General features: G+C 47.7%; 1 protein-coding gene across 1 annotated transcript; it reads left to right on the top strand.

Moving 5' to 3' along the window:
- The first annotated feature begins 25,623 nt into the window (after positions 1 to 25,623).
- Positions 25,624 to 61,298, top strand: LOC137432884 (uncharacterized). Its single transcript, XM_068125177.2, has 3 exons — positions 25,624 to 26,235; positions 56,986 to 57,139; positions 59,064 to 61,298. The coding sequence occupies exons 1-3, from the start codon at positions 25,811 to 25,813 to the stop codon at positions 60,519 to 60,521; spliced, it is 2,037 nt and encodes a 678-aa protein (XP_067981278.2). The 5' UTR covers positions 25,624 to 25,810; the 3' UTR covers positions 60,522 to 61,298.
- The last annotated feature ends 10,791 nt before the right edge of the window (positions 61,299 to 72,089 follow it).

The raw sequence follows: 72,089 nt of genomic DNA, 5'->3' as shown, positions 1-72,089 counted from the left end.
CCTCGGGTCCCCAGCAATATACCTGGCAAGTTTCAAGTATATCGGACCCGTGGTTGTCGAGAAACAGCGGTCACAGACAAACAAACACACACACAGACACACACACACACAGACACACACACACACACACAGAGATTGCTGGAATTATAGATAGATGAATGGTCCCATGTGATGCCACATCGTATACTTATTGTATTTCCTGCATTACAGGATGATGTCATGATCTAAATGGAATTAAACCACCAGTTGGACGAAAGTTGTGCGGACCTGATTGGTTTTCCACAACAAGGGGTACGCTTTTTTAGTGTGTAATATGTAGGCCTAACTTATTGACTGTGGCTCTTTTGTAGAGAGTGACCCTGTGGAGTAAGAATTAACAGGATTTTACCCACATTTTTGCGTATTTTGCAGATATGGCATGTGCTAGTACCAGTGTTTCATTGAAAACTCGGGCTCAGGATAATGTGTATCTCATTGGGTCCACTTCTGGAGATGCCATCAAAGGTGCCAAGCTCCCGACTGTGCATCAATCTCTTGTCCTGTTTTTCCATCACCTGAAGAAGGAGAATCGCACTGCCCGGGAGAGTGCAACCCTCACCATTGAAGAGGTTGTGAAGTTCTGGGAAAAAGCTCACCTACCTACAACGACGAAGCAGCACTGCATCCATCGTTTGGAGAGGCTATATGAAGAATGGAGGAGCCTCCAAAAAGGTGCAAAGCGGGGTGGTGCGACCCAAGAGAAAAAGGAAGCATCCTTCAAGGCCTCCTTGGAGAAGACGTTTGATCTTAGGCATGCAGATTCGGAGGCCATAATCACCAACCCCGAGGACAGGAAGTTTCTTCACGATCAATTCTCAGAGAGGAAGGCTTCAATGGGATCTGTAGACACTGTGTTGGAAGCAAAATTGCCTATCAACCTATCCTATCAACCTATCCAGTCAACCTATCCTATAGTCAACCTATAGAACCTATATAGTCAACTATAGTCAACCAATAGTCAACTATATAGAATCCAGTCAACCTATAGAAGCCTATCAACATTGTCACTCCTGAAGTCGCAGCTTCTTTGGATCGTACGAAAACAAGTGACCGAATGGCTGTCCACAACTTGGCATCCATTTGTAGAGCAGTAGGATGGGATCCTGCAGAGCTGGCACTGAACCGATGGACAGTGTGGCGGAATCGCATGATGCATCGATGCAAAACCATGGACGAAATAAAAGAAGCATTTCATCATAATGTGCAGGGTCCTTTAGTGGTCCATTGGGATGGAAAGCTTCTTCCCGATGTCACTGGAGATTTTGTGCATGTGAAGGTGGATCGTCTTCCAATCCTTGTGTCCAACCAGTACCATGGAATGGAGCAGCTGTTGAATGTTCCCAAGTTACCTGACGGGGGAGGAGAAGCTATGGCAACTGCTGTAGTGGACACACTGAAGAGCTGGAACCTTGTGGGCAAGGTGAAGGCTTTGTCTTTTGACACAACGGCCAGCAATTCAGGTGTTCGTGGAGGGGCTGCTGTCCTCATTGAAAAGAAGCTACAGACTGAACTAATTCATTTGGCTTGCCGCCATCATGCGCACAAAATCATTCTGGGAGATGTTTTCACCACTCTTTTCGGTCCTTCATCAGGCCCTGACATCCAGCTTTTTAAGCGGTTTCAGGCGGAGTGGCCGTCCATTGCCCATCACCAACCAAAAAATGGATTCACAGATCCTGATACGGCAGCTGAGTTTGCACAGAACAATGACATGATGGATGAAGCTCTGGAATTTGCTCTTGTGTGTTTGAAAGATCAGCAGCCACGAGATGATTATCGTGAACTCCTAGAACTGACTGTCATCTACATGGGAGGAATCCCACCTCGTGGAATCCGGATCATGGCTCCAGGAGCAATGCACAGAGCCAGATGGATGGCAAAAGCACTATATTCACTACAGGTGTTCATGTTTCGGTCAGAGTTCCACTTGACACTTCGAGAGGCGAGAGAACTCCGAGCCTTCAACATTTTTGTCTGCCTTGTGTATGTACAGGCTTGGTTTCGGGCTCCACAAGCTATTGAGGCTCCCCTGAATGACATTAACCTCTTCAAGAAGTTGGAAAAGTTTGAACAAATCAATCAGAAGATGGCTCAGGCAGCCTTGAAGGCACTTGGCCGCCACACGTGGTACATGAGCCCAGTACTAGTGGCATTTGCATTCTTTGACACCAGAATTGACAAAGAAAGCAAGATCAATATGATTGAAGCATTGAAAAATGACGGTGAAAACCCCTCTCCAAAGAGACCAGCTATCAAACGAGGAACCGCCCTGTCAATCGCTGGCCTCATAACAAAACACACCAAGCATTTCTTCAGCATCCTAGGGACCCCAACTGATTGGATGGATAAGGATCCTGGTTCATGGGAGCAAGAAACCAGCTTTCAGGAAGCAAAGAAAGCCGCCAGTGGCTTAGTCGTGGTGAACGACAGGGCAGAAAGGGGTGTCGCATTGATACAAGACTACAATAAGCTCCTTACAAAGGATGAAGAGCAAAAGCAAGCTCTGCTCCAAGTTGTTGCTGCTCACAGGAAAATGTACCCCGATGCCAAGAAGGCAACAGTGGTGAAACAGGCCCAGAAATAGGAGTTACATTTCTCATTATATTTGGGTTTTTTAATATTATGTGATATGGTGTCTCTTCATTTTATGAACTGAACATTTGGATTGTTATCATTGAATTTGAGTTTTCATAGCAATATAGTGCTATTTGTGCAGCTATTGTAACTTGTGTTTGCTAGAATACAAAGAAAGTGAGTGGAGGGTGGATTTTCATAAAACAAACTTCTGGTTTTGCTTTCGATCCATATATAGAAAAGTTTTGTAGACACCTTTAGTTTGAAGGCTGATGTGGCACCCCTAAATAAAATCAGATTGCTTTCATATTTGGTGACTTTTCATTTTGGAACAAAAGGAACAACATAAAGCCATGTCCCAGTAAATATTTTTTTTAAATTATTTTGAGCACCACCCTAATATATATATATATATACGAGGTGTGTTCAAAAGGTATCCGACCTTTGTTCATAAAAAATACTCGTATCCAGATACAACAAACTTACACTAATCTCCTTCAAAGTAGTCCCCTTGGGCTGCCACACACTTCTCCCAACGGTTCTGCCACTGTCGGAAGCAGCGCTGGAATGCCTCTTTTGGGATGGCGCGCAGCTGGTCCGTCGCATTCTGCATGATGTCTTCTCTGGACTGAAATCTGGTCCCTTTCAGGGGCATTTTCAGCTTGGAGAAAAGCCAGAAGTCACACGGAGCCATGTCGGGAGAGTAGGGAGCCTGACGAAGCACAGGTGTGTTGTGTTTGGCCAAGAAACTCTGTATCAAATGTGAAGAATGGGCGGGTGCGTTATCGTGATGGAGCTGCCAATTGCCCGCTGCCCACAGGTCCGGCCGTTTGCGTCGCACAGCATCACGAAGGCGACGCAGAACCTCTTGGTAATATTCCTTGGTGATGGTTGTGCCGTGTGGTGCGTACTCGTGATGAACCACGCGACTGGAGTCGAAGAAGACGGTCAGCATGACTTTGACATTGCTGCGGACCTGCCTTGCTTTTTTTGGCCTCGGGGATGTTGGATGCTTCCATTGTGATGACTGCAACTTGGTTTCTGGGTCGTACCCATAAACCCAGGACTCAACGCCAGTGATCACTGTGTTGAGGAAGCTGGGATCGCTGTTCACAGTCTCCAGCATGTCCTGTGCGATCTCCAAACGGAGTTGCTTCTGCTCAATCATTAGCAGCTTTGGTACGAACTTCGCTGAGATTCTCCTGAAGCCCAAATCCTCCTTCATAATGGAATGAATGGATCCAATGCTGACACCCACCTCGTCTGCAAGTTCTCTGATCGTGATTCGATGATCCTGCATCACCAGGGTCCTCTTTTGGTCAATGACGATCTCATTTCGGGATGTTGAGGGCCTACCCGAACGTGCTTCACTCTCCACTGATGTGCGGCCATCTTTGAAGCGGTAGTACCACTCCTTTATCTGTGTGGTGCTCATTGCTTCGTCCCCGAAGGCCTGTTGAATCTTGCGGATCGTTTCCACTTGGGAATCGCCAAGCTTTACACAAAATTTGATGCAGTAGCGTTGTTCAAGTTTTCCGTCATTTTGTCAAAAACGAAAATCCGACGGTGCTCACTTACACTTCCTCACTCATCGGCGGTCTGCCGTGGAATGACAGCTTGTGCAGGTGGGAAAAAATTCACGCGTGCGCATTAGGATCGCCTACATACGTGCACCAATCAACGCCTCCCTAGCTTCATTTGTTTACGCACGACAAATTAAGGTCGCATACTTTTTGAACACACCTCGTATGTATGTATATATATATATATATATATATATATATATATATATATATATATATATATATATATATATATATATATATATATATATATATATATATATATATATATATATATATATATATATATTGTTGCGGAACTCAGAGTACGGCACTCCCCTTACCGAGGGGGGGTTAATCCCCTCGTCTATTAAGCTGGCCGTCTCTGGTCCTGGAGATATGACGTCACTTCCGGTTAGCGCTGAATAGGGTGGTAGGCCAATTGTTCCTATTACCTAATTACCAGCGCTTTCCGGTAAGTGTGTAAATGAGCCCTGCCCGAGCCGCGGACAAGATGGAAGATTGCCGAGTGGTTTAGCAACCCGCAGCTCGAGCCGTTAACAAAGGGACTAAACCCGATTATAGCGTTTGGCCAAATCGTGCCACAGGTACTCAATGGGGAAAAGACTAAGACGATCGGATGAGAGGAAGCAAAGAATAAGAAGGGTATAGGAAGAACAAATATGATTTATTACTATCTACAAGAGGAAACGAAAGAAGGGAATATACAAGGAGAGGAAGAAGCAGATACACAGGGCAGCCTTAAAAACAGTCATATATTACCATACGCCCAGGCAGAACAAACAGACTTACACGAATAGGGAATGGCAGGAAGGAATGGCTGGAAGGGAGAGAAGGTCCAAGCAGATGGCAGGGCAGGAAGGTCCGGGCAGATGGCACAGCATCGAGGTCCGCTCCAGGTCGCGCTCCGGTCCACGCTCGGGGCTTGAGGCGAAACCCGGCGGCAGCTGCACGTATCGGTTTCACGTGGTCGGACAATGCGAATATATTGCGGTGTTGTCGCCGTCAACGGACCCACTCTCCTGCCTTACAACTCGTCGTGTTCATCTGATACCTCGTATCTCGGATCTTCACACTCATCTGGTGAAGCAGTCCCTCCCAGCCGCTTTTATTGGGCATTCCTGTATCCAGCCGCCGGCTCCTAGGACACGCCTACCAGTCGGCTCACCTCGGCCCTGGTTGGCTGGCGAGGGCTCGCTGGCTCCACCTCTTGAGGAGACATTGACAGGCCACGCCTCGCTCCTGGCGCTCGAACCCACTCCTCCCCTTTTTCCTCCAGATTACCGCGTGTTCAATGGCGCCTTGTGGGCGAGCGCTAAGGCGGCTGCGGCTGGCAGAGGCGCGCACTTAGTTGGAGGGCGGCTATTGCCGCAAAATGAATGTGGTTGCAAGTGGGCCTAGGTTATTTGATTAATGCAAAGTAGATTCAACTATTGGGAACAGAACCTTAACTAAAACACATAATAATGAGATAACTACAGAGAGGTCCTATGGTGTTCTACGTGTTGTACATGGACTAACTAGGGTGCGATCTTTAATATTAGCCAAATAATGGGGATATTTACAGGGGATTATTTATAAGGGAATTATTACAAATATTTACATGTGAAGGGTTCTCAAAACCGTAATAATAACAAAACCGATCAGTAATAGATCATCTCAATTAAATCAATTTTAAATTCAGGCTGTAACACAACCAAATGTGAAAAAAATCAAGGGGTGTGAATACTGTCTGAAGACACTGTAGTCTGGTTTTGAATTCTGACCCGACCATAAACTGTCCGACTGGTGCTACGCAGGTAGAGAGGTATTCAGGCTGTAACACAACCAAATGTGAAAAAAATCAAGGGGTGTGAATACTGTCTGAAGACACTGTAGTCTGGTTTTGAATTCTGACCCGACCATTAACTGTCCGACTGGTGCTACGCAGGTAGAGAGGTGTCTTGAGAATAGCAGGTAGAGAATAGCAGGCTTGAGTAGGAGGTCCGGAAGTAGGAGGTTGAGTCGGAGGTCATCACCTTTTGAATGGCGAATGAGTGATTCATTTCATGAATGAGTGATATATATATATGTATGTAATATGTATATATATATTTATATTTATATATATATATATATATATATATATATATATATATATATATATATATATATATATATATATATATATTGTTATGAATTTTGGGGTGGAGTGATATATAGATCAGGTAGATCTGTACAAGTATCATGCTCCGACTGCCGTGAAGAAGAAGAACCATCTCGATGTACATAAGCAGGGACCTTTCTAGCCCGGATGTCGGATTAAGTTTATCTTTGTGATCATACAAGGATGATCCTTGTGTTAAATAGAGTGAGTATTATGCTAATTCCCCTGTGTGTGAGACCTGTGATCTATCCATTGTCCCGTATGGCAATACACCAATAGACGCTAGGTAGGCCCAATAGCAGCGCATACACTAATTAAATTCCCCCCAACAATAAAACTAACTGAAACCCAGATGACGCACTTGGGCTGACAACACCAACTTGCATAGCAACACTCATCGGTCAGGCAGGCCGAGAGTCACGCCCAGAAGGACTCGCTATTGGGCAGGAGTTGACCAACCAAAGGCTGAAGTAAGGAAGGACTGGTGATTGGCCAGGGGCAGGGCAAGAAGCTTCCCTCGGATTGGTGGAAGGAAGGGAGCAAGAAGTGACATACTGATTGGCCACCCACCATGGCATGAGGAGGAGTGCGCGAAGCGCTCAGCCAATAGGGAGGGACTGATGGAGAAGAACATTCGAGAGGTCGAGAAGCGATGGACTGATTGGTAGAGAGAGAGAGAGAGAGAGAGAGAGAGAGAGTGCTGACGTCATGGGGCATCCAATAAACAACTGGCTGGCCGGAATTTTGCCATTCTTGTTCTGGTTCCCTTTTGTTGGACTGCCCATCTTGTTCTGGATTGCCTTCTTGTTCTGGTTCCCTCTCATTGGACTGCCTTCTCGTTTTGGATCGCTTCTCATTTGGACCTCCTACTGGACCCTGAATCCTGGTTGTTTGGGCAACGACCGATAGTGGAGAGACAGTGGGGCGCTGAAGATTCTCCTCCCCTGTGTTCGCCTGCGAACGACGAGTGTACAAACCAGGCATTCCACTGCAGGGTACGCTGGCCAAGCAGCGTGCGAACAGGGCGCGTCGAGGCCTGGTTCGCGCCAACACCGGAGCCGCGTCCGGACTGTGAGCTACAAGCCTGACGATCCCTGACACACCATCCGATCGAGCTAAGCCCACACACACGCACAGCCTTTATTTTTGATATATATTCCCTCGTTTGTGTTTTGATGTCTGGTGTGGGAGCGCTCCATTTTAGAATCACATTTATTTACCGTCGCGTTCCTGTTCTCTTGTTCCATTAATAAACCTATTATTTTTGTACATTCTAATTCCATCTTTGGTTGAGTTACTTTCCTGCAGGCTTGAAGGCTGACGCGTGGGACCGACAGGTAAAGCTTCTCACTTCTTCTTCTTCTTTCTTCTACCCGCGCATATATAGTGATATCTGCTATTGAATAATGCCTCGAATAATGCTCGATTTGCTGTCCGTGATTTCCCGGTCTTCACTGAGGGGAACCACACGACAATATATATATACACTACCGGTCAAAAGTTTTAGAACACCTCAATTTTTCCAGTTTTTATTGAAATTTACGCAGTTTAATGTCCCAATGTACTCTTAAATTAAGCATAGAACAAATAAACAATTGGAGATAAAAAAGAAATCAAAGAATCATTTTGTTTAACAAAATTTAATTTAAATTTTTGACTCAACAAAGTAGCCACCTTTTGCAAATATAACTGCCGAACACACTCGTAGCATTCTTTCTACAATGGAAATCAAATATTGTTCGGAAAGTTCTTCCCAACACTGTTGCAGAAGTTCCCACAAATGTGTTGCACTTGTAAGTTGCTTTGCTTTCACCCTTCTGTCCAGTTCATCCCAAACCAGCTCGATGAGGTTTAAGTCTGGAGACTGTGCTGGCCATTCCATGATTTGAAGCCTACCGTCTTGTTCTTTTCCTCGAAGGTAGTTTTGACATAGCCTGGAGGTGTGTGTTAGGGTCATTATCTTGCTGTAGGATGAAACCCTGACCAACTAGGCGTATACCAGAGGGTATTGCAAGGCGCTGCAAAATGCTGTGGTAGCCCTTTTGGTTCAGGGTGCCAGTCACTCTGTGCAAGTTGCTGACTCTGGATCCAGCAAAAGAGCCCCAGACCATCACGCTTCCTCCTCCATGACAGTTGGTGTCACACACTTAGGAACCATCCTTTCACCTACTCGACGGCATTCAAAAATACTGCGTGATGAACCAAAGATTTCAAGTTTTGATTCATCGGTCCATAAGACCTCTTCCAGTCTTCAATAGTCCACTGGCTGTGCTTCATGGCCCAGGCAAGCCTCTTTCTCTTATTTTGCCAACTTAGCAATGGCTTTCTTACTGCCACTCAATCTGTCAAACCTGCAGCTCGAAGTCTTCTCTTCACAGTTGAAACTGAGACTTGCTTACTTCGACCAGTGTTAAGCTGTGCTTGAAGCTGTTGTCCTGTTAGCCGCCTATCACGCAAGCTGTTGACTCTCAGAAACTTGTCTTCTGGTTCTGTTGTGGCTTTGGGTCTGCCAGTCCTCTTCCTGTCAGAGTTTCCTCCAGTTTTCAAGTGCCTTTTGATGGTGTAGGAAACTGTACTCACTGACACCTTGGCTTTCTTTGAAATCTCTCTAAAGGAAAGACCTACACTTTTAAGGGTTATAATGGTCTGTCTTCTTTTGTTAATTGCCTTTTTCTCGCCATTATGATAGCAATATACTACTTTCTGCAGTGCAATATTGTCCAAATAATGCTTCAGAGGGTGTAATAACAGTCTGTTCCAATACTGCTTTTGTACAAACAGGGGGTTTGTAATCAAATAATCAGCAGAGGTTGGGACACCTGTAGGAATTGTTTGCATCAACTTTCAAGGCTTAATTTACTTGCATTGCTGCAAACAGCTGTAAGTTGTTAACCCATTTCTTCTTCCCTGAAGAAGACCATTTTTTACAATATAACTGTGCAATTTACATTATTTTCCCGTTTTTGCTAACCTAAACTTCTTTTTTTTTTTTTTTTAACCTCGAGCAGTTTGCTGCTTACCTTTGTACCATTTCAGGTTATTCACTGGACTTGAATTGCTTATATTTCAATAAAAACTGGAAAAATTGAGGTGTTTTAAAACTTTTGACCGGTAGTATATATATTGTTGCGGACGCGGTTAAAGATGTTATTTTACCGAGCGGTTGGTATTACCGCGTCCGAACAGTTACTCCCCGATTAGAACCCGATTCCACCCGACGTTGACCAGATCGCACCGCAGATATTCAATCGGGAAACCTCTAAAGCGACCGAAAGAGAAGGAAAAGAGAAGAAGACAGAGTATGGAGGAAGAACAGATTTATTATACACACACAAGCAAAAAGAAAGAGCGACCAAAATTATTTACAAGCAATGGATGGAAAAAGCAGTCACACAGTGCATCGTTAGCTTATTCTATTCAATTTACTTAACCCCAAGACAACGAGTAGGACAGACGACGTTCACACTTACACGGGGGATATTGCAGGCAGGTAGGGCTTGAGGTGGATTGCTGGAGAGGGAGGCAGGGTCGGAGGCAGCAGCTCTCAATTCCTCGCGTTTTTGGCGGGAAAACCCTCCGTCGCGTATCCGCTGCCGATGCTGTAGACGTCACGTGCTGGCTCGGTCACACCTGCTCCTCTCCTTCTGGTGGAGCCATCTCCCTCCTCTCAGTGCGTCTCTCCTTAGCTGGTTTCCTCTCCGAGTACCTCTCCTCTTTGGCTTGGAGCGTCTCGCATCTCACCGCTCCTTTCGTATGTCACCTCTTCGCTCATCTCCCATCTCATCTGGTGAAGCAGTCCCTTACAGTCGCTTTTATTACCCCGGGCGGAATCAAGCCGCCGGCTGCGAGGGCACGCCTACCGGGTCGCTCACCGCGGTGCTGATTGGCCAAGTGGGGTTGGCTCACTCCTCCCCTCTATGACGAGGTGGAGACACGCCTTTCTTCTCCGAGATTAGCACATGGGCAATGGCGGCTTGCGGGATTGAACACCACTCGCACCCCTTTTGAAAGGAACTTTGGAGAGCGGAGATGTTTGGGGAAATTGAAAGGGCCTACGCTTATTTTGTTTGATACAATGCAAAGTCAATCTAGTGGGAAACACATATTTAGCCTACATAGAATAAGGAAATACACTATTTAAAAAGATATATCGTGGCCTGCGTGTAAGTTTCATGGAATTAACTAGGAGGACGGCTGCGACCATTATTTACATTACGAGGGTGTTACACATAACAAAACCATACTTTTTTTTACATTCGTTACACTTCCTCCAAAATTGTTACACTTCTCAAAAACCGTTACACTTCTCAAATTCGTTACACTTCTCAAAACCGTTACACTGCACCCTCCTTTCTTCAGGCCCTTCCTCGGGCCTACAAAACTTTAACTTAGTGTGACACGTAGGTGTAATTCCCTCTACAATTAACCTGACCCTGAGTGTGACAATCTTAAAACACAAATAAGTATGTCCCCCTATTGCATTGCACCCTGTCTAACAGACTCAAGCCCACAGCTAACCGAATTATGGAATTATTCTCAAACTATACATTTATGGTGGGGAGCATTATTTACAGTAACGTTATTTCTTATTTACAACGCAACCCAGGACCTGTGTTTTTTTTTTTTTTTTTTTTTTAGGGAACAAGAAAAAGAAATTCCTGTTGGGAGGGAGGAGACAGCACGCATTGCATCGATGCACCAGTACCAATACCACCAAAGCACCCAAAAGCACCAAAAGCACCACAAAGCACCAAAAGCACCACAACGCACCAAAAGCACCACTCGGTGCACAGTCACCGTGGTTCATAATAAACACAACAAAACAACTGGTGGTGGTCTTCTCTTTCTCTGCTGGGCTGATGTTCTTCCCGGCGTCTTCTGGCTTCATGCGGCCTACTTGGAAATATAAAAAACACGAACCGTGTCCATTTTTATTTAGGGCAACAGGGGCCAACTAAGGGTGGTCCACCTGTTTGGCATAGGTGCCACCTTACCGAGGTCCGCAAGCAAGATTCCCTGGCCACTATGGCCGGTCTCCAACAGAGGTGCCCTGCCCCAGAACCTGGGGTCCATCAAGTGGTACTTGGCCGCAGAACAGCGGTCCATAAAGTGGTACATCAACGCAATGCATGCTGGTTCTGGGAATCTCGTGCGCACAATGGCCACCTCACGCACGCTCCCCTCGGCACCCAATGGCGCACAGGTCCTCAAGTGGGAGACAAAAATGGTGGAAGACAATTGAGCGAGGGGTAAGGTCACAAGGGTACACGTCAATAAGGCAATGCAAGGCGAAATGCGTACGGAGGGCGAAGTGAGAAAGCTCGTCCCTACCGTACGTCACCCCCCTGTCACCTACACTACCCTTGCCCTTATCCCATATTTACAAAATCTACCCATTTACAAATTCGTCACTACTGTCACGTCTTCCCCATATTTCTCCTACCAACTTCGTCTCCACAATCCCACTATCCAAAATTTGCCATCACCCAATTCGTCATCAATCCTCATAAGGAGGGAGAGATGGAATTACGCACAATGTCACACCCACGTCATGATGCGTCTCACAATCCAAACATTTGCATCATAAAAAATAATAAAACATGGCATGGTGTGGAGTTCCTGTCACCTCAGGTGAGTGGATGCAGATGGTGCGAGGAGATCCTTCATCCTAACTATTTTCTAAATGACTTTAACACACTTTACACTACCCGGGGTCTTTCCCTGCCAATCCATTGGCCAACTTACACTCTGGGTTCTAATAACCAATTCCCATTGACCAAACGGTGGTGCTTCTCAATTTGGGGTCTCACTCCCCCGATTCATCTCCCGGTGCCCTCGCACAATTTCTGGGCTGCGACGTGTAGCTCTCCCAGCAGGTCTACCCACCTGCACACCTCCACCACTGTAGTTGCCACCCGAGCTTACCTGCTCCTCACCCTAACCTATCTAACTGGGGAAGGCCCTCTCCTGGCTCTGTCACCCCTTGGTGCCCTCTGGCACTGGGCTACCCGGGTCCGTCCTCCGGATCCTCGGGCCCCATCCACAACAACTACTACCGGCTCCCAGAGCCCACCTGCGGCCTCACCTGGCCGACATCCTCACAGTGGTGGAGTGCCCAAACCAACTACACACACTAACAGGCTACACGCCCAGCCATTTCCACAACACTAATGCACCCATCCAAAGACCATTCTTTCACCCGCACCACAGATGCCAATATCCAACCACAATTTACCTGTACCCTCTACCTAACACTTACACTACCCGCCCCGGGTATCCGTGATGGGGGTCCACTCTTCCCCCATTCACACCTTCGCACCATCCACTCCACTCCACAATTTCCACCATACTCACTCCACGACCATCCATTCCAATACTCCATTTATTCCACACTACCATTCTCCATACCTGCTGTTGCACACCTGTGCCCTCACACCTGGTGCCACCTGCACCCTCCTTTCTTCCTGGACCATTTGGTCAACACAACACGCAATCACCACTACTCCCTCTTACACTGCTCCATTCACCTGTTCAGTTGCACACCTGTGCAATCACACCTGTTCAATCCTCAAACACACGGCATCATCTCAGCTAACTACTCCCCTCTGAAACTTGCGCTTCCCAGTCGTCCCTTTAAACTATTGCGCTCCCACGTCATTATAATCCACTCTACTCTACCTGCGTCCCCACTACAGGTGTCATTGTCACTTACTAACCTTAACGTCACCTAATGTCATCTTCGCTAGATCCCTACACACGATATATCCTAACCCACCCGGGCTAGTTTTCACTGCCATACACCCCATAATCTATAGCGCATTTGCCCCACTTTTCTGTGAGGGATGACAGCGTTGCCATCCCACCACAGCGGGGCATCTCTCACTATCAATTTTGCTCGTCCAAATTCCAACCAATTCAAAAATTTTCCATTTACTGCCAATTCTACCCACTATTATAAATTTCGTATCAAATCACTATCACTATCACTATCACCATCATCCAGTCCACTATATCCTAGCCTCGGTGCGTCGTGACATCATTAAACTCGGTTCGTAAAGCCGAGCAATGAATTCGGGTGGTTTGGTCGCCTGCAGGTTGAATCCGTCCGGCTTTCGGTTCAAGGGAGGTGGTTTGGTTGGGCCGAGATTCCACGCACCATCTCGGCGCGGCACCTTGCGGTCCCGGGCCCGATGGCTCAATCTCCCCCGGTCGGAACCCCGTCCCCACGAGGGGGCACCGTTCCGCTTCCTCCCACTCGCCCTTGAACCGGACCGGTCGCCTCGCCCTACAAGGCCCGTACTCGACCGTGCGGGGCGGCGCCAAGCCCGAATCGGCAACGACGCTTCGAAGAGAAGCGACGCAGCATCGATCCGCGCCGGGCCTCGCACCCAACAAAGCACCCCTCGCACCGAGTGCTCGCATCGGCTATCCGTCGCCCTAACCGCTAACCCGGTTACCGTCGATGCTTCACCGGCCTGCTCACAAGCATACGCTACCCCTTTCACCCTCACAAAACCCGGCGTTCCAACGCCGTCCGTACATTCCACCAACGCTCTCCCTGTTACACACCACACCTCTCGCGCACACTCTTGCGCACACTTTGGTCCACACCTCTCCTCCGTTACGTCCTCCGTAACACTCACCATGGGCGTGCACTCTTGCATCCACCCACTAACACGCTCACATGGGCTCTCCCACACCCGCACTACCACCAATTCAGGTGTGCTTTCTCGCACACGTTCCACCACCACCTTACTCTCCGTGTCACACTTCGTACACCCCGACGTGCATTCTCGCTCGCACTCGGTTTCACACTCGCGCTCCGATGTGCCCTCTCGCACCTGCGCCATCACCAACTCACTATTCGTGTCACACTCCGTACACCCCGACGTGCATTCTCGCTCGCACTCGGTTTCACACTCGCGCTCCGATGTGCCCTCTCGCACCTGCGCCATCACCAACTCACTATTCGTGTCACACTCCGTACACCCCGACGTGCATTCTCGCTCGCACTCGGTTTCACTCCCACACTTTATAACACACCCACTCGCCGACGCACACTTTTTCCTCTCGCGCGTGCCATTTCCACTCACACGGGACCCTTCACCAACGCCCGGATGCTTCCTCGATCCCAAGCGCACGAAAATTCTTTTGTCGCTAAACATCCTCCTGCAAAATCTACCCGCACAATATACAGCACGACTCACCTGGGGGATCCTTTTCTCCACGCGAACCTGCAAACTTCCATTCGGGTTAAGCACAGCATCGTGATGTGAGCAGGGACTTTGTACATAATCCATTTCTCCCTGCAATTCCCGGGCTACCTCCGTCATCTCTTCAATTTTAATTCCCAGCACTGCTTTTTCTTTATTAACCTCGGCGACCGCTGGCTTTAATAAAACACCCTCCTCTACCTCAGCGGTCGCCGGCTTTTCCAAACCCCGTGTCGCGATTTCTACCCCCGTCATTGTACCCGTGCTTTCCTCCGCTTCGCTCAACCGGCGCTTCTCGACCCGCGTTACTTCCTTGTGCACCCCTGGGACCCTTTCACCCACCATGCGATCCATGGTCTCCCCACATTTTTGCATGCGGTCACCCATTCTGTTGGTTATTGCTTCAATTTGGTTTCCCAATCGCTCACTCTGAGCATCCATCCGGTTCCCCATTACCCCCATTTGCTCACTCTGAGCCCTCATTTGCTCACTCTGCAGGTTGAGGGACGCCTGCATTTGTACCATAAATTGCTCCATGAGGGCCTGCATTTGGGTCATCCCTCCCACTTGTGCAGCGGGTGCGGCCACCGCAGCCATGTGCGAGGCGCCATTTTGCGCGCCCGCAACCTCGTGCGCGAGGACGCCATTTTGTGCATCTGATACACCCTCAACCACCTCATTGCTCTCCTCCTCCCTTTCTTCCCCTAAGTCCTGGGTTACCCCTAACCCGTCTATCTCCCCCACCGACATCCGATCGCCTTGATTGTCCATGGCGCGATCTCAAAATTCGGGTTTTATAAAACAAAATAAATTTCGGCAGCTTGTAATTTTGAGCGCGTTAAGCGCGCTTCGGGTCCGATCCCACTCCTGGACACCAATTGTTGCGGACGCGGTTAAAGATGTTATTTTACCGAGCGGTTGGTATTACCGCGTCCGAACAGTTACTCCCCGATTAGAACCCGATTCCACCCGACGTTGACCAGATCGCACCGCAGATATTCAATCGGGAAACCTCTAAAGCGACCGAAAGAGAAGGAAAAGAGAAGAAGACAGAGTACGGAGGAAGAACAGATTTATTATACACACACAAGCAAAAAGAAAGAGCGACCAAAATTATTTACAAGCAATGGATGGAAAAAGCAGTCACACAGTGCATCGTTAGCTTATTCTATTCAATTTACTTAACCCCAAGACAACGAGTAGGACAGACGATGTTCACACTTACACGGGGGATATTGCAGGCAGGTAGGGCTTGAGGTGGATTGCTGGAGAGGGAGGCAGGGTCGGAGGCAGCAGCTCTCAATTCCTCGCGTTTTTGGCGGGAAAACCCTCCGTCGCGTATCCGCTGCCGATGCTGTAGACGTCACGCGCTGGCTCGGTCACACCTGCTCCTCTCCTTCTGGTGGAGCCGTCTCCCTCCTCTCAGTGCGTCTCTCCTTAGCTGGTTTCCTCTCCGAGTACCTCTCCTCTTTGGCTTGGAGCATCTCGCATCTCACCGCTCCTTTCGTATGTCACCTCTTCGCTCATCTCCCATCTCATCTGGTGAAGCAGTCCCTTACAGTCGCTTTTATTACCCCGGGCGGAATCAAGCCGCCGGCTGCGAGGGCACGCCTACCGGGTCGCTCACCGCGGTGCTGATTGGCCAAGTGGGGTTGGCTCACTCCTCCCCTCTATGACGAGGTGGAGACACGCCTTTCTTCTCCGAGATTAGCACATGGGCAATGGCGGCTTGCGGGATTGAACACCACTCGCACCCCTTTTGAAAGGAACTTTGGAGAGCGGAGATGTTTGGGGAAATTGAAAGGGCCTACGCTTATTTTGTTTGATACAATGCAAAGTCAATCTAGTGGGAAACACATATTGAGCCTACATAGAATAAGGAAATACACTATTTAAAAAGATATATCGTGGCCTGCGTGTAAGTTTCATGGAATTAACTAGGAGGACGGCTGCGACCATTATTTACATTACGAGGGTGTTACACATAACAAAACCATACTTTTTTTTACATTCGTTACACTTCCTCCAAAATTGTTACACTTCTCAAAAACCGTTACACTTCTCAAATTCGTTACACTTCTCAAAACCGTTACAATATATACATATATATATATATATATATATATATATATATATATATATATATATATATATATATATATATATATATATATATATATACATATGCACTGTATGTGCAGTGCATTCAGAAAGTATTCAGATCCCTTCACTTTTTCACATTTTGTTATGTTGCGGCCTTATGCTGAAATCGTTTAAATTTAATTTTTCCCTCATCAATCTACACTCAATACGCCATAATGCCAAAGAGAAAACAGGATTTTAGAAAGTTATGCAAATTTATTAAAAAGTAAAAACTGAAATATCACATTGACATAAGTATTGTCGCGCGAATGCCCTCGGTTAATACTGTGGGCTCGCGGATGGCCAAACGAACTTTAATGGAGGCGACGATCAATTCCGGAGTTTTACTATGCAAGCACGGGAGAAAGAAGGAAGAGGAAGAAGCGGCGACTCTTTCCTGGAGCGACCTCACTGGCGGTCTTCAACCCTGCAAATAAATCTCACACGAACATGGGAGGTAAAATGTACAAGAAAGAAAGATTTATTATGGAACCCGATACAAAGAAACACGATTTTTAATTTTTTACATTTTTTTTGTATACAAGATTGAGGCTCGTGAAAGAGCGAACATTAATCACACAGAAAGACAAACCGACACATAAAACATATAACATCGGGAGCGGTAGACAAGATGGGGAGAGAGGGGGAAGGACACAAACACAACATTTGAGAGCAGGGACCGAGAGACATGGAGACATGGAGACATCAAGAGCTCTGAGAGAGGGCGAGGGCTTTGGGGGGGGCATGGGAAGGGGGATGTGGGAGAGGTGTAAAACATATGGACACTGCCAGGACTTCCAGGAAAGAAGTTGGAATTTCAAACAAGGTGGATCTGGAGTGAAATAGCGGGGGTAGAAAAGATCAAGGTTTTGGATGGGGGACGATAAGAGATGGTGGTGAACAGCTGTTTTAAAGACCTGGAGGGAGGAGTGGGATTGAAGGGAGTGAGGGAGTTTGTTCCAGAGGCGGGAGAAAAGAGGAATGAAAGAGTGAAGGTGAGCAGAGAGCCGAGATTTCGGCAGTTTAACCATCAGAGGGTTGCTGGCAGATCTTGTGCGACCTGTAGGAATATGTGGGGGACAGAGCACAGAGAGAGCTGGGGGTGCAAGGGCGGAGAAGAGTCGGTAGAAGACAGAAAGACCACCTACCTGCCTGCGGTGAGTGAGTGAAAGGCCCTCAGAGATAGCTTCTTCGCGGGAGATTCCAATAATTCTGAAAGCTTTGGTTTCAACAGCGTGAAGCCGAGCTAGGTGTGAGGCAGGAGCACCGGCCCATAGGGGAGAACAGTATTCCATTGAACTGCGGATGAAAGCCTTGTATGTGGTGAGGAGCTCAGATGTGCCGAGGAAGGACTTCGCACGACGGAGGATGCCCAGTCGGCGACTGGCTTTGGAGGCCAGCTTGGAAATGTGGTTTTCCCAAGAAAGATCATGGCAGATAGTGAGACCCAAAAGCTTGAGCGACAGAACTTCTTGGAGAGGATTGTTGAGAAAGTAGATGGGAGGGTTGTCCAGTAGATCTTTTCGGAGAGACATAGTAAGAGTGTGAGATTTGTCAGGATTGAAAGACATGTTCCACTTGTTTGACCAGTCTGTGATTTTGTCCAAGTCTTCAGAGAGTGAGGAGGCTGCAGACTGCCGATCTTAGGGAAGAGGAATGGAGCGGCAGAGAGTGGAGTCGTCAGCAAAGAGATAGAGAAGATTTTCAAGAGAGTCAGAGAGATCATTGATGAAGACCAGAAAAAGCACAGGGCCCAGAACATTGCCTTGGGGAACTCCAGCCTGAACAGGAAGAGGAGATGAGAGAAACCCATTCAGGGCCACACGTTGACGACGACTATAGAGGAGGTCCGCCAGCCATGCGTGGAGATTTCCATGGATAACAAAGGAGGAGGGTTTGGTGAGCAGAGCGGGGTGCCAGACTGTATCGAAGGCACGGGATATGTCGAGGGAGACAGCTCTAATTTCCTGTTTGGCATTGAGGACCTCCATCCATTGTTGAGACAGCAGAAGCAGCATGTCCAGAGTCGAGTGACCTGGTCTGAAACCAAATTGATGATCAGAGATCAAGCCATTGGAGAAGAGGAAAGATTTCATATCCGAAGCAAGGATGGATTCCATGCCTTTGCTGATAATTAGGAGAAGGCTGATTTGTCTGTAGTTGCTAGGATCTGTTTTTGCACCTTTTTTGTGCAAAGCGGTGATGTTGGCTGATTTCCAAGCAGATGGCAGTTGACCTTGAGCAAAAGAGAGAGTGAAGAGAACAGAGAGAGGGTGAGATAGAGCGGCAGAGCAGGATTTTATGACCCGTGGGCTGCTGCCGTCGGGTCCAGTTGCAGAATCAGAGTCGAGGGTTGACAGAAACTTTTCCACCTTGTCAGGAGGAAAGGACACGGAGTCCAGGAGCATCTGGGTACGACTGGGTATGGTGGGTACAGAGAGGGATGGGTTTGGGACACAAGATTTAGAGGCAAACACAGAGTTGAGGCATTCAGCTTTTTCACGTGCGGAGTCAGCTGTGTAGCCGTTTGAGGTAAGGGAGGGGATGGAGGGGGAACAAACACCAGAAACGGATTTGACCAGATGCCACCAGGATTTGGAAGAGGGAGACAGATAAGAGAGTTCGGTCTTGAGAACGGAGAGATATTGTTTCCTGGCTCTCTTGAGGCTGGACACACACTTGTTTCGGGCTTTGTGAAAGGAAATGAGATTTCCTTCCGTTGGATTTGCTTTCCAGGAGACGAAGGCAAGTTGTTTCTGGGCAACAGCCTCACAACAAGATTCCGTGTACCATGGACGGGAGGAAGGGTATGACAACTGAAGACGAGATGGGATAAATCTGTGCATGAGAGAGAGCAATTTACTTTGGAAGAATTCCCAGGATGAGTTGATGTCAGAGGTGGTAAAGATGGGAGACCAGTCCAGATGATTGATGGCTGCTTGAAGACCGTGCCAGTTGGCCTGAGTGAAATGCCAGACTCGTCGACGCTGAGCAGGCTCCCTGAAAATGGTCAGAGAGATGTCCACTTTAACAAGAACATGATCAGATGATCCGATTGGAGCAGAAGAGCAGCAGACATTTTCAGGGAAGCTAGTCATAACCAAGTCCAGAAGAGAAGATGCTCCGTTGACTGAGATCCGTGTCGAGAAATTGACAGATTGTGTCAGTCCCAGTGAGTCACAGAAGTCCTTTGCTGAGGAGCCAAGGCTGGTGAGAGAGGTACCCACACCCAGCCAACTGGCGTGATGACAGTTGAAATCATCACATATGAGGAAGAGAGAGTTGGGATGAGTAGATAGAAGTTGGTCCATATTATCAGACAGCGAGATGTAGATGGAGTCATCACTGTTTGGTGGATGGTACAACACACATATGAACAAGAGGTGGGAGCGAAGTGGAAGCCGTAGCCAGAGGTATTCCTGGGGGTGAGGTGGAGAGAGTGCAGTGCAGGGCGAGTGAGGAAGTGAGTTTTTGATAAAGATAGCAACCCCACCTCCAGGACGAGGCTCAGGTCTATCATACCGGAGGAGGGAGTAACCTGGGAGAGATACTAAGGAATCAGAGACACCATGAAGGAGGAAAGTTTCTGTTAAGCAGATCACGTCTGGTTTGACAGAAGCAACCTGCATGGAGAGATCAGTTAAGTTTGAACAAAGGCCGTGGATGTTTGAGGTCCATACCGTTAATGAAGAGGAAGGGGGAGCATCGGATACAGAACAGGGGGGAGGAGGGGTAGGGTAAGATGTGGAAGAGGTGGAAGAGGTAGGGAGAGCTGTTGAAGGTGTGTCAGAGATTTCAGAATAGCTCGGAGAAAGGGAAGGATGGGGCGGACAAAGGGTTTGATGGTGATTGGGTGAGGCACAATGAGGTGTTATTTGAGGAGGGGGAAGAGCGAGGCAGAAGGTTGGGGGAGAGGGAGGTGAGAGTTGGAAGGGGGAAGAAGCGGGGAGGATGCTTTGAGGAGGGGGAGTGAGAGGGGGGAAATTGAGAAGAAATGAGGGTGGGGAGATTTGAAGGGGAGGGGCGAGGGGGGAGTTTGGGAGGGAAGGGACAAGGGGAGGGATTTGAAAGGGATGGGATATGGGGGAGATTTGGAGGGGAGGGGTGAGGGAGGAGTCTAGGAGGGGAGGGGCGAGGGGAGTCTTGGAGGGGAGGGGTGAGGGGGTAGTTTAGGAGGGGAGGGGAAAGGGGGAAGATTTGAAAGGGATGGGTGATGGGGAAGATTTGGAGGGGAGGGGTGATGGGGAAGATTTGGAGGGGAGGTGTGAGATTGGATTTTAGAAAGTGTACGATTAATGGGAAACGAACATTTATTGCAAAATGAGTTTCTTGTGACCTTCGAGTTAAAATACGTTTAAGGACGCTGGATGGAGGATGGAGTGCAGGAGAGTTTAGGGAATTTAGAAAAAAGGCACTATAGGAGATGGAATTTTTTTTGGGGATGAATAGATTTGGTGAGCAAGTCGAAAGCAGCCTTTTAAAGAAGAAGAAGAAAAAGGTGTTATAATATATGATGGAATACATAACTTGAGGGGAAAGTGTAAACATTGAAGGTTAATAACAGTGAAAACTATCTGGGGAAATGGGGGAGAAACACGTGGTCGAAGAACGAACGAGCGAATAAGAATGAATAAACGAATGAGAACAGAGAAGGAAATGTTATTTATTTATTTTTTTCAGTTGAGATTTACACAAGGAAGTAGGCTATGGGGTGAAAAGACTGGGAAAACAGAGAACGAAAGTTATTGGATCACAAACGACGGACCGCTGAGAGAAAAAACAAAGCCTCAAGGTTGTACACTGTACAAGGCCTCAAGACACGACACGAATTAACACGATTTTCAATACAGGTATGAAAGATTTGCACCGAAAATCTTCCTCAGGACACAATATACGTACACACACCATAAAATAAATACAGTTATAACGAAAATACAAATGGGAACAATTACTTAACTTCGATTTCAAATCGCTCGCGATTTCCCGCAAAGGCCTTGCTCGCGACGCGGCAAACAGACGATTAATTTATGAAAGATAAACACCGAGAAACTTCCAAGGTGCACACTATAACTTCACACACCGAAAGATAAATACAGTTTCGACAAAATACCATTGTGAACAGACTTAACTTTGAAAACGTGGAGACCGTGTGGAGCTTCGAGAATCCCTGCCACCGTCTCCAAGATCGAGATGGAGGAACTAATTCTAATTTGGGACGTCCCGACACAGAATTCAAATACAAGACAAAGGGAGAATGAATAAAATAAATGTCGCGTTGTGTATTTGTGAATGCGAGCTTATCTGTCTGGCAGTGTAGCGTCAGGTCGATGTTCGAGCGCGTCGTCCGATGCAGCTCCGGTTGGCACAAAGAAAGGCCTCGATGTGCCCCCGCTCGCCCACTGCCAGGCCCCGTACCACCCGCTCGCCCCGGTCTCGTCTGCTCAGCGGCATGCCTCGCTCTTGGTCTCTTGGTGCTTGTCAGTCCCACACGAGGTCCCGTTTGCTCGGAGCACCAAGCCTTGCTCCAAGCACCAAGCCTCGCTCCAAGCACCAAGCACTGCTCCAAGCACCAAGACCAAGCCCAAGCACCAAGAGCACCAAGAAGAACCCAGGGAAGACGACCCAGAATGCACGCGAGCCAGTCGTTTTGTCACCCGCGGTGTGACGTCAGCTCTCCCCTCTAATCAACCAGTCCCTCGCTCATCACCTGCCCAATACCATCCCAACGGTGAAGCAAGGTGGTGGCAGCATCATGCTGTGGGGGTGTTTTTCAGCAGCAGGGACTGTGGGACTGGTCAGCGTTGAGGGAACATTGAAAGGAGCAAAGTACAGAGATATCCTCAATGAAAACCTGAAACAGAGCGCTCAGGACCTCAGACTGGGCTGAAGGATCACCTTCCAACAGGACAATGACACTAAGCACACAGCCAAGACAACGCAGGAGTGGCTTAGGGACAACTGTGTGAAGGTCCTTGAGTGGCCCAGCCAGAGTCCTGACTTGAACCCAATCGAACATCTCTGGAGAGACCTGGAAATGGCTGTCCACCGACGGTCCCCATCCAACCTGACAGAGCTTGAGAGGATCTGCAGGGAAGAATGGCAGAAAATCCCCAAATCCAGGTGTGCAAAGCTTGTCGCATCATACCCAAGAAGATTCGAGGCTGTAATCGCTGCCAAAGGTGCTTCAACTCAGTAATTAGTTAAGGGTATTAATACTTATGTCATGTGATATTTCAGTTTTTTCTTTTTAATAAATCTGCAAAACTTTCTAAAATCCTGTTTTCTCTTTGTCATTATGGGGTATTGAGTGTAGATTGATGAGGGGAAAAATGAATTTAAACGATTTCAGCATAAGGGTGTAATGTAACAAAATGTGAAAAAAGTGAAGGGGGTCTGAATACTTTCTGAATGCACTGTATATATATATATATATACAGACTTGGCATTTAATATGGAATATATATTTTTTTCTTGACTTGGGTTTACTTTCTTAACTCAGTATATCAATCTGGTGAGTTTCTTTTACACTTTGGTGATTTATTTGTTAAAAGAACCATGTCACTGATTGTCTGTCGCAGCAATTGAAGTCAACAACAGGATTATATCACTGGTGGCGTGGCACAATGTACGGACAGGTGCATTTGATGAATGGCTTCACAGTCGGGTATACAAGGGTTGTTGCGTTCTGTATTAGTGGAAAACAACTGCTGCACGTCTCCAAAAGTTATTGCCGCTTCCTCTGGAGATGGTCCGTCAACTCGACAATGCTGTTTGTCATGGAGTGGTGGTTTTACGAAATTACGGCATGAAACAGCGTGCTATTGCTCGGCAGTATGGCATCACTCAAGGTCAGGTGTCAAAGATCCTGAAACGAAATGCTCAGAGGGGTGTCCGTACTCCAATACCGAGGCCAGGACGTCCCCGCAGAACCACAAGGAGGGATGATCGCCAGCTGCACCGGTTAGTCCGCAATGGCCGTACGAAGTCAGCTAATTGGCTTAGGGCTGAGTGGTAGCAACTGACAAATGTGCCTGTATCCAGAAGGCTAGTCAACCAACGACTGGTTCAAGCAGGCTATCGTGCCAGGCGTCCCCTGAAAAAGCCACGCCTGACCAGACAACACCGCCAGCGCCGATTGCAGTGGGCCAGAGAGCACCGTCAATGGCAGCCAGGACACTGGAATCATGTGATCTTCAGTGACGAGTCTAGATTTCTGGTCTGTCGTCAATACGGCCACGTCCGAATCCGCAGACAAGTGCATGGAGCCTACAACAAAGATTGTATAGTGCCAAGAGTCCAAGCTGGAGGTGGTGGGGTGACCGTTTGGGCTGCTTTTCATGCAGGGGGCAAAACTGACCTAGTTGTTCTGAATGGAAACCTGAACCAGTTCAAGTACAGGGCCATTCTGGAGGAAACATTGCTTCAATTTGCTCGTGCAGCCTTTCGAGGAAACTTTGTCTTCCAAGATGACAATGCACGGCCTCATCGTGCTCGCATGATCCAACACTTTCTTGCTGACCGTGGTGTAGAGCATATGGAGTGGCCTGCCATGTCCCCGGATATGAATCCGATAGAGAACGTGTGGGCAGAATTAACGCGTCAAATCGACCACTTGGACCAGCAGCCGACCTCTGTGCGTGAATTTCAGCAGGCTATTGTCACTGCATGGCAAGCGATTCCTGTCCAAACCTTGGCAAATCTCGTGAACAGCATGCCTCAACGTGTACCTGCTCTCCTGAATGCTCGTGGGGGTTACACGAAGTACTGAACTGTAATTTTACTGTCCGTAATCCCAGTCGTAATTTAACTTTTGTTTTTGTTAAAAAAATTTTTGGCTAATGTGCAAAATAAAGAGATACTTCTGGAAAACGTACAGAAGTTTAACACAGTACTGTCCGTGAATTGAGTTCGATATCAGTTTACATCACTTTCAAGGATCAATTTATTTGTTTCGAAATGTCAAATGTGGTTTTTGTTTCTTTTAAAGGTCACATCAACAAAATCTAGAATAATTTCAACATAATTCCAATGAACTTTTGGTTCTAAGACATCTTGAAAAGTAAGTTCACCCCCACAAAAAAAAAATTCCATATTAAATGCCAAGTCTGTATATATATATATGTACAAATGTATATATACAGGTTGAGCCAGAAATACATTTTTATTATTTCTCTTTTTTACTGATTTCGTTTTGCAGAAGTGAGCGCAATGACATGTTATCAGCAAGATGGTGCAACCTCCCACACCGCCAGAGTGTCCATGACGACTGTAAGGGCGCTCTTTCCAAAGCATGTCATTCTCAGAAACGGCGATATTCCATGGCCAGTGAGGTCACCCGATTTGATTGCATGTGATTATTTATTGTGATCATATCTAAAGGACGAAGTGTATGTTAACTCTTCATGAACTTCAGGAAAACATCATACGCGAAATCAATGATATTGGCGTGGCCATGTTGCAGAACGTCATGAATAATTGGCGTCCAGGATTGGAGGAATGTGTCAGATGAAATGGTGTGCATCTCCTAGATGTTCTTTTCCACAAATAAATGGTATGTTATGTACTTCACTTTGTTGTAAGAATTTGTTTTGAAATACAATTTTTTATTTCCTTCACACGAATTTCAAAAATGACCATATTTCTGGCTCACCCTGTATATACACATTTATATATGTACGAGTATATTCAGATATAGGTATAGGTGGAGGGTGGATAGCTTCTGGCGTGGTGTAGGGGGCTGTGAGGTTTGGGGGTGGTGGAGGGGGGGCTGTGGCCCATGTGTGTATGTGTATGTGGGTAGGGGTAAGTGGTGGTGGGTGTCTCTGATCCATGGGTCTTGTGGAGGCCTTCGATGTAATTCAGATGATGTGATTCGCTGAGCAGGCACGTGACGCTCGATCGTAGCGTGATTGCGCATGTACACGTCACACACACTGAGGTGGCTGGGAAGGAGGAGAAGACAGTATGAGGATGCTGAGCTGAGAAGACCTTGTGTTAAGGAAGTCTCCTTGATAATGCCTCCATTCTTCCCCAGATTTTGACAGCTGCTGGAAGAGGAACGAACCTACAGACTGTTTCATTCATTAGTCGTTCGCATCTTTAATTGTGGGACCATGGCTTGGCCGTGCATTAACCGTGCATGCTGTGCCGCGCGTTGCTGGAACCAGATCGACATTGACGACATCACCATCCCGTTAACGCTCGCCTCGTACTCGGTACTGGTGGAGCAGCGAACCCAGACTCACACCGAGGCGATCGTTGCGAACGCACCACGCACCCCCATCGCCATCGAGCCTCAACAGGCTGCGGAGGTTCATCGAGAGGTGCTTTCCGCGGCCGCCGAGAGCGCATCGGTCAGCAGGAGCGACTTCCCCGCATGGAACGTTCCCCGGGAGCGAAGCTGCAAACCGCTTTGTGGTTACCAGCCGAGCCCCGAGCCCTTCCTCTCCGAGAGCCAGTACCAGAATGACTACCAGGCGTGGCCCCTGCAGCCGCGAGAGCGACCTGTGCGCACTGGAAGCTCAGAGACAACGAGGCGGTAAGTGTGGATATAATCAGTTATATGACAATATTGTGGGTCTGTGGTGTAATCACCCTGAGGTCTACCGTCCCGTTCAGTAATGAAGACCCCACTGCCCCCGTGCGAAATTGCATTTACTTTTCAAATTGAAAAATCAAAATTTGCTTTGAAATCGCATTGTTGGAGCCAAGGATGCCGGATCAGTCGAAGGGCAAGGGGGTATTTTTGTGGGCGTAAAAAGAATAATTTAGAATTATCGAGAAAGGTTTAAATTACAATGAGAAATTAAAACGCACGGACCGAGAGCTTCGAACTTGGGAAAATGAGAATCCTTCTCTTTTAACAGCAAACTCAGATATACATGAATGACAAAATTGGTATTTTATTCTAGCAAAGTCTTAATACTCTTTGTTAAACACACATAGGCCTGATCTTACCTCGACAAATTATCAATCGAGTCAAATACGATGTTTTTTTACCTCCGCCACCGAAGGTGGATGATGGTTATGTTTTCAACCCTGTCTGCCTGTCTGCCTATCTGTGAACAGGATATCTCAAAAACTTGTGGACGGATCCGGACGAAATTTGGTGCAGAGGTTGGGTATGTGACCAGGACGAAATGATTCGATTTTGGTAAAGATCCAGATGATCTGGATCTTTATCTGCGATATTTAAGATGATTCTTCACCATTGAGTTGAGCATGATATTTCAAAAAGTTATGGAAGAATTATGACAAAACTAGGTGGATGAGTTAGTTAGGCGACAAGAACAAGGCGATTAGATTTTGTTTCAGGTCTGAATCCAGATCCGGCCTTTTGAGGTACAAAACGTAAACTGTTCAGCCTGGCGTAGGTATGCGCTCTACCGAGTGACGTTCTAGTTATAGAAGTATTTATCCCGATAGCACCCACCTGGGCAGGTAGTTTACTGTTGTCTATTATTCACTGGAAGGATGACCAAATAAATATATATATATATATATAAATATATATATATATAAATATATATATATATATATATATATATATATATATATATATATATATATATATATATATATATATATGATATATATATATATATACATATTTTATATATATATATATATATATATATATAATATATATATATATATATATATATATATATATATATATATATATATATATATATATATATATATATATATATATTGCTGCGGTTTTGAGATTGGCACATTGAAGTCATTAAAGGTTAAAGGTTTGCCCCCCATAGTTAGTCACACGAGCAAAATATAGGCCCATTTGTAGTATAGTTATGTCTTAGTATGTGTAAGAATAGGCCATTTCCCCTCTTAGTACCTGCGTTGTGTAAAGACAGGAGAATAGGCCCCCCAATCATTTTGCTCCAACCTCCATTCTACCTCTATGGGCGCAATCCATCCCGCGCCCCATTTGGCTGTCCACTAGTCGAGTAACACGAGGTAGGCCTTGGAAGGGGAAGGAGGGGAGCGGGGTCGGGGTGAGCGGCGTGGGGGGACGGTAAGAGCCACCAGCCAATCAGAGCTCGAGCGGAATGGCGTGAGAGGGCGTGGTGAAGAGAGTCTGGTGAGTTCCAGAAGGTTCGCGGGGCGGGTCTATATAAGCCCATACGAAAAGCTCTCGAAAGGACTTGCAGAGGGGGAGCTTGATAAGAGGACTTACAAGCAGGACTTGCAGAGGATACGTGCGTTGTAAAGGAGGATTTGCACCCGTGGCGCAATAGGACTTGAGGAGAAAGGACTGTGCCAGTGAATTTGCATCACTCGCCGTTGTTGAACTTTGACCCTCACAATAGAACATGCGCGCCAGGGGAGAGAGAGGAAGAGGCGTTGGCCGTACATGTACGCGGGCGCAGCCAGACGCGCCGGTAACGAAGATAGCGCATTTCGGCCACACGAGTGAACGCGGCCATAACCGCGAGTGAAAAATAATAATAATAATAATAATAATGCATTTATTTTGTATAGCGCTTTTCATGAAGCCCAAAGGTGCTTTGACAGAGTGCAAAACATAATGCATAACAAAACATGAAAACAACAATTGCAAAAAGACAAGAATCAATAGGGAAATATTCTAAAGCAAAAGGAGGGAGAAGGAGAAGTGATAGTCAGGGGTTAAATGCTGTGGGTTGAATGTTGAATGCAGTGCTGAACAGGTGGGTCTTGAGTGATGTTTTGAATGTGGTGAGTGAGGAGGAGTCTCTGATGGTGTGAGGTAGTGAGTTCCAGAGGGTGGGAGCAGCGATGGAGAAGGCCCTGTCCCCCCAGGATCTGAATTTGGTCCGGATGGGGAGGGGGGGGGTCAGGAGGTTGGTACCAGCAGAGCGGAGGTTGCGGGTGGGAGTGTGTCTGGAGAGGAGGTCAGCCAGGTAGGATGGGGCCAGGTTATGGAGGGCTTTGTAGGTCAAGAGGAGGATTTTGTACTGGATTCTCTGGGAGATGGGGAGCCAGTGAAGCTTGTAAAGGACGGGGGTGATGTGGTCACGGGTCCGGGAATGGGTGAGTAGACGGGCAGCGGAGTTCTGAATGTATTGGAGTTTATTGGTGATTGTTGAGGGTGAACCATAGAGGAGGCTATTGCAGTAGTCCAGACGGGAGGTGATGAAGGCGTGGAGGAGAGGGATGAGCGGAGACGGGCGATGTTTTTCAGGTGAAAGAAAGCTGTCTTTGTGATCTGTTTAGTGTATTTGTCGAAGGAGAGGGTTTGGTCAAAGATGACGCCAAGATTCCGGATGAGAGGGGAGGTGGATACTGGGATACCGTCGATGTTGAGGGCAAAGTTATGGGTGGATTTTGTGAGCGTTTTTGGGCCAATGATGATTATTTCAGATTTATCACAGTTAAGTTTGAGGAAGTTGATTTGAAGCCAGGATTTTATTTCAGAGATGCAGTTTGTCAGGATAGAGTGGGTGTCGGTGGAGACGGACTTGGTGGAGATGAAAAGCTGGATGTCATCGGCGAAGCAGTGGAATTGGAGACCATGACGGCGGATTAAGTGACCGAGGGGGGACAGGTAAAGGATGAAGAGGAGGGGGCCAAGAACTGAACCTTGGGGGATACCTTGGGGGAGGGGAGCAGTGGGGGATTTGCAGTTATTGATGGAGATGAACTGGCGTCTGTCAGAGGGGTATGATTTAATCCAAGAGAGGGCAGTGCCGGTAACGTTAAAGGTGGATTCAAGTCGGGTGAGGAGGATGGTGTGATCGATGGTGTCAAAGGCAGCGCTGAGGTCGAGGAGGACGAGAATGTTGAAGATGCCAGCGTCAGAGGAGAGGAGAAGGTCGTTGGTGATTTTGAGGAGAGCAGTTTCAGTACTGTGGTTGGAGCGGAATCCGGATTGGAATGTTTCATACAGGTTATTGGCAGAGAGGTGATGTTTGAGTTGAGCGGCTACAGCGCGTTCCAAAACTTTTGACAGAAAGGGTAGGTTGGAGATGGGTCTGAAGTTGTTCAGGGTGTCAGGGTTTAATCCAGGTTTTTTCAGAATGGGGGTAACAGCAGCAATTTTGAGGGATGGTGGGACGATGCCTGTAGACAGGGAGGAGTTTATTGTTGCAATGATAAGTGGAGAGAGAGCAGGGAGGGAGGCCTTGACAAAGCTGGAGGGGATGGGGTCAAGAGTGCAGGTGGCAGTTTTCATTCCTATGAGGAGTTCAGAGAGGTCAGTAGGGGAGACCGGGGAGAATTGAGACAGGGGAAGGCAGGATAAGGGGGGGCAGGTGGTTGGAGGGGGAGCGGGTGCGGCGGTGGTCAAGCTGTTGTAGATGTTGTCAATTTTGCGTTGGAAGAAAGAAAGGAAGGAGATGCAGTTGTCTACTGTGAATGACTGGGTGGTGGTGTCCAGGGGGCAGAGGAGTTTGTTTATTGTCGAGAAGAGTGCTTTTGGGTTTCCGGAGCCAGAGTGGATAATTTGAGAGTAGTAGGCGGAGCGAGCGTGGGAGAGGGCATCTTTGTAGTGTTGTAGGTGGTCCTTGTAGGCTTGGGAGTGAACTGTGAGACCTGTTTTATTGCGGAGTCTTTCAAGTTGGCGAGCACGAGTTTTCATCAGGCGGAGTTCAGGGGTAAACCAGGGAGCAGAATGGGTGAAAGAAACTGTTCTGGTTTTTACAGGCGCAAGCTGGTCAAGGCAGGAGGAGAGAGTGTGGTTGTAGTAGTCAGTGAGGTCGGAAGGGGTGTGGAGGTCAATGAAGGGAGAAGTGGACATTTTTTCAGAGAGGGTGGATGAGAATGAGGTAGGTGAAAGAGCGTTTAGCTTACGGAAGTTGATAGTGCGATAATGTTTTGGTGTTGGGGTGGGGATGTTGATGGTCATAGTGATGGCTAAGTGGTCAGAGAGGGTGAGGTCGGAGCCAGAGAGATGGTGCAAAATTAATCCAGTGGAGCAGACAAGGTCCAGAATGTGCCCACAGTTATGGGTAGGAAAGTTGACATGTTGAGTGAGATTAAAGCAGGTGAGTAAATCAGTGAAGTCAGTGGTTATTGTGGAGTCAGTGGAGTCCATGTGGATATTGAAATCACCAAGGAGGAGGATTGAGGGGGAGAGGGAACATAGCTGGGTCAGAATGTAGGAGAAGTCAGACAGGAATAATGGGTGTGGTTTGGGAGGGCGGTAGACGACAGCCATGACTGACTGCGTGCGACCAGAGTTTAAAAGCCAGGTGTTCAAAGGATGAGGATGAGGCGATGGGGATGAGGCTGGTCCTGATGTCTTGACGGTGGGTAACGGCAATTCCACCACCTCGGCCCTCTGAGCTTGGTTTATTGACGTAGGAATATCCATTGGGTGTGGTGAGGTTGAGCGTGTAGTAGTCCAGTGGTTGTTGCCAGGTTTCGGTGAGACAGAGAAAGTCCAGTTTGTTATCCAGGATGTAGTCGTTGAGGATGAGGCATTTGTTGTTGAGGGACCGGGTGTTGAACAGGGTGAGCTTGATGTTGTTTTGAACAGCGGGGATGAATTCAGGTGATTTAGCCAGGGTTCGCAGGCAGGAGGTGCGATTTTGTGCGTTGCCGTGACTAGGTGCGCTGGGACGATGAGTGGGAGTGCGCTGAGCCGACCAGAGGACGGGGATGGAGTGACCTGATTGTACATATACAAACTTACGACCGGAGCCACGGTGAATGTACCTGGGTAGTCGGTGGAGTCCATTTGATTTTTTTTGGTTTTTTTTTTTTGTATACAACATCGAGGCTCGTGAAAGAGCGAACATTAATCACACAGAAAGATAAACAGACACATAAAACAAATAACATCGGGAGCGTTAGAGAGAGGGGGAAGGACACAAACACAACATTTGAGAGCAAGGACCGAGAGACATGGAGACATCAAGAGAACTGTGGGAGGGAGAGGGCTTTGGGGGGAGGCATGGGAAGGGGGGGGGGGGGGGTGGAAGAGGTATAAAACATATGGACACTGCCAGGACTTCCAGGAAAGAAGTTGGAATTTCAAACAAGGTGGATCTGTGGTGAATTAGTGGGGGTAGAAAAGATAAAGGTTTTGGATGGGGGAAGATAAGAGATGGTGGTGAACAGCTGTTTTAAAGACCTGGAGGGAGGAGTGTGATTGAAGTGAGTGTGGGAGTTTGTTCCAGAGGCGGGAGAAAAGAGGAATGAAAGAGTGAAGGTGAGCAGAGAGCCGAGATTTCGGCAGTTTAACCATCTGAGGGTGGCTGGCAGATCTTGTGCGACCTGTAGGAATATTTGGGGGACAGAGCATAGAGAGAGCTGGGGGAGCAAGGCCAGAGAGGAGTCGGTAGAAGACAGACAGACCACCGACCTGCCTGCGGTGAGTGAGTGAAAGGCCCTCAGAGATAGCTTCATCGCGGGAGATTCCAATGATTCTGAAAGCTTTGGATTCAACAGCGTGAAGCCGAGCCAGGTGTGAGGCAGGAGCACCAGCCCATAGGGGAGAACAGTATTCCAGTGAGCTGCGGATGAAAGCCTTGTATGTGGTGAGGAGCTCAGGTGTGCCTAGGAAGGACTTCGCACGACGGAGGATGCCCAGTCGGCGACTGGCTTTGGAGGCCAGCTTGGAAATGTTGTTTTCCCAAGAAAGATCATGGCAGATAGTGAGACCCAAAAGCTTGAGCGACAGAACTTCTTGGAGAGGATTGTTGAGAAAGTAGATGGGAGGGTTGTACAGTCGATCTTTTCGGAGAGACATAGTAAGAGTGTGAGATTTGTCAGGATTGAAAGACATGTTCCACTTGTTTGACCAGTCTGTGATTTTGTCCAGGTCTTTAGAGAGTGAGGAGGCTGCAGACTGCCGATCTGCGGGAAGAGGAATGGAGCGGCAGAGAGTGGAGTCATCAGCAAAGAGATAGAGAGGATTTTCCAGAGAGTCGGAGAGATCATTGATAAAGACCAGAAAAAGCACAGGGCCCAGCACACTGCCTTGGGGAATTCCAGCCTGAACAGGAAGGGGAGATGAGAGAAATCCATTCAGGGCCACACGTTGACGACGACCAGAGAGGAAGTCCGCAAGCCATGCATGGAGATTTCCATGGATACCATAGGAGGAGAGTTTGGTGAGCAGAGCTGGGTGCCAGACCGTATCGAAGGCACGTGATATGTCAAGGGAGACAGCTCTGATTTCCTGTTTGGCATTGAGGACCTCCATCCATTGTTGAGACAGCAGAAGCAGCATGTCCAGAGTAGAGTGACCTGGTCTGAAACCAAATTGATGATCAGAGATCAAGCCATTGGAGAAGAGGAAAGATTTCATATCCGAAGCAATGATGGATTCCATGACTTTGCTGATAATTGGGAGCAGGCTGATTGGTCTGTAGTTGCAAGGATCTGTTTTTGCACCTTTTTGTGTAAAGCGGTAATGTTTGCTGATTTCCAGGATGCTGGCAGATGACCTTGAGCAAAAATTTGAGGGTGAGGTCGAATAAGCGAGTGAATAACCGCCAGTCGTGCCAAAGTCCGCCCTCTACCGTGCGTACCGAGATAACCCGATTGTTCAGGAGACACGCTACGAGCTCCTGCCTTCTCCTGCCTCCATCTCCACGGGATGTGCCGGGGACCAGAGAGAGCTGCACGAGAGCCATCCCTGGACACGCTGGAGAACGTCATCCTGCTCATCTACAATCCCCGTGTGAGTGTGTGTGAGATGGGCCCGTTTGTCCAGGGGTATTAAGTAAGACTGTATAAGGCTGCTCTGTGTCCCTTTCCTTCTACCAATCCTTGTATAGTGTAAATAAATTCTGTTCTTTCTTCTGATTCAATCGTTCCCGTGATTTCTCCATTGGCTAAGCGTAGTACGAATAGAACCGCTTGAATCGGGTTCCACCATCTATAATGGCGCGGATCACGTGTACGCAACCGCCCGGCGTATCACCAACACACGTGGTTCGTGCGAGGCTTATTTCCTCGCTTCAGGGCAGCGCTAGTACTTAGGTAACAGCGAATTTGGTCCCGAAACCCTATTTAGCGCTGTCCGGAAGGGTCATAATAGGTCTCGGGTCGTGCCAGGTCAGTAAAGACAAGGGGATTAATCCCCCCTTGATAAGGGGAGAAGGCCGGCGGCAGATCCGCAACAATTGGTAGTCAGGAGTGGGGATTTGGAACCTGGGACGAAATTTTTTAGACCAAATTTTGGACACCAATTTTGCATATTGGCCGTAACAATTGGTGTCGGGGAGTTGAATTTGGAACCCTACCAAATTTTTTTGGACGAGTTGGCCCCAAATTGCGAGCGACCAAAATTTAGTATTCAAATCCAAAATTGTAAATTCGTGCCATGGCTAGCCAAAGCGATCGAATGCCGGTGGGGGTAGAAATAAATGAAGAATTAATAACCCAGGACCAAGAGGGACAGTTGGTAGTAATGGAAGCAGAAAAGGGTGCGGCAGCTGGGAAAGAAAATGGCGGCGCCTCACACGTGGCGACGAGGGCCGCGCCCGCTGTACCAACGTTTAAAGACATGCAGTTATTCATGGCTCTATTTAAGAAGGAAATGAAAAAAATGGGGGATCAGTTGGCTCGTCGAATAGATGCCCAAAGTGACAAATACACCCGGGAAATAGAAGAGATAGGGGAGAACATTGGGCACATGTTGAGCGAAGAGGTCACATTGGTACGGGACGAGGTAAAGCGGTGTGAGGAACGCGTAGGGAACGAGCTTTGGCAGAGCGCGGCTGGAGTGACCGGGGGGATAGAGATCGCGACACGGGGTGTGGAAAAGCCGACGGCCGCCGAGTTGGAAAATAAAATTTTATGTGCACCGGTGGTCGTCGAGGAAAAAGAAAAGGAAATGGTTATAGTTGAAATTGGGGCCGAAGAGACGGCAGAGATAGAATCAGGAAATGAATCGAAGGAAGAAATGGGATGCACGCAAAGTCCGTGTTCGCATTGTGATGCCGTGCTTGCTAACCCCAATGAAGGTTTACAGGTGCGGTTGCCGGAGAAGAAGGTCCCGAAGGTGAATAGGAGTGTGTATGGCGTGAAAGTGTTTGGCGGGAAAACATTTTTGGCGCGCTTGGGATCCAGACGCAACCCGGGCGCTCGTGGAAGGTCCGTGGTGCGATGTACGCGAGTGAATGGCGCGATTGGCGCGCGTGTGCAAAAACAGTGCGCACCGAAGCGTGAGTGTATGATGGAGTGTGAGTGGGAAGAGTGTGTCGAAGAAGAGTGCAATACAGAGTGTGCGATGGCCAAGAGTGAGAGCAAATGCACACGGGAGCGTGTTGTAGTGAGTGTGCTGGAGTGCACACCAGAGCGTGTGATTGGGTGTGCAACAAGAGAGTGCACACCCGTGGGTAAGTGTGCGTTGATTGGGTGTGTACCGGGAGAGTGTATACCCGTGGTTGTTACTGAGTGTGTAACAAAAAAGTGTGTGCAAGGGTGTGCGATGGCCGAGTGTGTAACGGAGTGTATGAGTGGTACGAGTGCGCCTGGGTGGTGTGCACGAGAGCATGCGGTAATAGAATGCATGGAGTGTATGAGAGGCACTGGAGCGCCGCGGTGTACGAGTGTGGAGTGGGTCGCGAGTGTTGAGAACGCGGCTCGAGCATCAACGCAATCCGGGGGAGCGTTTAGTGCTACGTATAGCCGACGCGAGCCCTCGGTGCGTGGTGTGTTTTGTGTGCAGCGGGGTTTGGCGGGGATTGTTGCCGCGGCGGCATGCACGATTCGTGCCTGGCCCGCCCTGTATGGTTGGTGCCGCGCCTTGGCGGGAAAGGCGATCGGCACGGTTCGAGGGGGGGGAGGAGAGGTCGGAACCGCGCCCCCTGGCGGGCGCGGTGCTCCGACCGTGGGAGGTTGGGCCATTGTGTAGGGGGCCGAAAGGCTCTGTGCAGAGATGGCGGCTGGAACCTTGGCCCAACAAAACCTCCTCCCCTGATTCGAAAATGCTGGATGGACCCAACCAACAGGAGACCAACCACCCGTATGCATTGCTTGGCTTTTCGAAGCCGAGCTGTGATGACGAAAATGTATTTCCGCACCGAGAGGCTAATAGTGCAGTGGACAAATGGGAATAGTGATGGCGAATGGTACCCGGCGTAGGGGAATGGTAGGTTTGAAGGAACTGCGCTCCAACGCGAGTCGAAAGAATTGACGCGACCAAAGACGGAATTCGTCCGAGTTGCTTTATTGAAACAAAACAGCTCAGGTATTCTGACAAGCCCGTTTTTCGGGCAACAATATATATACACATTTATGTCGGGAAGTTTGCCCGGCAAAAGCTATACCGGGCATGCCCGGGTATCAAGGGCGAGCCTTGGAAAGGCGAGTCTGGACCTGCCCGGGCGTGTTTGGCTGCGGCCTGGCAAGTCGAGGCTGGGCGTGCCCGGGCGCTCTGGGCGAGCACTGGAAAGGCGATAGCGGGCATGCCCGGACGCTCTGGGCGAGCCCTGGAAAGGCGATAGCGGGCATGCCCGGACGCTCTGGGCGAGCCCTGGAAAGGCGATAGCGGGCATGCCCGGACGCTCTGGGCGAGCCCTGGAAAGGCGAGAGCGGGCATGCCCGGGAAAGACGAGACCGGGCGTGCCCGGGAGGTTCGGGCGTGCCCGGGAACAGTGAGTCCGGGCATGCCCGGGAGAGGCGCGTCTGGCCGGTGCAAGGCGATTATGTACATCCAGCGGTAACCGCTACACACGCCCCTCCAGAATCGACCTGCACCGGCAGGGTCAATTTAAGGGGGGTCCGGATGACCCGGCCGAAGCGACCCCTGGAGGGTCGTGGGGAGGGGTCTGACGTGGTGGTGGGTGGTCGAGCGGGGGGAACTGTGGACGGGGGGCGGCCTCGCCGCGGAGGAAGGGCCAACCGTGGTGGTCGGTCGACGTCCATGTGCGCCGGTTTGAGGCGGTCCACAGAAATCCGGTCCGGCCGGCCGCCGAAGTCGACGATGAAAGACTTGTCGCCCCGTCGCAGGACCCGGAAGGGCCCGTCGTACGGCGGCCGGAGTGGCCCCCGGTGCGCGTCATGACGCACAAAGACGTACTCCGCTGTGCGAAGCGCCGGGGGGACGTAGGACTGGGGGCCACCGTGGCGGGACGTCGGCACGGGGGCAAATCGTCGGGCGGCCTCCTGGAGGTCCGAGCGCTGGCGAGCGGCGGACCAGGGACTGGCAGCGTCAGGCACGAATTCGCCCGGGACGCGGAGTGGCTGGCCGTAGACGAGCTCGGCGGCGGACGCCTGGAGGTCTTCCTTGGGGGCCGTGCGAAGGCCCAAAAGGACCCACGGCAGCCGGTCGGCCCAACCGTCGTCCTGAAGGCCGGCCATGAGTGCGGCCTTCATGGAGCGGTGAAACCGCTCGCACAACCCATTGGCTTGGGGGTGGTAGGCCGTGGTGCGGTGCAGCGTGACCCCCAACAAACGGGCAACCGCGCCCCAAATCTCAGATGTGAACTGTGGGCCGCGGTCGGACGAGATGTCCGCTGGTGCGCCGAAGCGCGCGACCCAGGTGGCGATGAACGCCTGCGCCACGTCGGCGGTGGTGGTGGAGGTGAGGGGCACGGCCTCCGGCCACCTGGTGGTCCTGTCCACCATGGTGAGCAGGTGGGTGAACCCCCGCGAGGGGGGCAGGGGACCCACCAGGTCCACGTGGACGTGGTCGAAACGCCGTTCAGGCACGGCGAAAGGTGCCAGCGGGGCCTGGGTGTGGCGGTGGACCTTGGCTCGCTGGCAGGCCGTGCAGGCGTTGGCCCAGTCGCGGATGTTTCGTCGAAGGCCGTGCCAGACGAAACGCGCCGACACCAGCTTCTGAGAAGTTTTCCGGCCCGGGTGAGAAAGGCCGTGGATGGAGGCGAAGATGCGGCGCTGCCAGGAAACGGGCACGATGGGGCGAGGCTGGCCCTGGGAGACGTCGCAGAGCAGGACGGTGCCCGCGAAGGGGATGTCGGCCAGGCGGAGGCCCGTGTCCGCCACGCGGAGTGCCTGCACCGAGTCGTCGGTGGTCTGGTCGGCCGCCATGAGCGTGAAGTCCACGCCGAGGTGGACCGCGTTCGCGCTGGCCCGCGAAAGGCAGTCGGCCACGGCGTTGTCTTTGCCGGCGATGTGCTGGATGTCCGTGGTGAACTCCGACACGGCGGAGAGGTGGCGCTGCTGGCGGGCCGACCACGGCTCCGTGACCTTAGCCATTGCGTAGACCAACGGCTTGTGGTCGACGAAAGCCGTGAACGGGCGGCCCTCCAGGAGGTGTCGGAAATGGCGAACGGCCAGGAATAGCCCGAGCAGCTCGCGGTCGAACGTGCTGTAGTTTAACTCGTTCGGCCGGAGTTGCCGGCTGAAAAAAGCGAGTGGCTGCCAAACCCCGTCCACCCATTGCTCATGGACGGCGCCCACCGCGTAGTTGGAGGAGTCCGTAGTGAGGGCAATGGGCGCGTTGAGCACCGGGTGAGCCAGCAGCGTTGCGTCGGCGAGGGCCCGTTTGGCACTGGCGAAAGCCGCGTCCATGGCCGCGGACCAAACAATGTCATGCTTGGCCGGCTTGCCCCGGAGGGCCTCGTAAAGGGGCCGCATGAGCTGAGCAGCACGGGGCACGAATCGGTGATAAAAATTCACCATGCCGAGGAACTCTTGGAGGGCCTTGATGGAACGGGGACGCGGGAACGTGGTGATGGCCTCGACCTTGGTCGGCAGCGGCACGGCCCCGGTCTTGGTGATGCGGTGGCCCAAAAAGTCAACGGTCGTCGCGCCGAAGTGGCATTTGACCGGGTTGACAATTAAGCCGTGCTCGCTGAGGCGACCGAACAGTGTTCGGAGGTGGAGGAGGTGCTCGGCGCGGGACGTGCTGGCGACGAGGATGTCGTCCAGATAGACGAAAAGAAACGGCAGGTCGCGCAGCACGCCGTCCATCAAGCGCTGGAACGCCTGGGCCGCGTTCTTGAGGCCAAACGGCATCCGTAAATATTCGAACAGGCCGAACGGCGTGATGACGGCCGTCTTCGGGACGTCGGCCGCCCGGACAGGTACCTGGTGGTAGCCCCGTATCAGGTCAATTTTCGAAAATATGACCCGTCCCGCCAAACGGGCGGAAAAGTCCTGAATATGCGGGATCGGGTACCTGTCGGGGGTGGTAGCGTCATTGAGACGGCGGTAGTCGCCACACGGGCGCCATCCACCCCCCCGGCTTTGGCACGATGTGCAGTGGCGAGGCCCACGCGCTATCGGAGCGCCGCACGATGCCGAGGTGCTCCAACGCGTCGAATTCGGCCTTTGCCACGGCGAGCTTGGCTGGGTCGGGGCGGCGGGCCCTGGCGTAGACCGGCGGGCCCGTAGTGGGTATGTGGTGCTCGATCCCGTGCCGCACCGCGACGGCCGAAAACGTCGGCCGCATGAGGGCCGGGAATTCCACGAGCAGGCGAGCGAACTCGTTCGTTGCCGGGAGGGCGCACGCCAGTTCGGTCGGCGCGGAGCTGCTCATTGTGCACGCCAGGGAGCTGAAGGTCTCGGCGTGGACAAGGCGACGTCGTTTGACGTCGACCAGCAGCCCGTGCGCGCAGAGGAAGTCGGCGCCCAGCAAAGCCACGGGGACGCTGGCGGTAACAAAAGTCCATTGAAAGCGCTGGCTGCCGAAGCAGAGGGTGACGACGCGTGGGCCGAAAGTGCGTATGGCCGAGCCATTAGCAGCGACCAAAGAGGGGCCGCAAACTGCGTCCAGCCTGTCCTGCTCGGAGGCAGGTATGACGCTCAGTTGGGCGCCGGTGTCGCACAGGAAACGCCGTCCAGACGCTTTGTCCCGAATAAACAGCAAGTTGCCCGAGTGGCCGGCGCTCATGGCTGGGAATGAACGCCGGCCCGGCTGTTTCCCGACCTGCCGAAAGTGCACGGGGGCCGGCACGTCCGAGCCTTGTGTCCGAACCTGGCGTGGTAATAACACCACGCCCGGTCAGGTGGAGGCCCCGGCCGTCGTGTCAGAAGTGGGCGGTGCGGCGTGGCGGCCGCCAGTTGCACCGGCAGTTCGGCCTCCAACCGTGCAGGGCGCTCGGGCGTCGTGGGCGTCGCCTCGGACGGCGGCGGGCTCCAGGTAACCGCGCCGATGTGCTGGCCCGCCGAGGAGATCTTATCGGCTTCCCTGGCGAGGGCGCGGGAATCCGTGATCAACGTGCCAGCCAGGGCGAGGCGTACCGGGTGAGGTAGCTGACGGACGAACAGCTCCCGGAACAGGAATGCCGGAGAGTGCTCGCCGAGCAACGAGAGCATATAGTCCATGCGCTCGGACGGGCGCGTGTCGCCGAGCTCGGGCAGGTCAAGCAGGCGCCGTGTGCGTGCTGCCGGTGAGAGGGCGAAAGCGCCGAGGAGGAGCGTCTTCAGCGCGTCGTATTTGTCAGCAGCCGGCGGGTGCTGGAGGAGGCTCAAGGCGCGGGCTGCGGTGGCGGAACCGAGCGCCGCCACAACATGGTGGAAGCGGGTGTCGTCCGCGGTGATGCCTCGCAGGGCGAACTGGGAGTCCGCCTGGGCGAACCAAACAGCCGCGTGAGCCTCCCAGAAGGTAGGCAGTTTAAGCGTCACTGCCGTATCCATGTCGGTAGGTCACCAATGAAGGAACTGCGCTCCAACGCGAGTCGAAAGAATTGACGCGACCAAAGACGGAATTCGTCCGAGTTGCTTTATTGAAACAAAACAGCTCAGGTATTCTGACAAGCCCGTTTTTCGGGCAACAATATATATACACATTTATGTCGGGAAGTTTGCCCGGCAAAAGCTATACCGGGCATGCCCGGGTATCAAGGGCGAGCCTTGGAAAGGCGAGTCTGGACCTGCCCGGGCGTGTTTGGCTGCGGCCTGGCAAGTCGAGGCTGGGCGTGCCCGGGCGCTCTGGGCGAGCACTGGAAAGGCGATAGCGGGCATGCCCGGACGCTCTGGGCGAGCCCTGGAAAGGCGATAGCGGGCATGCCCGGACGCTCTGGGCGAGCCCTGGAAAGGCGAGAGCGGGCATGCCCGGGAAAGACGAAACCGGGCGTGCCCGGGAGGTTCGGGCGTGCCCGGGAACAGTGAGTCCGGGCATGCCCGGGAGAGGCGCGTCTGGCCGTGTTCTGGCCGGTGCAAGGCGATTATGTACATCCAGCGGTAACCACTACAGGTTCGCCATTCCTCACTTGGAGCACATGAGCAGTAGATTATGGGGTGGCAGTGTAAACTAGCCGAGGGCGGGCTAGGTTAATTGTTCGGGACTTAGTAAATGACAGTAGGAGACACAAGATTTAAGTAGCGACATTGGTACATGTAGAGGGGACGTAGAGAGATTAGAAGGATGATAATGACGAGGGAGTGCTTAGTGTAAGGGAAGACGGGAAAGCACGTGTATTCGGGGAAGTAGTTAGTTAGATGATGCTGTGTGTGTGTAGTAGTGTGGAGAAATTGTGTGTGTGGATGAGCTTGAGCAAATGAGGAATTGAATGGGAATCACTGTGTGTATTGAGCTTGAGAATTGAGGGGCAAATGAAGAATTAGTTGGGGATAACCAGAGGTGGTGTATGAGTGGTGTATTGAGGACAAGTGGAATTGTGTTGAGTGAATTGACTTGCATGGGGTGCAAGTGGAGAAAAGGTGTAAGAGCACAAGAGGTGTGCAAGAGAACTTGGTGTGTGGAATAAATGGTGTGGAATGCTTGGTGTGAAGTAAAAGGTGTGGAATGCATGGTGCGAAGGAGTGAATGGGGGGAGATGGACCCCTTCATGTATACCCGGGGAGGGTAGTTTAAAGTCAGGTAGAGGGCTTAGGTAAATTGTTGGATATTGACATCTGTGGTGCAGGAAGTAGCCAGAAGTGCTTGGATGGGTGCATGAGTCAGTGAATGGCTGGGCGTGTGGGCTTTGTTGGTGCATCTGGTTATTGGGGCACTCCGCCACTGGTAGTTTGTCGGCCAGGTGAGGCCGCAGGTAGGCTCTGGGAGCCAGTCAGAGTAGTGTTCAGTGGGGCCCGAGGATCCAGGAGAAGGACCCGGGTAGCCCAATGCCAGGGAGGGCATCAGGGGGTGAGAGAGCCAGGAGGGGCCTTCCCCAGTTAGGTAGTCGCAAGAGCAAGGTAAGCTCGGGTGGCGACTTCAGTGGCGGAGGTGCACAGGTAGTTGGACCTGCTAGTGGAGCCACATGACCCAGCCCCAAAATTGTGCAAGGGCACAGAATGAAAAATTGGGGAGTGAGACCCAAATTTGGAAGGCACCAGGTGGTCAATGGGAATTGGTTTTTAGAACCACATAGTGTAACGATGGCCAATTGAATTGGCAGGGCAAGACCCCGGGTAGTGTAACTGAGTTTATGTTATTAGAGTATAGTTAGGATGAGGAATCTGTTTGCACCATCCACATCCACTCACCAAGGGAGACGGAACTCCACACCAGGTTTTGTGAACTATTTGAGAGTGTAAGATGCATCTCGACGTGATGAGACAGTGTGTTGGTTCCATCTCTTCCTTCTTTGGAGGGATTGGACGACGAATTTGGAATTAGAGGGGGATATGGGAGACAAGACGTAGAGACAGATTTGTAATTTGTAAATACAGGGAGGGGCAAGGGTAGTGTAAGCTGACATGGGGGGTTGCGAATGGTTCGGGACGAGCTTGCTCTGCTCGTTCTCCCGTGCTCCTCATGTTGCATTACCTTGTGTTTTGGTGTACCCTTGCACCCTTTCCTCTGCTAACTGTGCTTTGTCTTTCCTCCCCACCCATGGACCCACTTTGGAGGAGGAGTGTGCATCAACTTTGAGCGGTGCAGTGGCACTTTGCTACACATGTGCAGCTGCACCTAGCTACACCTGTGCAGCATGCCTGCTGCACGTTGCTACACCCATGCAGAAGAACGGCGCGGTACTTTGCTGCCGTACTCTTATTATAACTTTGCTGCACATGCACAGACACTTTGCCGAACATTACACCTGGACCACACATTTTGTGGCTGTACACTTTGCTGAGCAGTCATTTGCTGCAAACTTGCCTTTCATCTTCGGACCACTGGTTTTAAGTGCCATCAATGTCACGCAGGTGGACCATAAGATTGGCCCTGCTGGCAATAAGAACGAACACGGTTTCTGTACATTTTATTCTGGTGTGCCAGGAAAGAAGACTTGTAAGTTTTTATGGCACACCGAAGACGAAGCAGGAAGACGCAAGATGCAGCAGCCCAGCAGCAGATGGTGAACTTTTTGAACTGTGCATTGAAATGTGTAATGTGTATTGGTGCATTGCTGTGCTTTTTCTCCCCTCCAATCTTCTTTCCACAAAAAAACAGGTCCTGGGTTATAGAAATGTAAATAATTAGGTTTAGTGTTGTAAATAAGATGCTACCCACCGGCTTTATGTTTAGTTTCAAAATAATTCCGCAATTCGGTTAGCTGTGGGTGTGAGTCCGTTAGAGTTAGTGACACAACGCAGTAGGTGGGACATATCTCGTGTTGTAAAACTGTCACATACAGGGGGTTAGATTAAATGTTAGAGGGGAACCACATTTAAGTGTCACACATAATTAAAAACTAGTCCCAAGTCTTTCTCAAAACCGGTCGTTCACACCTGTGTGGGTTCGACTCGGGGACGAGTCTGACGAGGGAGGGGGGCAGTGCTGCGGTTTTGAGATTGGCACATTGAAGTCATTAAAGGTTAAAGGTTTGCCCCCTGTAGTTAGTCACAGGAGCAACATATAGGCCCATTTGTAGTATAGTTATGTCTTAGTATGTGTAAGAATAGGCCATTTCCCCTCTTAGTACCTGCGTTGTGTAAAGACAGGAGAATAGGCCCCCCAATCATTTTGCTCCAACCTCCATTCTACCTCTATGGGCGCAATCCATACCGTGCCCCATTTGGCTATCCACTAGTCGAGTACCACGAGGTAGGCCTCAGAAGGTGAAGGAGGGGAGCGGGGGTCGGGGTGAGCGGCGTGGGGGGACGGTAAAAGCCACCAGCCAATCAGAGCTCGAGCGGAATTGGCGTGAGAGGGCGTGGTGAAGAGAGTCTGGTGAGTTCCAGAAGGTTCGCGGGGCGGGTCTATATAAGCCCATACGAAAAGCCCTCGAAAGGACTTGCAGAGAGGGAGCTTGATAAGAGGACTTACAAGCAGGACTTGCAGAGGATAAGCACGTTGTAAAGGAGTACTGGCACCAGTGGCGCGATAGGACTTGAGGAGAAGGACTGTGCCAGAGAATTTGCATCACTCGCCGTTGTTTAACTTTGACCCTCACAATAGAACGTGTGCGCCAGGGGAGAGAGAGGAAGAGGTGTTGGCCGTACATGTACGCGGGCGCAGCCAGACGCGCCGGTAATGAAGATAGCGCATTTCAGCCACGCGAGTGAACGCGACCATAACCGCGAGTGAATAACCGCCAGTCGTGCCAAAGTCCTCCCTCTACCATGCGTCCCGAGATAACCCGATTGTTCAGGAGACACGCTACGAGCTCCTGCCTTCTCCTGCCTCCATCTCTACGGGATGTGCCGGGGACCAGAGAGAGATGCACAAGATCCATCCCTGGACGCACTGGAGAACGTCATCCTGCTCATCTGCAATCCCCGTGTGAGTGTGTGTGAGATGGGCCCGTTTGTCCAGGGGTATTAAGTAAGACTGTCTAAGGCTGCTCTGTGTCCCTTTCCTTCTACCAATCCTTGTATAGTGTAAATAAATTCTGTTCTTCCTTCTGATTCGATCGTTCCCGTGATTTCTCCATTGGCTAAGCGTGGTACGAATAGAACCGCTTGAATTGGGTTCCACCATCTATAACGGTGCGGATCACCTGTACGCAACCGCCGGTATATCACCAACACACGTGATTCGTGCGAGGCTTATTTCCTTGCTTCAGGGCAGCGCTAGTACTTAGGTAACAGCGAATTTGGTCCCGAAACCCTATTTACCGCTGTCCAGAAGGGACGTAATAGGTCCCGGGTCACGCCAGGTCAGTAAAGACAAGGGGATTAATCCCCCCTTGATAAGGGGAGAAGGCCGGCGGCAGACCTGCAACAATATATATATATATATATATATATATATATATATATATATATATATATATATATATATATATATATATATAGTTACATTTGTGGGGGTGGGGATACTTTAGTCCAGGTAGATTTGTATAGATTAGTGTGCTCCGACTGTCGTGAAGAAGAACCACCTCGACGTACTATAAGTAGGGATCCAGTAGACCGTGTGTTCGGATTAAGGTGTACTTCGTCCCCATTATGAGGAGTGTGGTACATTAATTAGCTCAGGCATTATGGGTAATGTATCCCTTGTACGTCGTTACCTCTGTAATTTATTTCCTATGTTTCTTTTGGCACCACACCATAGACACTAGCCACGCAATCGACCGTATTTAAACTCGCCAATTAAAAAGCTAACTGGAAGTCATGCATTAAGCCCTACCGCTGACAACCCTGACTTGGGAAGCGCACAGTTTGGGCAGGCTGAGGCCACGCCCCGAGGAGCCGTGATTGGGTGGGGTTTTGATTGCAGGGAGGACTGGTGGAGGGTGACTCGCTGATTGGCGGGACACCCCAGATGACGTCAGAGCCTGGACGATAAAGAAACGTGCTGGCAGACATTTTCTCTCTTCATCCCTTGTCTTCTTCTTGGCTTCTCGCTAGAGCGGACGTTCTCTTCCCTTCTCCTTGGCTTCTCGCTCTAACCGACTTTTATCGCTCTCGTGTGCCTTGTCCTACCAAAGGCGATAGTGAACGGTCGTGATTCGCTCTTGCGCATTCTCGCGCTGAACCTCGTACGAACGGTGGCATTTTGCTCTCGAGCTCAAGGGATCTCATCGCGAGCGGCCATGTGCCGACATCTTGCTGGTGGTCATGAGGAGGAAGAGCCATGGACTGGGAACTGCGGGTTTCCAAGCAGGAACTGTGAGTAGACAGACACAGCCCATTCGATTCGCGCGTGAGGCCTGGAGTGAGCACGACACACCGCGAGGCCTGCTTTTTTTTACTGCCCACGCGCTGTGCGGAAGAGCGAGCACATTTTACCGCGAAGGCCTGAGACTATTTTGACGATTCTTGGCGAGACACACCGATTGAGTTGAGCTAAGTGCAATAAAATTACACCTTTTATTTTTACATCATTATATTTCCCTTTGTCCGTGTTTGGCTCTGGTGTGGAGGGTCCCTCAAGTTAGGAATTTAGTTTATCGTGCATTTATTTGTGCATTCCTTTGTTACCGGCATTTTCTTTAACTAGGGCGTGCCCGTACGTGGGTGCAAAAAAACATGCGTGCAAACAACAACAACAAAAAAAAACTTTGAAACCATGTGGCAGTAACGACCACAGAACCCCCCCCCCCCCTCTATTTACATGAAATGGTTTGGTCCATTCGCAAAGCCAAAGCGAACGGCTTGCGAGTACGGTAGAACCCCCCCCCCTCTATTTACATGAAATGGTTTGGTCCATTCGCAAAGCCAAAGCGAACGGCTTGCGAGTACGGTGACCATACCTTGGGAACCACTTGTCCGATTAATTTCAAACCTCGAAAAGGCACATCCTCGGGTCCCCAGCAATATACCTGGCAAGTTTCAAGTATATCGGACCCGTGGTTGTCGAGAAACAGCGGTCACAGACAAACACACACACATACACACAGAGATTACTGGAATTATAGATAGATAGATAAACCTGTTTATTTTTGTACATTTTAATCCCGTTTCGTTTGAGTTATTTATTGCAGGGTTTGGAGACTGCCGGTGCGACCGTGAAGGTAAGCGCTCCGGTTTCTCCCCCTCCTTCTTGTTTCCCCACGCATATTCTCTGACATTTGATGAACGCCTCAGAGTAACAGCTCGTTTGGTCATCCGTGCTACCATACAGTGTTCACCACACAAGGTAGTCACGTGACAATATACAGTCACATGAAAAAGTAAGTACACCCCATGTAAAGTTTTGACTTTTTCAACATATTTCAAAATACAGCTATTTGATCTTCATTTCAACAATATTGATAGATAAAGGTGATATAATATAACAAATATCATGAAACATTTACATTTTGGAGTCCATTGTATAATTTAAATAAACATAAATGCAAATTTCACATACGGAAAAAGTAAGTACACCCTTGGCTCTAATAGGTGGTATTGCCCCCTTTGGCAGAAACAACCTCAAGTAGGCGTTTCTTATAACTGTCGACCAGTCTCTGACATCGACAGGGAGAAATTTTTGCCCACTCCATATGCAGAATTCTTTCAGCTGTGCGATGTTTGAGGGGTTTCTTGCATGCACAGCTCGTTTCAAATCCCCCCACAACATCTCGATGGGATTTAGATCTGGGCTTTGACTTGGCCATTCCAGAACCCTCCATTTCTTTCTTTTCAGCCATTCCTTGGTGGATTTACTGGTATGTTTTGGGTCATTGTCATGTTGCAAGGTCCACCTTCGGTTGAGCTTCAACTTTCCGACAAATGGCCTCACATTATCCTAAAGCACCCTCTGGTACAATGTAGAATTAATAGTGGATTATATGATGTTGAGCTGCCCAGGCCCCGATGCAGCAAAGCTGCCCCAAACCATAATATTTCCACCACCGTGCTTTACAGTTGGTATCAAGTTCTTGTGGTCAAATGCTGTCTTTGGTTTTTGCCAAACATGTCTTCTGGTACTGTGGCCAAATAGCTCTACCTTTGACTCATGTGTCCAAAGCACATTGTTCCAGAAGAGCTGGTCTTTGCCTAGGTGTTCATTGGCAAACTTTAGTCTTGCCCTGATATTCTTTCTGGACAGCAACGGTTTCCACCTGGCACACGTCCCATGTAGATCAAATTTGTGCAGCCTCTTTCTAATGGTAGACTCGTGCACTTTGAAATCAACAGTCGCAAGAGCTACCTGTAGGTCCCGTGATGACATTCTGGGGTTCTTAGAGACTTCTTTCAGCATCTTGCGGTCTGCTCTCGGGCTGAACTTTCTGGGGCGGCCTGGCCTGAACAAGTTGGCAGTTGTTTGGAATCTTCTCCACTTGTAGATGATCTTCCGGACAGTCGAATGATTGATTTCAAATTGTTTGGAGGTCTTTTTAAATCCCTTCACAGACTCGTAGGCATCTATGACCTTCTTTCTGAAGGCCTCAGAGAGCTCTTTTGATCTCGGCATAGTGACGCCGCACACTTCAACAACAAAGAGCAAACCAAACTAAATGTCTGAGGTTTAAATAAGACAGGTTCCTCCAAGATCCTCTCTAATGATGTTCTTATCATTTGCACCTGAGCTGGTGCACCTGATTCAAATTTTAGGTATTTGAAGTAGTGATAAATATAGGGATGTACTTACTTTTTCCACATGCGAAATTTGCATTTATGTTTATATAAATTATACAATGGACTACAAAATGTAAATGTTTCATGATATTTGTTATATTATATTACCTTTATCTATCAATATTGTTGAAATGAAGATCAAATAGCTGTATGTTGAAATATGTTCAAAAAGTCAAAACTTTACATGGGGTGTACTTACTTTTTCACGTGACTGTATACATATATATATATATATATATATATATATATATATATATATATATATATATATATATATATATATATATATATATATATATATATATATATATCTATATATATATATATATCTATATATATATATATATATATATATATATATATATATATATATATATGTATATATACAGTGCATTCAGAAAGTATTCAGACCCCTTCACTTTTTTCACATTTTGTTATGTTGCAGCCTTATGCTGAAATCGTTTAAATTCATTTTTTCCCTCATCAATCTACACTCAATACCCCATAATGACAAAGAGAAAACAGGATTTTAGAAAGTTTTTCAAATTTATTAAAAAGAAAAACTGAAATATTACATTGACATACGTATTCAGACCCTTTGCTATGACACTTGAAATTTAGCTCAGGTGCCTCCCATTTCTCTTGATCATCTTTGAGATGTTTCTACACCTTCATTGGAGTCCTCCTGTGGTAAATTCAATTGATTGGACATGATTTGGAAAGGCACACACCTGTCTATATAAGGTCTCACAGCTGACAATGCATATCAGATCAAAAAGCAAGCCATGAGGTCGAAGGAACTGCCTGCAGTGCTCAGAGACAGGATTGTGTCAAGGCACAGATCTAGCAAAGCCTACAAAAAATTTCTGCTGCACTGAAGGTTCCCAAGAGCACAGTGGCCTCCATAATTCTTAAATGGAAGAAGTTTGGAACAACCAGGACTCTTCCTGGAGCTGGCCGCCCGGCCAAACTGAGCAATCGGGGGAGAAGGGCATTGGGAAGCGAGGTGACCAAGAACCCGATGGTCACTCTGGCTGAGCTCCAGAGATCCTGTGTGAAGATGGGAGAAACTTCCAGAAGGACAACCATCACTGCAACACTTACACCGATCTGGGCTTTATGGCAGAGTGGCCAGACGGAAGCCTCTCCTCAGTGAAAGACACATGAAAGCCCGCCTGGAGTTTGCAAAAAAGCACCTAAAGGACTCAGACTGTGAGAAACAAGATTCTGTGGTCTGATGAAACCAAGATTGAACTGTTTGGCCTCAATTCCAAGCGTCATGTCTGGAGGAAACCAGGCACCGCTCATCACCTGCCCAATACCATCCCAACGGTGAAGCATGGTGGTGGCAGCATCATGCTGTGGGGGTGTTTTTCAGCAGCAGAGACTGTGGGACTGGTCAAGGTTGAGGGAACAATGTGGGACTGGTCAAGGCAAAGTACAGAGATATCCTTAATGAAAACCTGAAACAGAGCGCCCAGGACCTCAGACTGGGCCGAAGTTCACCTTCCAACAGGACAATGACCCTAAGCACACATCCAAGACAACGCAGGAGTGGCTTAGGGACAACTCTGTGAAGGTCCTTGAGTGGCTCAGCCAGAGCCCTGACTTGAATCCAATCGTACATCTCTGGAGAGACCTGAAAATGGCTGTCCACCGACGGTCCCCATCCAACCTGACAGAGCTTGAGAGGATCTGCAGAGAAGAATGTCAGAAATTCCCCAAATCCAGGTGTGCAAAGCATCATACCCAAGAAGATTCGAAGCTGTAATCGCTGCCGAAGGTGCTTCAACTAAGTACTGAGTTAAGGGTCTGAATACTTATGTCAATGTGATATTTCAGTTTTTTCTTTTTAATAAATTTGCAAAACTTTCTAAAATCCTGTGTTCTCTTTGTTATTTTGGGGTATTCGGTGTAGATTGATGAGGGAAAAAATGAATTTAAACGATTTCAGCATAAGGGTGTAACGTAACAAAATGTGAAAAAAGTGAAGGGGTCTGAATACTTTCTGAATGCACTGTATATAGTATATATTGTTGCAGTTTTGGGAAACCACTCAGAGGCAATGGCAACCACCATACAGGTCCCTTTGTGTCGTTATTTCCGTGGTATGAGACTACAATAGTTCCTTCCCTTTGTCTAGTGGGTTAATTTGTCACAATGCGTTGGAGCAAGGATTGAGAGCTTTCTCCCCAATTTCCTCGGGGTTAATTGTAAATTCCATACGAGCTTTGTGTGCGCTTTCAACGGCATGTCACACCCAAAATCTGATTTGAATTGCGTGCCGTGGGCACGCACTGTACGCGTGCTAATTTACATATCGCAACAAAATATCGCACCATAATCAAATGACCCTTTCTTTTATTGCCAATAATCTTCTCACTTGACCCATGAAGACACACATTTAACACTAATTCATACGCATTTTTATTTCCACCTGGCTTTATTTTCACGTTAAGGTTCCATGCATTAAGTTCATTGTACACACAGATCATCATTCCACGATCCCAAAATCACCACAACTCGCTCGCCACAAACTCTGCCTCCACCACACAGACTTGCTCACTTTCTGCCTCCATCATCCTCACCTCATCCATCGAGCAGTGTTTGCTGCAGGAAGTACGAGTCACTGGAAGTGACGGCCAGCACCGGACTTTGTTACACATCACAACTGACAGGCACATGTTAGCGACCTGCAGGTGTATAAACGTTCACCCCCCTGCTTCACCCCCTGCGAGCCAAGAAGAGATACCAGGGATCACCCCGTGCTTGTAAAATGGCCGGGGAGCGACCCAATGTTAATTGAGATGAGCTCCTTCCCATTGAGCAGAGCAGAAGTGACTTGTGACGAGATCCGGCTACGGAAGGCTGGTAGGGCAAGGGCAAGGCGGCAGTGAGCCAATCCAAATACACCCTTGGGATTCCACCCAATAACTTTCTCGAACCGCTGCCTGGCTCCAGTCTCACCAGGGGATTATAAAAGCGTGGCGGGTGAAGGCTCTCGCTCTCGCTCTCTCCCCCGCCTGCAGCTCTCTCTCCGCTGACTGCCTGACTGCCTGCCTGCCTGCACGTATGTGGATGATCGGAGCTCAAGCGGTAGCTGTCGTGTTTGTGATTCGAGCTGGTAACCTTGGGATGGCAGAGCAGTGAACCATTTCGGGCCGAACCAAGCCACATGTAGACATCTCGTAGATTCTCACACAGTAGGCTGTCCGTACACACTCTTTTCTCAGCTTTCTTTTATTTTTCTCTTGTGAACATAGTCGCACTTTCACCTTTTCTCTTGTAACGTCACATTGCATTAACAGCGCACACCACACCGCTACACTCAATCCACCTTATCCACCCCAGTATTTTCTCCCCTCTTTACCCCCTCCCTTAGCTTTGGGTTGCGGAAACACGACGGTTTCCATCGGTTAAGTGGGATGCTGTGATCCCCACACGGTCTCCACCTCTAATGTTCTATTTCCCCCTCCGTGAATGTCTGCTGGGTGACCTGTACTGTGTTTAATAGTAATAAATAAGGCATAGGTTAAGGCTTTTGCTCTCAGCCATTTTCTTTTCTGATTATAAATCTCGCTGCACGCTTCATGACAGCGACCGTTTGTACATTTTGATTCACCTTCCCCCATTGTTCCACTTGTGTGCACCTTCGTCTCCCACAAACATTAAAGCCCTTGAGTTCCCTCTCTCCATTTTCATGATTACACCTGTGCCTTGTAAATAAATCCCTTGTTGACGTTCCTTTCCAATCTGTTCATGCTTGTCTTCTCCTCTATTGATCCAGCACTGTTCACATGTAGTGTCAATATGGAGATGATCATTCCTCGCCTAATTAGGTCATTAAAAAATTTGATTAACGACAATGATGTTCATGCGGTTGATTAATGACCTGCCACTGTATGGAATGATTTGTGCATGGCTGCCTCAGGCCCGGTTAGTTCGAGGGGGAACAGAGGCTGAATAATATCTGGAGATAAACAGCAAGTTGTAAATTGAAGAAGAAATTCAGTCTTCAAATCGAACAAAAAAGCAGCACAGGAATTAAACATTGATCACAAAATTTGCGATCAAAACGGAACTGCACAAGTCAGCTGTTGCACACCAAATGGTCCCAAAATATAGATAGTACCCATGGGCGATAAGATATTTTTTAATTAATTGCAATACCGAAAATTATCAATCATATCAATAAACTATCGCTATCCTAGTGCATTTTATGTAGATCGAGTGCAGCTCTAGGCTTGTCAGGTAGTGTCATCCACTGCCAGGATATGTGTGGTGTCTTATCACAGCAGAAATGGACTGAAACAGGAAAATTGCAATCAGCGAATTATTTTGAGGAATTTTCTAGGTCTGCCTCCTAAAGACTTGTGAGAACAAAATTATTGGCAGTCATAGGATATGATGCATTTTAGAAGCCTCTTACTGCGAATTATCGAAGAGTTGAGGAAGCGATAAAAGCAATGAAGAGTAGAAAAGCGGGAGGGCTGACGGGAGTTGTGGGAGATATGTTTAAGGCAGCGGGAAGTTGGGATGTGAAGAGAATGACAGATATCTGTTATCTGGTGGTGAAAGAAGGCAGCATTACAGTGGATTGGGAACTGAGTACCCTCGTCCCTCTATACAAGGAGAAAGGTGACCCTCTGGACTGTGGCTTGTACAGAGCGAAAGGTTATTAGAGCATGGAATGAAGGTATTGGAAAGGGTGTTTGAGAAAAAGATAAGGAAGAAAAGGAAGATCGACGAAATGCAGTTTGGATTTATGCCAGGAAGAGGAATGACAGACGTGCTTTTTATTGTAAGGCAGTTGCAGGAGAGGAAGAATTTAGAAGAGGAAGAAGTTGTTTCTTGTGTTTGTTGACCTGAAAAAAGCATTTGATAGGGTTCCACGTGAAGTAGTGACATGGGCATTGAGGAAGTTAGGAGTGGAGGAATGGTTGATCAGAGTAGTGATGGCAATGTACAGGAGAGAGTGCACAGCTGTAAGGACGAAGGACGGGAACAGTGGTGAATTTAAGGTGAAGGTGGGAGTGCTTCAGGGGTCGGTACTAAGTCCACTACTATTTGTAGCTGTGATGGAGGTGCTGGCTCGGAACGTAAAGGAGGGCTTACCGTGGGAGTTGTTGTCTGCAGATTATCTGGTGTTGATTGCGGAGTGAATGGATGGACTGAAGGAGAAGATGAACAAGTGGAAGGAATGTATGGAGGCAAAAGGTCTGAAGGTGAATATCGGAAAGACGAAGGTGATGGCAAGTGGTAAAGCATGTGTTGAGGTGGAAAGAACTGGGAAGTGGCCGTGTGCTGTGTGCAGGAAGGGTGTCGGAGTGAAGTCGATTCAATGTACAATGTGCGCTGAGTGGGTTCATCAAAAATGTAGTGGTCTGAGAGGGTCATTAACCAGTGTGGCAGCTACGTTCAAGTGCAAGGTGTGCACAAAGGGAACTGCAGATGGAGGAAATGTTGAGTTGGATCTTGGAGACGGCGTGAAGCTGGAATGTGTGAAAACATTTTTCTACCTGGGAGACATGCTGAATGGAGAAGGTGGATCAGACTCGGCAACGGTTGCTCGAGTGAGATGTGCATAGAAGAAGTTTTGGGTACTGAGTGGCATGCTGACGAGGAGGGGAGTGTTGTTGACAACCATGATGCTCACCTCAAACTCACCACTGTTCCTGTCCTTCGTCCTTACAGCAGTGCGCGCTCTCTCGTACATTGCCATCACTACCCTGATCAACCATTCCACCACTCCTAACTTCCTCAATGCCCATGTCATTACTTTGCGTGGAACCCTATCAAAAGCTTGCTCCACATCAAAAAACCCAAGAAACAACTTCTTCCTCTTCTCCATGTACTTCTCCTGCAACTGCCTTACAATAAAAAGCGCGTCTGTCATTCCTCTTCCTGGCATAAATCCAAACTGCATTTCATCGATCTTCACTTTCTTCCTTATCATTTTCTCCAACACCCTTTCCAATACCTTCATTCCATGGTCTAATAACTTTATCGCTCTGTACGAGCCACAGCTGAAGGGACAAGGTGTCTGCTGCATGTGTGAGAAGTGTTATGATTTATGCGAGCGAGACATGGGTCATGAATGTAGCAGCAACGAAGGTGAAAAGGGTGGAAATGCGAATGGATCGGCGGATGTGCAGAGTATCGTTGAGGGAGAGGAAGACAAATGATGAATTGCGAAAGATGATGGGAATAGAGCCTGTGATGGATGCTGTGAAGAGAAACAGGTTGAGATGGTTTGGTCATGTGTTGAGGAAGGATGAAAGTGCCTGGGTGAGAAGAGTGATGGAAATGAATGTAGAAGGACGTAGAGGACGGGGAAGACCGAGAAAGACTTGGCTAAAGGTGGTGCAAGAAGTAATGCGGGCAAGGGGGTTAACAAGGGGAGATGTAGAAAATAGGGCAAAATGAAGAAGATTGTCATGGGGCCCGCAAGGCTAACCCCCGCTCTGGCAGGGAAAATGGCCTTAAAATGCCTGTTGTTGTTTGTTGTTGTTACACTCTGTGAGCTCCGCAATGTCGGCACACTTTTTTGGGGGTCCCCATAATAAGGCACTTTCTGCCCCCTGCCCCTCCAGGCAAAAGGCGTGGGTGGAAAGGTGGGATCTTCCCATGTGAGTAACCAAGGACGAGATGAACCTAACCATCGTCCAATATTTGTACAGTAATCATACAATTTAATGAGAGGCCTGCTTGCGGTCCATGGTGATGCCCAGACCATGAATGATCGATCCCAGGTCCTCTGGAAAACCATACCAGTACTCTGCCATCTGGGTAACCCTGAATGAGCATGCAATTTTCCCACACATTTGATTGTCACTCTCTTTCCGTCAATGCTTCCGGGGCACTCACTGCCAACCATAGGAGCACCAACGGCCTGCACACGAAAGGGTTCAGGCCATTGGTAATTTTCCAAAGTTCAGGTAATTTCCCACATATATCAATTTAATTAGTTAATACTGTTCATTAATCGAATTGCTTCACTATGCCTCCAGTGGTGTTTATAATAGAGGACATGGATTTGTTTCCCCATTGGAGGAAGACCTTCTCGTGTTCAAGCCGTTGTTACTCCTATGGTAGAAATCGTTCAATAAATTGTTGTGGAATCAAACTCAGACCTCTCGCAAGAAATGAGGCTTTATTGAACTATTTCTCATACCATTCCTACAACACGAGAATACAGATTAGTAGTTCCATAAAAGGTAATCAAGGTAGACATCTCTTTCTAGTTCCTTTCAAGGAAGCAATTACGCACCTGTTAATCTCAGTAGTCTACGGCGCTAGGATACAGTATGCCACCTGATAGCTCACCGATTGGACACACTTTATGTAAGCTCCCTCAAGGTCGTCTCTTCGCTCGAATCATCGCTTCACTCAGATCGAGACGTTCCAACATATTGAACCACAGTACTACTTGTGAATGTTTTGCAGCTGTAGAGGAACTTGGGTAGAGTTTGAAACAGCGAAGGGCTTACCTTGTGTAGATTGCTTTATGCAGCTTTATTCTTCGGCTAGACTAGCATGAGAGGAGTCAATTTATTTATAATCCTAGCCACCTGGGGTAATTGATTAGGTTTGGTTATTCCCTGATCTTCATTGTATCTCTTTTGGTTTGGTTGTCGTAAATTTTTTAAACCGTAACAACACTTTGCGGACAGCCTGTACCTCGTTCCTAAGCCTACAATTATCTTTATATCATCCATGGTAAGTTTACACAATCAATTTTTTTGACTAAATCAATACGTTGTTAAACTCATTTTACTTTCTTATTTTCTTTAAGTGCACTAACCCGAACAGTTATATCACTTTGCACTTACTAAATTGCCATTGAGCATTGTTTGACAATTTTATAAGCATAACACAATATTGCACAGTTATAAGCCGAATGTACAGTTATAAGCAGAATGGCAGGGACGAAGCAAAAACAGTGAGAATCAATGGATGGATGCTCCAAAGCACAAGGAGAATACTTGCAGAAGGGTGCGAACGTGGTCTCAGCAGGTGTAGTGAAGCTCAGTAGTGGAATTGGGAGGGGCCACAGGGTGACTGTAAGCAGTAGATTTGAAATATCGTAGGGAAGAGATTGAGACAATGGAGTCATTAGGACAGTTCCACAGGCGAGAAAAGGGCCAGGAAAGAATGGAGGTGAGTGGTGAGTTTAGATTTGGGGAGGGTAAACAACGTAAGAGTGTCTGGCAGAACGTGTGCAACTTGGAGAGGCATGAGGTTTGGCAGCAAGGTGAGATTGAGGGGGCAGGAGGAGCAAGCCCACCTTAATCAAGTCAGTAAAAAAACTACTCAAGCATAACATTGCCCAATGTTCCTCACAATAGTTTAACTGAGAAATGAGGGTGAAACGAGTTACCGATGACATTCCAAGTGGCAGGTGAGCTGATTGACAGAAAACTCTTTCCGATGCCAAATATCCCAAATTTGCCTCAAATTTGAAAACAATTGCTATACAAACCCAAATGATGTAAACTCCACCGTGGTTCGCTGGATTGCCCAACTCAAATGGCACGGAAACTCTTAATCCTCTGAATTGCTGAAGATTTGCTGAAAGTTGACTTGTCATGTGATCAACAAGCATGAATGTTTCCAAGCAACGATTTTTCTCGCTTCTATATTTCTTTACTCTAATCGAGATTAATCTGTAATCTAAACACTTCCACCAGATGGCGATCTTTCCCTAAGTTTGTTCAGAAAACACTTGAGGTCATCTGCCGTATGAATGGCCCACCTCACTCACATTTATCTATGTCTAAAATTGCTTTTCTTTTTAAAGCTACATTCGCTGAAGATGTGCGATCTGCTTTCGTAGCAACGATTCCCTCAATTTTACAGGGTTTTTTTTATTTATTACTTGAACTCATATTTTTAGCTAATTGACCGTGTGTAATTCGGTGTTACCTGAAGCACAGAAACTGATAAAAATCGATTTTACACCTGTGTTCGGTTTGAACCACAGAAGACGAGTCAACTCGAGGGCTAATGGATTGTCATCCGTTTATAGAAACTGACTGAACATTCCCATTCTGCTTGTCTCGCATCTTTGAATGAACAGGAGCGAGATCCGTCCCGTTTCTGATGTGTTCTCTGAAACGCCAATGAAGAAGCGGCAGTTTCGGTCATCCAAGCATGAAGCCACCAAGCACGGGCCAAGCGCCCAGCGAGCGCCCAGCGGCGGCCGGCCACCTGTTCCACGCCACGGCACAAAGGTGAGATTTGCACGCCAGTTTTAATTGATTATGGCTTCAAAATCAATACATTTGATATCTGTAAGTCGAACAAAATCGTTGTTGCACCATATACATGTCAGTGGTGCCTGATGTCAGCAGCACATCCAATAAAATAATAAATCGAGAATCTCGTGTATTTTGATTTGAAAACCTGCCATATTTCCCAGACATTTCCATGATGTCACCCCAGATATTGTATTGTTTTTACCAGTATGTCTTGCTATATGATTGTGGTTCAAATTTGACCTGGACCTTTGTTTCTAACTAAGCTCATGTACAGCCTCGACAGCCAATCATTTGCGTCCTTAGAAGGCAATCACCTGTATATTTCAACTGGCTTGATGTTTTGGTTTCCAGATCTATACGGTAAGAGAGTCATTTGTCTGTGTGTGCGTCGCCATTTTTCTCAGAGATGCCTGAACAGATCTTCGTCAAACTTTCAGAGGTTCATCATTGATTTCTGAGGAGTTAACAGCACTAAAAAAAAGATATATATATTTATAATACAAAAAATCTATGTTTTTGGATTTTTAAAAAATTGTTCCATGTTTCTTGAGCAAGCCTGGTGTTGGCTAAGCGGTTAGGGTGCCGGCTTGGGATCCTAGGATCCTGAGTTCGAATCCCGGTCATCGCTGAATTAACGCCAGGGGGGTTGACTCAGCCTGTCATCCTTCCGAGGTCCGCAAATTGAGTACCATGCTTGCTGGGATGAATGATCCTGGTGTGTACCCCGATTTAGAATAGGTACACCGTTTCCCTGCGCTTCGTAGGAGGTGACTAAGGGTTGGCGTCAGGAAGGGCATCCGGTCATAAAAACATTGCATCAAACAGGGAACCATGATTGTCATGGGACCCGCAAGGCCAACCCCTGCCCTAGCGGGGAAAATGGCCTTAAAACGATCATTCATTCATTCAAATGTTGCCTGAGCCTTTGTGGCTATGTGAAAGGTAATATTAAATTATCCCCGATTAGTGTATGTGTGTGTGTGTGATCATATTATTATATTAAATATAAATTTGCCTAATTGGGTGGAGGTAGGGGAGTGTTTTTGGCATCTCCAAAAAAAAAATTGATTTCTTCAAAAATGCCAGCAGGATTAGAACATGACCGGGAAACACCAGGTACCCTGCTAGTAATTCATAATTATTCCCTGTTCCACCCTCTTTGTTACCGTGCTTGACACCGTCTTGATCATAAACTCGAGTACAAAAGCGGGAAATGCGCATTTACAGGTATTGATTTCCATCACCGTTACTGATTTACGTCGATGACCTCTCAGCCTTTTTTTAAAAAGCATGTGTTTACTTTGCAAATGATTTGCCAGAGAGTCTCTCACACTAATGGCAGACAGACGCTGCCAGCCACGTTCTTGTTTGCCGAATTTGAGAAAACACAAAACTGGTCGATCACATAGCTTGTGTCATTCAGTGTATTTAGTTCCCACACATTTACTTTATCGACAAAGACAGTACGGCTAAACCTCTAGTTTACAACCTCCCAATTCCGAGTTCAATGTTGTAGCACTTCCTGATTAATTCAGACAAAAACTAAATTCGCTCAAAAAGGATTATTCTACTTACTTTAATACTTTACATTTTATAAACAAACATTACTTTGGATTTTGAGGATTGGCATGTGAGCGATCCCAACTGAATCTACCCAGGTTCAAATCCAATATCCTGTATGTTTGTCTATTGTCGACGAATGTACTTATAATCATATAAAACTAAATTGTCATATCCTGATGTCCTCATCCTGCATGTGATTCATTTACAAACCCCTCAATGAGCCTTGCATCAATTTAGCCAATAAAGTTGTGTTGAGGTCAAATTTGAATCACCCTTGTATGCCCGATGTGTTGCTTTCACTCTCATTAACGTATGGAAAAACAATATTCTGCAGAGAGAGCGAAAGGAAAGCAGCAGCAAAGGTGCGAATATGACAGGGGGCCTACCAGACACAAACATCACTGAAAAGGTGGGACGACATGACGACCAGAAAAGAAGATCACAGGAACCTCATAGTCCACGAGATGACACAAAAACATCTGAGAATCCCGTGAAGGCAATCAGGGGCCGAGCAAAGGCCGGCCTGGCTGGGGAAAATGGCAACAAGCCAAACACCCCTGTGTGTGAAAGCGGTGTTGGACTGAAACTTGCTTCAGAAAGCTTAAAGCCTTCAGTGAAGGTTAAGAGTCCACAAAGAGTGTTGAATGCAGGAGGAAAAGTTGGGTGGTTTGGGGTTAAGAACAATGAAGAGAAAGAAAAAGGTATAACAGGAGTACAGCAGGGTAAACAGGGTGCAAAGGTTTCTTCCGTCGACAAACCAGGAGATGTTCCAGGCCATGAGAGTACAGATAAAGTCAAAATAAAAGGGATGAGAGATGGACATGAAGCTATTGGAAAACAAGAGGCTGGTAAGATACAGGAACAGGGAAGTGGGGGATCAATGAAGCATGAACCTGCTATACCACAGCCCATAACCACTGCTTTGCATCCAATGCCTACACATCAGCCGATAATTAAACCTGATGCACCACCATGTATGCCCGCCTTTACTTCATCAAATGGAGTTCCATTATCACCCCTTACATCTGGTAGCACAGGAAACACAGGAGTGCCTGGACAAGTGCCAAATGTCGGCAGCACTCTTGCAGAAAAGCCGTCATTATGGACTGGAGCACCATTCAAACAACCAGAAAACACAAATGAGCTCTCTAAACATGGAAGTGATAGCGCCATATTGAATGACAACCCTGTGGCCATGATAGGCCTTGATCAAGGGCAAGGGACCAAAGTAGATTGCGGGGAACGAAAAGATTTGGGGCATGGAATGAGATTGCCATTTGGTCCAGGGCCGAGATTGGGTTCAGTTGGTGCTCCTTCTTCAGGGTTGGGGTCACAAATGGGAACGGGAGTTCATTCATTGCCTGGTGAAAGTGGAAATTTGCAATTGGGCTCAGGGAAAAGCTCTGGGCTGAGGTCAGATACTGGGTCTAATTTGGGGTCAGCGAGCTTTCCAGCAATGGTCTCAGGGCTGGGATCTGTCTTCATGCCAGAAAATAAGTCAGACCTCAAATCAGAATTAGGGCCAGGGACTGGAATAGGTTTGACAATGGGATCAGGGTTGACCTCATCAATGGAATCGGGAACCGGGTTAAGTTCTGGAAATGGACATGGATCTGGGTTGGGAATCGTACCAGGACAGGATTTGGGAAAATCCGGGAGTGGTCCAGAAGTGCAAGCATGGCTCGGCAGACACATTGGTGGGTCAGAGCCACCTTCTGCTTCACAATCTTTATTTGGCTCACGCGGCACAGCTCAGGGAAGTAGAAATGAAGAGAGAGCCCAGGAACACTGATGCGCCACGTAACGTCTCTTGATGTTCTGCAGAGCTGGCATAATGGCTGTATGATGGAGGAGATTTGATAATGTGTGCCATTATCAAATAATAATAATAATATACCATTCCAAGCAATGAGCTTTTGCTTACAGATAATGTGTGTTGTAAATGTTGTTGATGGCATTATGGCTTTTCCACTGCAAGATTCATGGACCGTTAAACCTCCACCAAACATAACGTCTGTTATTAAGCATTTGTTAACTGTCCAGAGATGTTTGGTTGCTCCGTAAATCCAAAATGTTGTTCCAAGCTTGTCGTGAGTGAAAGAGTAAATGAGTAATAAAAGTAAATCACTGTAGAAGGATGTTTCGATCAGCGGTGATGTTCAATGTTGTAGCACTTCCTGCTTTATTAAGTTATTTATTGTTGATATAAATAAACTTTTCTTTTTCATGGTTTTGTTTGACCAACCTTTATCAAAGTCAGGCCATATAAAAGAATGATCCCTTTCTCATCCATCACCTGAGCGAATTTTGCTCCCAGCAATAACTTTTCTCATATTTTATGTCTCTATCGAGTAAACCATCTCAAAAATGTTTTCTATTACTCCTGAAGTGCAATGTGCATGGTGCGTTTCAACTAGCCTGCAGGTGGGAATTGTTGCTCAGCAAATATCGGAGTACATCAACGATTTGCTTTACAAGTGAAATTCCTACATTCTTGGATGGGTAAAATACAAATATGAAATGCCACAATTTAACATATGAATATTAAATGCCAGAGTTGCCATAAATCATTTCCTTGTTGAAATTTTTTTTATCTGTGAATATATCTTATCTCATCTGCCCCTCTCTATTCATTATGTCTTATGGTGGTGAAACTCCCATTTCATTGGATGTCTTTGATGAGCCGCCACGGTGTTGCTGTGATTGGCTATTCAACAAGATGAACTGGCATGGTTTAGGATATCTTTCTCTGTCTCTTCTCTCTTACTCTCTCGCTTCTCTCTCTTACTTCTCCCTCATCAATTCATTCCCGAGCATATCCAGCTCTGCTGTTGAACATGCACCTCTCGCTCTGCTGTTTTGTCATTTCAGTAATGGTACACAGAAGCTTGTGATGAGGCAATAACAAGGAAGCATCTTTCACACTCTACCTGGAAACACAAGGCCCACAGCAGGCTCGCTGGAGATCAGACCTTTCATTCTTTCTCCATCTTCCGAGTCCTGGTAATAACTGGTTAAAAGTGCACCAGGAACATGCTCTTACTCATTCCCTTTTCTCATCAAGGAATGAGTCACTATGGACAGTACTGGAGACAAAGTGCAATACTTTAGTCATGTCTTTCCTCAAGTGGCATGGGTTCCCAATTCCACCCCCCTCATTCGTTCCTCTTCCATATCCTCCCCCACACTCCCTCCTCAAAATCTTTAACATCTGATGACCAATTTGCATTGGGTTCCATCCAGACCATGAAACCTGAGATAAGCTCTTGTTAATCCAGGCAATTGGTGGACATCCTGGAATTAAATCAAGAGCTCAGAGCAGTCTCACTGGGAACCTCCTGACCATTCATCATCATCTGAAATGTAGCCTTGATCCTTTTACTTTCTGCCAAGGGGTGGAATTTTGAATTATTTTACCTTGATCCTTTTGCTTACTTCTGAGTCCTCTCCTTGACTGTCTCGTGCATTTTCTTCTGTTCGAAAGCAATGTGTGGCGATTGAGAGTTTTCTTTCTCCTGCCATGTCTTTCGAGGCTATAGTGTCCCTCAAGGCAGTATCCTGGGACCTGTCCTTGTTGTTACTCATTTACTACATCAAGGACCTCTCAGCCTTTTTGGAAAAGCTTGTGTGGCACTTTGCAGATGACTATATGCCGGAAAATTTCTCGCATGAATGATAGGCAGGCTGCTGCCACATCCTTGTTTGCCTAATTTTGATAAAATGCAAAACTGGTTACCCAAAGTGTGTCATTCAATGCTTCCCAGTCCCACGTGTTTACTCTGTCTACATAAAGACATTAGGGATAACGCTCTCGTTTACATTGACAATCAACCACTGATTTAGATGCAGTCGTTGGAGCTCTACGCAGGGGCATACTGCCTGTGAAGGTGCACAAAAGTTCAATCTTTAGATAATTTTGGCCAAACAATCTGCCATGGCCTTTCCTCGGCTATTCACATATCCCACCTGGCCTCCAACACAGGGACGTGCATTTGACTCTTCTACAGAGTTGTCATTTCTTGGTCATTCTCAGCTCCTCGTATTGTACAAAACCTTCATCTGCAATGCCACGGAATGTGAATAACCTCTTTGGTCTGGACTGCCAGATCTGACCTTTAGTCACTGGAAGCTGTGCAATCCAATGCCCTGAGGCTAATTGGGGTTACACAACAGGAGGTTGAGGTGCAAGGCATGTTCCTCTCTGACCACAGATAGGATGATGGCCTAGCACCTCATTTTTGGTGTCACCGCACCAGTTCTCTCACATATTTTCCTCTCATGAGCCCAAACAAGCTGCACTCGCACAGCAAGAAACCCAAACCTTGTTACCCTCCCCAAATCCAGGTTGACAGATCACCTCCTCTCTTTTATCCTCCTCTTCTATTTAATATGGAATCACTTCCCTGAGTCAATCCAATCATGTTCTCTCCGCTCCTTTAAAATGTTGAGCCATCTCATCTTATGTTATCTCCTACTCCTATTCCCACTCTTTTATATTTTCACCAACTCTCTTCTCCTGTCCACATTTATCCTGTTCGTCAGTTTTATCATTGTCTGATAACACGTTCGTTGTCGACTCAGCCCATTCACCTCCTTTGTTCCATATACGTCCTTACTCATGCCGACTGTGTCTTCATTCCTTCTCCCTTTATCCGTGCTCCCTTCCATGCCAACTCATTCTGCTCTATCGCTATGTCAGCATCACCCTTCTGTCGTTCAGCTCTTCCATGAGCCTCAATCTCAGTGAAAATTAAGAAATTATTTATTTATGCCTTGTCTCCACCAGAGAGTTCTGAACTAGTTCACGCCGGATTGGTAGCATCTCACCTCACCAGATTTCAGCAATAGCCGATTCTAATCCAATCAAAATAGCTTTTCTCCCAGCACGCCAGATCAACCTGTCTGGAGCTTCTCCTAAATGGAATTTGTTTCTTCCACGAGCTCGTTCAGAATTTTTTGCTGGAGACAAGGTTATTATGTGTGGTTCCAGGATATGTGCAGCCTATCCTGATTTGATTCTCTCTTCTACTTCCCTGCTCTACCTTTCATTTAGAGTCAGATGGCACAAGATGCCCACCCCCAACCATATAACCATCTTTAATTCCAGTTATTTGTTCAATATCCTGAACATGCACACGAGAGGGCTCTCTGGTTGACAGGAAAGTGGGGAAATTTCCAATGGAAAATTGGTAAATTAACTTGGACAGTGAGTGCATAGTTTTAATTTCAACATTCCTCTGTGATGCACCACATTATACCGCACATCATTCTGCACCTCTGGTCTCCTCCTCCCCCGACATTTTCCCACCCCTGCCCACTTCCACTCCTCTCCAAAATCATTGCTGGTCTTTACACAAGCCAAATAAACCAAGTTTTTAGACCAAAGGGAGAGCATATCACATGTGACGTTCACGTTTCATTTCTTGCTCGTGTGAAACAATCAGCAGACAGTATACTTGGTACCTCATGACATTGTCCTAGTGGGCTGAGCAAGTTCTATGTTCGGCCCTGAAGCTGGCCCTTCTTCCTCTTTTGTTTGCAGCACAAGGCTGTGGTGTAGCGTCATTGGCTGAGGGCGCAGCTGTGCCCTGACGCAATGCCCTCCGCAGGTTCGGGCAGAAATTTGGAATTTGGCTGGGGTTCCTGCAATAGTCTTGTACAAACTACACAATGTTGAGATAATCTTCCCCATACTTACTTTCCCTAACACGTTCATTTTATGCAATATATCAAGCCTATCTACTGTAGTCCATTGACGTCCATTATGACTGGCTCCACGCATCTTCCAATCTCTTCACTTAAGTATGATCCATCCAGCGTGCATGCATACATAAGGTATCCTGGGATAATTGGTGTTGTTTTTTGGGGGGGAAATGATCATTTCATCGATACTGTGAACGGTGCTGTGAAAGGCATGAATTCATGAAATGGCTTTAAGTCTGCTGTGGCTGTTACAATGGGTATCACTGTGACGTCATAATAAATGGAATTTCACAACCAAGATCTTTTTTCTTTTTCTTCTCCTTCTCCTTTATTGATGTATACCTTGATCAATATTACATTTCATGGTGTGCTTATCGAATGTATGAACGTGGAATGTCATTAGACACAAAAGTAATAAATACTACAATGTCAAATATAGGAACCGATTTACTATGAACAGTCTATTTACTTTATACTATAGCATCACGTTAATACGATTGGTTGGCTGTACATTTATAGGAAAGGGCTTCGACGAGGCCAAATCACAAGACCTGCTACTGTCGCATCACATACATAGTAGTCTGTGATATCTGTTTATCACAACCTCTTCCTTCTCCAGTCAAACCTCCTATCACAACCTGATCTTCCTTCCTCCGCAACTTTGCTCCAGTTGTGATATATTGATATATATATATATATCACAACCTCTTCCTCTGCTCTCTCAACCTTCCGATGCTCCCCAGCTCCTCCAGCACGGCCATTCTTGCAGTAACCCCCTCCTATAGATAAACCTTCACAATGCAGTCTCACTGCACACCTCCATGTGTATGTATAATATATAGTCACGTGAAAAAGTAAGTACACCCCATGTAAAGTTTTGACTTTTTCAACATATTTCAACATACAGCTATTTGATCTTCATTTCAACAATATTGACAGATAAAGGTGATATAATGTAACAAACATCATGAAACATTTACATTTTGTAGTCCATTGTATAATTTAAATAAACATAAATGCAAATTTCGCATGTGGAAAAAGTAAGTACACCCTTGGCTCTAATAGGTGGTATTGCCCCCTTTGACAGAAACAACCTCAAGTAGGCGTTTCTTACAACTGTCTGCCAGTCTCTGACATCGACTGGGAGAAATTTTTGCCCACTACTCCATGCAGAATTCTTTCAGCTGTGCAATGTTTGAGGGGTTTCTTGCGTGCACAGCTCGTTTCAAATCTCCCCACAACATCTCGATGGGATTTAGATCCGGGCTTTGACTTGGCCATTCCAGAACCCTCCATTTCTTTCTTTTCAGCCATTTCTTTGTGGATTTACTGGTATGTTTAGGGTCATTGTCATGTTGCAAGGTCCATCTTCGGTTGAGCTTCAACTCTCCGACAGATGGCCTCACATTATTCTCAAGCACCCTCTGGTGCAATGAAGAATTCATAGTGGATTATATGATGGTGAGCTGCCCAGGCCCTGATGCAGCAGAGCTGCCGCAAACCATAATATTTCCACCACCATGCTTGACAATTGGTATCAGGTTCTTGTGGTCAAATGCTGTCTTTGGTTTTCGCCAAACATGTCTTCTGGTACTGTGGCCAAATAGCCACACTGGTCTTTGCCTATGTGTTCATTGGCAAACTTTAGTCTTCCCCAGATGTTCTTTCTGAACAGCAAAGGTTTCCTCCTGGCACACCTCCCATGTAGATCAAATGTGTGCAGCCTCTTTCTAATGGTAGACTCGTGCACTTTGACATCAACTGTGGCAAGAGCTACCTGTAGGTCCCGTGATGACATTCTGGGGTTCTTAGAGACGTCTTTCAGCATCTTGCGGTCTGCTCTCGGGCTGAACTTGCTGGGGCGGCCTGGCCTGAACAAGTTGGCAGATGTTTGGAATCTTCTCCACTTGTACATGATCTTCCGGATAGTCGAATGATTGATTTCAAATTGTTTGGAGATCTTTTTAAATCTCTTCCCAGACTTGTAGGCTTCTATAACCTTCTTTCTGAAGGCCTCGGAGAGCTCTTTTGATCTGGGCATGGTGACGCCGCACACTTCAACAACAAAGAGCAAACCAAACGAAATGTCTGAGGTTTAAATAAGACAGGTTCCTCCAAGATCCTCTCTAACGATGTTCTAATCATTTGCACCTGAGCTGGTGCACATGATTCTAATTTTAGGTATTTGAAGTCGTGATAAAGGTAGGGGTGTACTTACTTTTTCCACATGCAAAATTTGCATTTATGTGTATTTAAATTATACAATGGACTACAAAATGTAAATGTTTCATGGCATTTGTTATATTATATCACCTTTATCTATCAATATTGTTGAAATGAAGATCAAATAGCTGTATGTTGAAATATGTTGAAAAAGTCAAAACTTTACATGGGGTGTGCTACTGTGCTTACTTTTTCACGTGACTGTGTATTTTCGCGGGAGATTCCAATGATTCTGAAAGCTTTGGATTCAACAGCGTGAAGCCGAGCCAGGTGTGAGGCAGGAGCACCAGCCCATAGGGGAGAACAGTATTCCATTGAGCTGCGGATGAAAGCCTTGTATGTGGTGAGGAGCTCAGGTGTGCCTAGGAAGGACTTCGCACGACGGAGGATGCCCAGTCGGCGACTGGCTTTGCAGGCCAGCTTGGAAATGTGGTTTTCCCAAGAAAGATCATGGCAGATAGTGAGACCCAAAAGCTTGAGCGACAGAACTTCTTGGAGAGGATTGTTGAGAAAGTAGATGGGAGGGTTGTCCAGTCGATCTTTTCGGAGAGACATAGTAAGAGTGTGAGATTTGTCAGGATTGAAAGACATGTTCCACTTGTTTGACCAGTCTGTGATTTTGTCCAGGTCTTCAGAGAGTGAGGAGGCTGCAGACTGCCGATCTGAGGGAAGAGGAATGGAGCGGCAGAGAGTGGAGTCATCAGCAAAGAGATAGAGAGGATTTTCCAGAGAGTCGGAGAGATCATTGATAAAGACCAGGAAAAGCACAGGGCCCAGCACACTGCCTTGGGGAACTCCAGCCTGAACAGGAAGGGGAGATGAGAGAAATCCATTCAGGGCCACACGTTGACTACGACCAGAGAGGAAGTCCGCAAGCCATGCATGGAGATTTCCATGGATACCTTAGGAGTAGAGTTTGGTGAGCAGAGCTGGGTGCCAGACCGTATCGAAGGCACGTGATATGTCAAGGGAGACAGCTCTGATTTCCTGTTTGGCATTGAGGACCTCCATCCATTGTTGAGACAGGAGAAGCAGCATGTCCAGAGTAGAGTGACCTGGTCTGAATCCAAATTGATGATCAGAGATCAAGCCATTGGAGAAGAGGAAAGATTTAATATCCGAAGCAATGATGGATTCCATGACTTTGCTGATAATTGGGAGCAGGCTGATTGGTCTGTAGTTAAAAGGATCTGTTTTTGCACCTTTTTTGTGTAAAGCGGTAATGTTTGCTGATTTCCAGGATGCTGGCAGATGACCTTGAGCAAAAGATAGGGTGAAAAGAACAGAGAGAGGGTGAGATAGAGCGGCAGAGCAGGATTTTAGGACCCGTGGGCTGATGCCATCTGGTCCAGTTGCAGAATCAGAGTCGAGGTTAGACAAAAACTCCTCCACCTTGTCAGGAGAGAAGGACACAGAGTCCAGGAGCAGTTGGGTTCGACTGGGAAAGGTGGGAAGAGAGAGAGATGGGTTTGGGACTAAAGATTTTGAGGCAAACACAGAGTTGAGGCATTCGGCTTTGTCACGTGCGATGTCAACTGTGTGGCCATTTGAGGTAAGGGAGGGGATGGAGGGGGAACAAACACCAGAAACGGATTTGACCAGCCGCCACCAGGATTTGGAGGAAGGAGACAGGTTTGAGAGTTCGTTCTTGAGTGAGGAGAGATAGTGCTTCCTGGCACTCCTGAGGGTAGACACACACTTGTTCCGAGCTTGGTGGAAGGAACTGAGATTGCCTTCAGTTGGATTAGCCTTCCAAGAGGCAAAGGCAAGTTGTTTCAGGGCAACTGCCTCACCACAAGATTCGGTGTACCATGGACGGGAGGAAGGGTAAGACAACTGAAGACGAGATGGGATAAATCTGTGCATGAGAGAGATCAGTTTGCTTTGGAAGAATTCCCAGGAAGAATTGATGTCAGAGGCAGTGGAGATGGGAGACCAATCCAGACGATTGATGGCTGCTTGAAGCCCGTCCCAGTCGGCCTGAGTGAAATGCCAGACTCTTCGACGCTGAGGAGGCTCTCTGAGAATGGCCAGAGAGATGTCCACTTTGACAAGCACATGATCAGAAGAACCGATTGGAGCAGAAGAAGAGCAGCAGACATTAGCAGGGAAGAGTTCTTTCCAAATTCTTCCAAATTCTTCCAAAACAGTCACTAGGTAGGCCTCGTACTGTTTGAACTGAGGAGAGCAGAGCGGTCATTCAACAACTCGACAGTAACACACCATTATCAACTCGTCTTCATGAGAATCACATGACAGCATCAAATTCACAAAATGGAGTTAGACTGGTGGAGAGATTGTCTTACTTAGAGAACACACAAGTTGCTGAGTCTTAAAGTTTCTCTCCAGGGAAATTTTGGGAAAATGGCGAAAGGTTTACAACAAATAAACATAAAAACGAGTTATAATATTTATCAGGTGTTTGCTGAGCCTTCGCCTCGATGTTCAACCCTTGAGTTGGTTGTTGTCATCATCCTTCACCGCCCCCCCCCCCTTGTACCCCACATTCCACCTTTAACTCCCCAACCCCCCCCCCCCCCCCCCCACGCCTCCTCCACCTTCCCCTTTCTCCAGTGCTCGCAATTTTGGTGATTTATGGATTTTCCTAACTCTTCTGTTTGATGACTGGAAACCTCGAGTTATCTTGATGATTCAACAAGATAAAAAATAAATACAACTCATTGAGGCCACAGCGTCACTGCTGTGCGTGCTGTGGTCTTATTTCAATAAGAACCTATTCATGGACCCTTTCATATTAATGGACGGAATTTTGACCAAAATATCCTCCTCACCCTTGGAAGTTACGTCACAAATGTAAAGGTACTTTGGACGAATGACGTCAGAGTTAGTTTAGTTGAAGTGAGCTGCATTTATTGTACAAACAATTCATTTCCAGGAAATACCTTATTTGAAACAAATAGCTTTCGTCCAAAGTTGAAAGATTTAAATAAACGGTATTAGTTGGTGAATCTACGGAGTCGTTCGCGCAAGAGTAGGCAAGCTATCGCCGGCACCATGAGCAAATTCCAAACTCCTTCCCTAACTACTCGGTCGAGCGTTATACCTGATCAGCCGGTTCGTGAAAGTCTTGGGTCAAAACTCGCCCTCTCCTCCCTCCTCCGACCAACCCCATATGAACGTGGTAATAATTGTGGCTTTTAACAGAAGAAGAAGACTGCACTGCCTGACGACAAGACAGCTTGATGGTTTTGGGCCAGGTGTCCAATCTTCCCGATTGCTCAAGCTACAAACTAATCCTCTACAATAAATCCAGTAGATCCAGTAAATCTTATACAATATCAAACTAATGGAGCTAATATTGTAAGAGTCATTCCAAGCAGTGTAATGTGGTGGCACAGGAGGAGGTCTGTGTCCGTCCCAAACAAGCTATTATTGACTCTTGAGTGTCCTCCATGGTCTGCAATCCGCAACACACACACACACACACACACACACACACACACACACACACACACCACATATGGAGTTAACAATCAACGCCCCACACACACACACACACACACACACACACACACACACACACACACACACACACACGCCACATATGGAGTTAACAACCAGCGACACACAAAAACACACACGCAAGTGGAGTTAACAACCAATGACGCACATACACACACACACGCACACACACACACACACACACACACACACACACACACACACACACACACACACAGTTAACAACTAACGACACACAAACACACACACACACACACACACACACACAAGTGAAGTTAACAACCAACGACACAAATATACACACACACACACACACACACACACACACACACACACTGCACATATGGAGTTAATAACCACAACACATACAAACACACACACACACACTGCATATACAGTATGGAGTTAACAACCAATGACATACATACACACACACTCCATATATGGAGTTAACAACAACCAACGAGACACACAAACACACACACACACACACACACACACACATCTGGTTTTTTCATTTCTGTTCCTCACAATTCTGTCTCTCTCTTATTCACACACACACACACATACACACACACACAAACATATGTGCTGTTACGTGTTCCTCCCCGACCTCCTGGTCTCAGTATACCTCCGAACCCCAAGAGGATCCACGGCAGAAAAATATGTTATTCCGTGTCAAAATTAATTTTGAAACCACACCAATGGTTATCAACAAACAAATAGTATATTAAAAATCACACAGGAATAACAATACATCAATGATAGCAACAACAATACAATCAATATATCTTAAGATGGTACCATCTGCTAAGGTAACGTAACTCACTGCACTCCCAGTGAATGGAACCGAACACTCCTCATTGTCTCTATAACTCAAAGGTGATCCCGGCGAAGAGGCGATGAGGCAAGTAATGAGGTGTAGGCAGAGCAAACCCACAGCAAACTGGCGGCGAAAAGGGAAATCCCAAAGGCGCGAACCAGACGTGCACATTCACAGTTCAATCAGCGAACCGCAGCGTAATCTTCGAACGCCGCTTTAAGCACACACATCCCCGGCAAAGGACCGGCGGGTGAGACAAGCTGACGCGGCAAAACCTTTGTCAGTGAACGACGCGCGAGGTTCAAACTGGCCGACGGCTCTTACGTGAGTCGAAGCGACCTGGCGGGGAATTCTTAGAAACCTCAACGCCTATACCCGACGACGCAGGTTTCTCAATCCTACAGCGATAACACCGATTGCAGGAAATTCCTTTCAAGGACTCAAAGTTCACTCACGACGTTCACTCGACCACGCTTGCTACGGAGCTTCAAGCCACGCGCCTCATTCCACCTTTCTCGTCACGCCCTCTTCTTCCTCCTCTCTGTCGTCATCTTCCGGTTCTCGATCCGGTTTCCTGTTTCATTTAAAATATTAATCCTTTTCGCCTTTTAACAACAATAACCTTACCTTTTAACAACAATAATCGCCGTTTCCTTCAAACCCCAATAATAATAATAATAATACATAACCAGAAATGTTTCAAGTGGATGAAAACCACATCCACGGAAGTGCCGAATCCATAACAATGCACATATATACACATATACACATATATACAACGACACACATACACACACACACACACACACACACACAGAAACACATATATAAACATGCATACTCTCACACACACACATATATACACACACATATACACACACATACATACATACATACACATAAACACATATACACGTACAGTCATGTGAAAAAGTAAGTACACCCCATGTAAAGTTTTGACTTTTTCAACATATTTCAACATACAGCTATTTGATCTTCATTTCAACAATATTGATAGATAAAGGTGATATAATATAACAAATATCATGAAACATTCAAATTTTGTAGTCCATTGTATAATTTAAATAAACATGAATGCAAATTTCGCATGTGGAAAAAGTAAGTACA

Source organism: Myxine glutinosa, chromosome 8, assembly GCF_964187855.1.
Source record: "Myxine glutinosa chromosome 8, kmMyxGlut1.1, whole genome shotgun sequence".
In the NCBI taxonomy this organism is placed as follows: Eukaryota; Metazoa; Chordata; class Myxini; order Myxiniformes; family Myxinidae; genus Myxine; species Myxine glutinosa.
The sequence above is the reverse complement of the archived record's forward strand: the minus strand, read 5'-3'. Positions and strand labels throughout refer to the sequence as shown.

What these genes read in the sequence shown, in the direction of transcription:
- LOC137432884 (XM_068125177.2), top strand. Translation starts at nt 25,811, where the DNA reads ATGGCTTGGCCGTGCATTAACCGTGCATGCTGTGCCGCGCGTTGCTGG. An exon ending in AGCTCAGAGACAACGAGGCG is followed by an intron (nt 26,236 to 56,985) that starts GTAAGTGTGGAT and finishes TTGAATGAACAG; the next exon opens with GAGCGAGATCCGTCCCGTTT. An exon ending in TTCCACGCCACGGCACAAAG is followed by an intron (nt 57,140 to 59,063) that starts GTGAGATTTGCA and finishes AATATTCTGCAG; the next exon opens with AGAGAGCGAAAGGAAAGCAG.